This window comes from Nicotiana tabacum, chromosome 8 (genome assembly GCF_000715075.1).
Source record: "Nicotiana tabacum cultivar K326 chromosome 8, ASM71507v2, whole genome shotgun sequence".
Taxonomy (NCBI): Eukaryota; Viridiplantae; Streptophyta; class Magnoliopsida; order Solanales; family Solanaceae; genus Nicotiana; species Nicotiana tabacum.
This window is the reverse complement of record NC_134087.1, coordinates 199,121,820-199,193,908: the sequence shown is the minus strand read 5'-3', so window position 1 is coordinate 199,193,908 and position 72,089 is coordinate 199,121,820. Positions and strand designations below refer to the sequence as shown.

At 38.4% G+C, this 72,089-nt stretch overlaps 3 protein-coding genes and 1 non-coding gene across 4 annotated transcripts; 2 read left to right on the top strand and 2 right to left on the bottom strand.

The window, feature by feature from the left end:
- Positions 1–24,751: 24,751 nt before the first annotated feature.
- On the bottom strand, positions 24,752–24,833 carry TRNAS-GCU (transfer RNA serine (anticodon GCU)). Its single transcript has one exon. It is a non-coding gene; the product is annotated as a tRNA-Ser (tRNA).
- Positions 24,834–27,308: 2,475 nt separating this feature from the next.
- Positions 27,309–29,234, top strand: LOC107781000 (protein LURP-one-related 6-like). The gene is made up of 3 exons (XM_016601625.2): positions 27,309–27,707; positions 28,118–28,363; positions 28,884–29,234. The coding sequence occupies exons 1-3, from the start codon at positions 27,471–27,473 to the stop codon at positions 29,025–29,027; spliced, it is 627 nt and encodes a 208-aa protein (XP_016457111.1). The 5' UTR covers positions 27,309–27,470; the 3' UTR covers positions 29,028–29,234.
- Positions 29,235–31,095: 1,861 nt separating this feature from the next.
- Positions 31,096–36,819, bottom strand: LOC107815705 (proteasome subunit alpha type-6). The gene is given in 9 exon segments (NM_001325955.1): positions 31,096–31,398; positions 32,000–32,059; positions 32,953–33,048; positions 34,165–34,247; positions 34,399–34,457; positions 34,739–34,835; positions 35,303–35,384; positions 36,448–36,542; positions 36,680–36,819. Coding segments are annotated over 9 exon segments (741 nt in total). The 5' UTR covers positions 36,756–36,819; the 3' UTR covers positions 31,096–31,305.
- Positions 36,820–43,196: 6,377 nt separating this feature from the next.
- On the top strand, positions 43,197–44,036 carry LOC107823787 (uncharacterized). Its single transcript, XM_016650497.1, has one exon. The coding sequence runs from the start codon at positions 43,197–43,199 to the stop codon at positions 44,034–44,036; it is 840 nt and encodes a 279-aa protein (XP_016505983.1).
- Positions 44,037–72,089: the final 28,053 nt, after the last annotated feature.

Below are 72,089 nucleotides of genomic sequence, written 5' to 3'. Positions count from 1 at the left end.
TAAGAAATATCCATCTCAAACTCACGAGCCATGCTAGACCTGATGCTGGGAATAAGGCCCTCAATAAACCGGCGAACCCTCTCACAAACAGTAGAAACCAAGGCGGGTGCATGCCTAGACAAACTGGTGTAACGGACAACATACTCTGAAACAATCATAGAACCCTGGCGCGAATGCTCAAACTCTGCGCTATGCGTCCTTGAGGCTCTGAGGAACATACTCTCTCAGGAACAGATTTGAAAACTGAGTCCAAGTCAGTGAAGCAGCCTCATCCCGACTGTCTAACTAATAGGTGCGCCACCACTCATAGGCGACTCCTCGAAGCTGGAAAGTAGTGAAGGAAATCCCGCTCGATCCTGATATACCCATGGTACGGAGAATGCGGTAACTCTCATCTAGAAATCCCAGAGCATCCTCCGATGCTAGACTATTGAATATAGGAGGCTTGTACTTCTTGAACCTCTCAAGGCTCAGCTGCTCCTCCTCGGAAGCCGCTGCCCTGTCCTCGGGCTGAACTAGCACTATAGGCAGTACAGGAATAATCGTAGGGACCTGCTCAACATGCACTCACTGCTCAAGAGTGCGGGCGGCGGGAGTCTATGCTCCTCCCCCGGCCTGAGATATGGCTGCAGCAAGGGGAAGCAACCCTGCCTGAGCCAGAGTGGTGTACATGCTCATGAACTGTGCCAAAGTCTCCTGGAGAGCTGGAGTATTAGTAGCAGTAGGCGTGTCAGGTGCCTAGACTCCTACTGAAACTGCTGGTGGTACCTCGGCGGCAGCTCGCGCAGGTGTTTTGGCTGCACCACGTGCGCATCTTCGGCCTCTACCCCAGCCCCGGCCTCTGATGGATGTAGTAAGGAGTGCGACTGCCTGATCATCTCGGGTAGCACGTGTCCTCACCATCTGTGAGAGAATAGAAGACAGAAGTTTAGAATTGTGATGTCAAAAATATCTCACGACAAGGGAATCAAATAAAGTGAATTTTCCTAACAATTATATAGCCTCTCGTAGATAAGTACAGACGTCTCCGTACCGATCAATGAGACACTAATAAACTGGCTTGTGATCCCTGACTCCTATGAACCTAGAGCTCTAATACCAACTTGTCACGACCCCGATGCACCCTCCGTGAACCATCGTGATGGCACCTAGTCTCTACGACTAGGTAAGCCTAAATTGCTGAAGAAAAACCAAAATTTGCAGAAGTAAAACAATTTTAAACAGGAATAAAGTAATAATAGTGTTTAAATGTGCCGCTCGGCATACACCATGTTTAACTCTCAATACCAATACGTAAATCCAAGACCCGGAAACCCACGAATTACAAGCTAAGAAAAATACCACATAGCTCTAACTCCGGAATGTCTAATAAGAACAGAAAAATACAAAAGGGCTAAATACTAAAAGCAGGAATAGAAAGGGACTCCTTGGTCTGCGGACGCGGCAGATGTACCTCGAAGTCTCTAAAATAGTCGCCTCCCTCAAAGATGGTAGGCTTGAGTAGCGGTACCTGGATTTTCACATGAAAAACATGCGCAGAAGGGGCTTGAGTACACCACAACAGTACTCAGTAAGTGCCAAGCCTAACCTCGGTCAGGTAGTGACGAAGAAGGCCAGGGCCTTACTGAGGTTAAATAAATAATAAGATGACAGGATAAGATAAACAGTACAATTGAGAATCTACAGTAAGAATCTACACAGGATAACAAGGAGTACAATAACGGAAACAGAAATAAAGGCAAACAACAGGAAGTACCACTCATAACAAGGATGATAGCCGGGGATCTCTTGGTATCCCGAGGATCTTTTGGTATCCTCAATATATGCTAGGGATCTCTTGGTATCCCAAGGATCTCTTGATATCCTCAATATACATGCCAGGGATCTCTTGGTATCCCGCACCTTAGTTCAGATAATAAATACGTATAGGGAATCTCCCGGGATGCCGTCCCGTAGTCCCAAAGTAAAAACACACATCAGCAACACAAGAATACCCAATTAAGCTAAATTTCGTACCAGGTAAACAGTTAATTCTAGCCTAACATGCTTCACGTAATACAATTAAGGCAGTTTAAGCAAATAGGTAATTAAGTCAACTAAACATGCTTTTCTAAACTAGCAACATGTTAAATTCGCAAGTAGAATAAAAAAGGAAAAAAGAATTCAATTGAAATACTTAAGGAAAAATCGGATTTTTCAACAATTAGCTCAAGTATACGCTCGTCACCTCACGTACAAGACATTTCAATTATCAAATATATCATATCCTAAGGGGAAGGTTCCCCACACAAGGTTAGACAAGTCACTTACCTCGAACCGGCTCAAAATCAATCCGAAACCACGCTTTTGCCACGAGTACTCGACTCCAAATGGCCCAAATCTATTCAATTCAATTTCATAATGTAAATGACACTTCAAGTAATTGATTCTACAAAGAAATTCTAAGCTAATACGCGAAATTAGGTAAAATAACCAAAACGCCCCTCAGGCCCACATCTCGGAATCGGGTAAAATTTATAGTTTCAGAATCATCACACTCTCATGAGTCTAACCATACCAAAATTATCCAAATCCAATGTCAAATCCCCAATCAAAACTCAATTTCTTGGTCTAAGAACTTTTCCCCAATTTTCATACAAATTTCGAAATTAAAGGGTGAATTCATGTTTAGATTAACGGGTTACAAGCAAAAAGGAGTCTAGAATCGTTACCCAATTGATATTTCTGAAAATCCATCAAAATCTCGCTCAAATCCGAGCTCCTAAGCTTAAGTTTTGATAAAAATGGCTAAACCCTCGATTTTGAAATCTTATATCTGCCCACGTAATTCCTTCTCCGCGAATGCGGTCAAACCCTTGCGTTCGCGAAGCACAAAATGACTTTGACCATTTTTCCTCTTACGTTATCATGATCAGTACCTTGCAAATGCGATGCTTTGCGCAGACAGGCCTTCACGATCGCGTTCTACCTATCGCGAACGCGATGCATTAAATCTACTGAAACTCAGTCGCTCATTTTCTTCTATGCGAACGCGATGTACAAACACTTAGCCCTTCGCGAATGCGGTGCCTTCCTCGCAAACGCGAAGGCTTAATTTTCACCTTCCTCAACTGACTCTTCGTGAACGCGAAGAGTAAAATTCCTCTGCAACAGCTGAACAAAATCTGCAACGTTTTTACAACTTAAAATGATCCGTTGAGCATCCGAAACACACCCGAGGACCCCAGGACCTCAACCAAACCTGCCAACCAACCCTAAAACATCATTCAAACTTGTTCCAACCTTCGGAATACTCAAAACAACATCAAAACACCTATTTTTCATCGGATTCAAGCCTAAGAATTCCAAAAACTCTAAAATACGCTTTTGATCAAAAAGTCTATCAAACCTCGTCTGAATAACCTGAAATTTTGCACACACGTCACATTCAATACTAAGGAGCTACTCCAACTTCTGGATTTCCATTCCGACTCTCGGATTAAAATCTCACCATTGGACCGGAAACTTCAAAAATTCAACTTTCGGCATTTCAAGCCTAAATTAGCTACGGACCTCCGAAATACAATCCGAACACGCTCCTAACCCCAAAATCACCCAAATGAGCTAACGGAACTATCGGATTTCCATTACGAGGCCGTCTTCATACTGTTCTGACTACGTCCAACTTTCCAACACTTAAGCTCTCATTTAGGGACTAAGTGACCCAAAACTCTCTGAAACTCAAAATCGAACATCCCCACAAATCAAAATTGTAGAAATAAACTCGGGAAAAGTAGTTAGAGGGGATCGGGGCATAAATTATTGAGACGACCGGCCGGGTCGTCACAATATGTAAGTTGCAGTCAATAACGCATCTCCCTAAAAGGAGATAGGTAAATTTGCATGTGCCATTATGAACCTTATCATGTCCCATAGTGTTCTATTCCTTTTTTCTGCTACACCATTTTGTTGAGGTGTGTATAGAATAATTAACTGTCTGGTGATTCCCTTTTCATTGCACAATCCTTCAAATTCTTTTGAAAGATATTCACGCCCTCTATCGATTCTTAAGGTCTTAATCCTTTTGTCTAATTGATTCTCAACTTTATTCACATATTTCTTAAAGCATTCAAGTGCTTCAGATTTATGAGAGATCAGATAGATATAACCAAAGCGTGTGGAATCATCAATGAACGTAATGAAATATAAAGCACCAGACCTAGCCCTCGCATTCGTTGGACCACAAATATCAAAATGGATTAACTGCAATGGAAAATCAGCTCTCTTAGCATTTCCAAATAGTTTACATGTAATCTTTCCGGCAAGACAATTTTCACAAGTTGGCATTTCAATTTTAGAGAAAGGACCTAGATGTCCTTCCTTAGCCAATCTACTCATTCGATCCTGCCCTATGTGACCTAATCTTGCATGCCATGTAATAACATCAACATCATTGTTACTAGAATAACATGCCATAACACAACGATCAACATAATAGTTATACGGAAAAGGATTACAATCTAACACAATAAAACCATCATAACGATGTCCAAAACCATAAAAACATTGTCTTGAGTAATTCTAAGACCACTGCGACTAAAGTTCAAATTAAAATCTAAATCTAGAAGAACAAACACAGATACTAAGTTTCATCGAATCTCTGGAACATATAGGACGTCATGCAATATCAAAGATCGGCCACCACGCATGTCCATTCTGCAAGTGCCTATCCCTTTGACTTCAAGCTTTGCATTTTTTCCCATATATACATGCTTTGATCCAGGTGAAACTCGATGAAACTCTATAAACGCTTCTCTATCGCGGCTCACATAGTCGGTGGCCCCTGAGTCTACAATCCACACAGGATAAGATTGATTAGTAAAACAGTGCTAGAAACATATATAGCACTAAGAGATGCGCTTTGAAATGCTACCTTTTTCAGCTCAGTGCACTAACGGAAAAAATTCCCTAGGACTTGGCAATTGTAACACTTCATCTTACTCTTGTCTTTCTTCTTGTAGAACCGTTTTCCTTTCTTGAAATTTGGCTTGTTTCTTTTCTTGGAGGATCCTTCTCCGGTCTCCTTACCCTTTTTGTCATTTTTCCAGTTTCTCTTGCGCTTGAAGCTTGATCTCTTTGTACCACTTGATTCTGTCACAAAGGCATCAGGTACCACTTTAGCAGCACCAAGCCGCTCGTCTTCAAGCTCCATATGACGAGCAACATCAGCAAAAGTTTTGATGCTATCATTGTGGGTCAAGTTAACCTTCAAATGTTCCCAATTATTGGGAAGAGACCGAATCACTGCCTGAACCTGCTGCTCATCAGAGAGAATATGGCCAGCACTTTTGAGTTGAGCAATCTCATTTGACATCACCCTTAGATGTTGCTTGACACCATGATCATGACGCTTTTTGTACGTGTCAAACTTGATTGTCAGCTGTCGAAGGCGAGTCACAGTCGTACCCCCATATGCTTCTCTTAAATGTGCCCACATGGCTTGAGCAGTAGGATATTGCTCACATTCGTGGATGAGATCATCAACAACTGAATTTATAATAATTCCACGTGCAGTGGAATCTTTCTTTTTCCAAACATTGTAAGTTTCCAGATCCCTCCTGTGTTAGACAGTGTTACCCTCCTCTGGGTGACTCATAACATGGTTAATACTTTCAAGAGCATCTTGCTCTTCGAGTACATACCACATCTTACGACTCCAGATATCGTAATTTTCACCATTCAGTTTGTCACCCTTGTTCAAGTTAGCAATGATACTTTTTGATGCCATGTCTGTTATTAGAGACAATATTACAAGTTTAACTCATCAATATATACTTTAGTTAATTTATGCATGTGATTACACACTCAAGTAAATTAATTATAATATTAATTCTACATTTAGTATAGAATCGAACGGTCACTACATTTTCATTCATCATCTATATCTAAATATTTTTTAATTAATATTAAAATTACTTCTTAGTGTGTACTTTATTTCAAGTCTCAATCCATTACAAAAAGATATAATAAACAATGTAGGTAACTAGTGAGACAAATAACATAATATAAATTTTATTAAAATAAAACACATAATAACAATTTACATGTTTGCTAGGACATCCATGTACTAATCGAACACTAACTCTTGCTCATATACGCTAAAAGGTGCACTAGGCCAAGCATCATGATAAATTTTAGTTAAAATTTTAGCTTAAGGCTCTTGAAGAGAGTCCGCTAAAATAACTAATGTTTCCCAATCAGTAATTTCTATGTAATTAGCCAATTCAGCTCTTTTTTATCTTAAAGAAGTGTACATGTTCAGGAATGGAAGTATCAGGGCCCATTTTAAATTCCTTAAACTCCTTAAATTTCTTTTCTCTTTCCCTTCGTTCAACCCTTCGATCCCTTAACGCATTTTGCCTCACCCTTGGGACATTCTTGATGACTTCAGGCTTCGAGTCTGAATCATTATAGAAATAAGTCCTGCGACGACGTACCCTTCTACGTTGTCCCCTTCCTTGACTTCGAGAACTCCCACTTGGAGTAATTCGAATTTGTCCCTCTTCAGCCATATTTGAAATAGGACCAAGAAATCACTTAGAATGGTTAAAACCATTCAATGTGACAACATATGTCACTATAACTCGCAGAAGTATATCAATGTAAGGGATTAATGGTAAACTAATTTTCCAAAAAAAATGTGCAAGAGCCGAGGCTATATGTCAAATATTTTGTTCTATAGAGAAGTCCTATTCATCTGCTTATAAATGCATTTAATCATTGACAAGTTGGTAAACAATTAATTGCCCTTGGACTATTCCAACTTGATTGGCAAAGTTGATGGAAAACAGAAACTGTTTTAAAATCAAAATAGATACTATCTACGTAAAGGAGAAGAAATTGAAGAAACTTCAGCATTCTTTTAATGAAAGGTATGTGACTGATCTTTTTCAGGTCAGCATTTGTTATTTTGGTGTCAACTTCTGGACCACAAGATGATTGAATAATCCAACACAATTGTCATTAGTGACACTCCATCTGAATTAGTTGAGAACTAAGCAACAAATAAAGGAATACTATTGCAGTATTTGATGTCCAATTAAAAACTGCAAATTCCCAAGGCTAAGTGATGTTCCTACCCCTCCAACAAGGCGACACTGACCACTCTTATTTACAGCCGTTCTCGCCATACTTTTCAAAAAAAAACTTTGGAACAATAAATTGCAAAGATCAGATCACAATTCCATATATTTTAAAGTTAAAGTCTCGCTTACTTTAGCAATCAAGTAAGTATCAAAATTTCTTTTGTCCCAACACAAAATTAATATTAAAATAGACATGATGCAGATTTCTAGGAATTAATCATGACTTTAAAAGAAATCTATTAAAATAAACTATACTAATATGGAAGTCACTGCAATCACTTTGATTGTGAAGCCTTACTTTAAATTTTAGGAGACAGTAATTTATTAAAAAAACTGTTATCATAATTTAGCGTAAAACAGTATAAACAAAAAAAACTGCAAAGGGAACTTGTCGTTGGCAATAATTAGGAGCAAACAATGCAAGCTCTGATGCCATTGTTAGATTAATAATCGCAGGGCGAGAACAACATTAGCGTATTTGTCAACACAGCGGAAGAAATGTTGAACTCACTACCGAAATAATTGCCCCAAATCGAACTTTGAATCACTAGGAAACAAAGTTATCTTCCACTAATTAGATGCCCTTATTTGTGTGTGTTTTTTCGCTGGGAGAAGAAGAGAGTCACAGAAAATTCTTGAGTCAGAGAAAATTATTACGGTGCTTTGTTCTATATTGTCTCTTGTCAACGTAAATAAGGAGAGTAATAGCGCTTAAGGAAGATAACCCACCACTCACCCCTTTTTTGCACGTTCAGTTTAGTGGAGTTTGTGGTCTAGTGGTAACTTCCCTTAACCTCTCTCCCTTATCTCTCCTAACCGGATCGGGTTAGCCCACATGGAGCGAACCATGACCCATAATCCAACAATTTTGTGTAACCCTCACAAATTTCCCATAATCCATGAAATGTGAACAAGACTATCACTCTCAACTAACATGCCATGAAGATTTATTTTTTCTTCGTTTTTGCCTTTTCACTTTTTTTTTTTTTTTTAAATAATACTAATATTTTTCTTCTTTCTTGGTACATTACATGTTATCAGCTAAATTAGTTTAAAGGATGCTAATTATAGTTCTGCAGTATTTTTTTTTTTTTAGGTTTTTAATACAGTATTATGTTGGTTGAAAAATAAGTTTGTTGTACCTCAAAAAAGTAGTTGTTTAGTACATAAAAACATTGCTCTAACGAACATGTAATTGGCCATAAGTGATAAAGTTATCATTCCATTTTTGCAGCTATAACGTTCTCCCTTACTTAACCTACCTCTATTCAAATGAGTGAAATTGCAAAAAAAAATTATACCAATCACTAAAACTTGGCATTATGCTATCACGGGAGTCAAATTTATAAGTTTGACACTTCTTGAAAACCAAACACTTATCTTTTTATTTTCCTTTTTGCTTTTTTATCTCATTATTTGGTTTTCCCCCCCTCCCTTTCTATTGTCTATATATTGTAAAAACTGCAATAGAGAAGGGAATGTAAAGTTATGGATACTATAAAAAATTTGTAGTAGATGAGAATAACAAAGAGTTGTAGTATAGAAGTTAATAATTCTCTCCTCTTTTCTGCAAATTAATTGGTTGTATCTCTTTAGTTGAGTTTTCTGACTCTATTTTTTTGGTTTCTATTAGTTTTCATATTCTTTTTTCTTTTTCTAAACTTTCACTGGTAGGTTTTTCTATCCCACAAAGACCTTACGACCATTATAATTTCTTAAGAATTTACCATCAAATATAAACAAAAATATGAAAACTTTGTTTCAAGGTTGTCAAATAGGATTGGTCCCAGGAAAACAACGTAAATATGTTACTATTGTAAGAACTCCCATGAAATATTGTTCGTCCTTATTTTGGAACTAATAATGTAAAATAAATCTTTTTATCTTAAATGTTTTTGCCTGAATTTTTTTATTTGATAAACTACTATGCAAGAAAAGATTTTTTCTTCTCCTTTTTTCGATTATTCTTTACTTTGAAACTTCTCTCTCTTCCGGTGTCACGACCCGGAATTTCCACCTTCGAGACCGTGATGACGTCTATCATTTCGCTCGCTAGGCAAGCCAACGTTAGAGAAATTTCGTTTGCCAATTTTAAACACTTCGAGCAATTTAAGCAATTAACAGAAATGAAACCAAAATAAAGTACGAAGCAGCATAATAACCCAAATATCTAGTACAACCCGGATCTGGAGTCATGAGTACAAGAGCTTCTAAAGGATTTTACAAATAGAGTTTGAAATAAATACAACTATCTCGAATGAAATGAACAGTTTATAAGGATAGATGAAGGGGACTTCAAGGTCTACAGACGCCAGCAGATCTACCTCGAGTCTCCAAATAAGCTAATTTGAGCTGATGCACCTCATGGACAGCTGGACCAGTACCAAAATTTGCACAAAAAGTACAGAGTGTAATATAATTACAACCGACCCAATATACTCTGTAAGTGTCGAACCTAACCTCGACGAGGTAGTGATGAGGCTATGACAGGACAACACGTAATTTAAACATGCACAAACAGAAATATATGTACAACATAACAACAAATAAAGATTAAACATGTACTATTGGGAGGGAAATTGCGAAAGGGGGTACAAGATACTGTAACTACAACAGGAAATGACAACATGAAACAGTCAATAAACCTCCAACCAATAAAAATAGATAAACATAATGAATAACGGTTGCACGACATTACCCATCATGCTTTTGCTCTCAATCTCACCATGAAACAATAATAATGGCACGATATCACCCTTCGTACTTTTACTCTCAATTTCATCATGAAACGATAAATACGATACGACATCACCCTTTGTACTTTTACTCTCAATTTCATTATGAAACGATAAATACGATACGATATCACCCTTCGTGCTTTAACACTCTCCGTAACCATGTAACAATGAATATATAACATTTGGGAGAAAGAATAATCAAGAATAAACCTTACGTCAATAACAGTTCCACAATGTTGAACCTCAACTTCCAATAATACTTAATTATCACAAATAGTTCATAAATACGTAAAGAGCGATCAATTAAGTAATAAACTAGTCTAAGCATGGATACCATAATCAAAGAAGGAAATAAATTATAAGAAATAAGTTCCACACGTATGCTTTAACCCTAAAACAACGCATAAGTACTCGTCACCTCACATATACGTTGTGCCCAACATTTAAACATGTAGCAAATAGGCAACAAGTCATAATCCCTCAAGTTAAGGTTAACCACGACACTTACCTCGCTCCAAAATCGACTCAAAACTCAACCACGGATTTGTCTTTCGAACAAGCCTCCAAACCAACCATAGAAAATTATCAACCAAATGATTCAAAATAAACCTTAGGAACTAACCACGAATAAAAGAGGTTCAATTTAGATCATTAAAGTCAACTCCCAGGCCCGCTTGGTCCAAACCCAAAGTTCAGACCAAAACCCGATTACTCATTCACCCCCGAGCCCGGTTATGTAATTTGTTTCAAAATCCGACCTCAATTTGAGATCTAAATTCCAATTTTACAAAAATCTCTAATTCTACCAAAATCTCCAAATTCTACCGTAAAAATCCTAGATTTAAGGTTTAAATCTTATGAAATATAATGGGTAATTGACAGAAAGTACGTTAGAGTCACTTACCAATGAATTGAGGAAGAATAGTTCTTGAAAAAATCGCCTCTAAGGTTTTTAGGGAAAATTTGAAAGAATGAGAAAAATCCCGTCTAACTTAGCTTTTGACCAGGCGCATATATCGCAATTGCTACCTAGAGTTCACAATTGAACCCCACAAATGCGAAAAATCTCTCGCAAATGCGAAGTCTTCACATTTCTGCTGGTTTCGTAAATGCGAACAATATGTTCTCAAATGCGAACCTGAAGAGATCGCAAATGTGACCCCTGTTGATACCCAATTTTTTCCTATATGTTTTATATGCATAAATGCCTAAATATGCACAAATATCTTCAAAATAGCATATATATATATATATATAAGCATGCACAAGGTTTTTATAATTTTTTCCATAATTGTAAGGATTTAAACTGATTTATTTCCTTCCCTTTTATTCATAAAATCCCCAATAATTATCCTCCAAATTATTGTTGTGATAATTTAGTCATTTAATTTTTATATTTATTCCAAAATATGGTTAAAATATTTTTTATGCATTTTTATAATTATATTGGATATTTTTTAAACTAAATTGCATATAATGCAATATTAGCCCATTTAATGTATAATTACCTTTGTATGCATAAAATCGACCTTCTACATTTTTAAAATGTTAAATATATATTTTAAATTATTTTAGAATACAAAATATTTTCCAGAAATTAGCTGTTATATATTATAAATTACATAGGGGAAAATAGGCTATTTAAAATATAGCCAGATTTACATTTCATTTGTAGCCTAAATTGAACCCAACCCCAGCCCAATTTCATATTAAACTACCTGACCCAAACCCTGAACCCGCCTACCCGACCCGACACCAATTAAATCCTGGCCGTTGATCTCCCAGATCAACGACCCGTATTAATCCCTTCCTTTTTTAATTCTAACGACCCCCTAACCCTATCTCATTTCCAAATTTCGCCGCCTCTGTATTCTCTCATATCTCAACCACTCAACCTAACCCTATCTCATCTCAACCGTCGACCTTCTTCTCCGGTCTTCTCCGGTGATCTCTCTTCAACTCCTAAGCCTCCAATGGCTCATCTATTGCCATGCTCACCTTCTCTGAGGCCTTCAAGGGCCTTGGGCCACGCCGACTTGAATCTAGGTTTTGCTATTTGGCTGTTCTTGTCTACTCCGGTGTGATTCCGAGCAAATCACACTGTATTTGTTACGATCTTTAGGTTTCTAAACAGGTTCTTTCATCTCTACTTGGGTTCCTTCTGAAACCCTAATTTTTGCTTAAATCTCCTAGATCTGTATGATTTTTAAACCATTTGAGTTTGTTCCTCTGATGTTTTACATTGTTCTTGAATCTTTTTTACATGAATCATCGATTTCAAGTTGTTTTCACCTTCTTCTAAAATTAGGGTTTTCAGAACTTCTTCTAAAACCTTGTTTAAACTGATTCTTTATGTTTAAACCTCTATCTCTTGCATATTTCGATTGATTCTATGATTTTACTGCTTTTTCAACTTGCCTATATTAAAAGCCCTAATTTTTCAGATTTTCTTTGTTTGGTTCTGTGTGTTAGCATGACTACTCGATCCTTGTCTAAGTTTTTGTGGTTACCTTGCCACGAATATGCTCTTACTGAGTTCTTAGCCTAACGTATACCACCTTTATGTGATTATGTTCACCTTGATTATTCAAGACTTGCCTCTTTCTATCGATATTGTTTAACATGTATGTTTCTACGTCTGGTTGCTCTTACTTTATTTATATGTCGAGTACTGAATCATGACTTCTTCTTGATTGATTCTGGATTCCTTATTTAACGGTTTGATTGAAAGATCTTCCTTTAAACCCTAAATTTCTACCTCGTCTATTCAAATTAACTGATTTACTTACCTTGTTTGCTATGGTACTTTATTCTTACTGAACTATTTCCTTAATGGGAGTTTTCTGAACTTAGCCTTAATTGTCTACCCTATGCTTACTGAATTTGAATCTTTCTTTATTAGTCATACACTGATTTCTTTCTTTATTTATCATTTGTTCTTGCTGTTTGAGTTAATTCTCTTAACTTAAGGGGAGTACTTACCTTGATTTCATGACTGATTGATTCTGAGTCCCCACAATTACTGATGAACTTTGATTTTTACCTTATTTTCTACCTGCTTTCAAACTGTATATACACACTCTCTTATTAGCACAAAGACACGAACACTCTTAGTTCAAAAACTCTCTTTCTCTCACACACTTAAAACTTTCTGCTCTCTCTCTTTTGTGCTATTTGCTACTACTCTAGGTTAGCCGGCTACAAGCCAAGTCTAACCATTGTGTTCTCCTGCTTTTTCACTCTGCTTACTGTCTTTTTTGCTGGTATGTTCTAGTTTCAATTCAAAGTTCCAACAACAATATGATACTTTTATTGCTTTAGTTCATCATGTTTCTAGTTTGCTTCTATTTATGGTTTTGCTGTAAAACTTGTAGTTGATACGTTTACATTATTAGCATGTTATGTACTTCCCTCTTTTAGGATCAGTGTATTACCCCTCTGTGTTGTTTCTGAGCATGTCTATACCAATTATCTCTACATGTTATGCGCTTACCATCATATGCTCCATGAATCCTCAAACCCCTATCACCCTTATATGTAAGTTTGTTCTTTATGTCTGGTTCTATGACTATGTCTGGTCAGCTATTTCTGTGCATGTCTGTACCAATTTCTAGACCTTTGCTTGATTATGTGTTTACAATCAAGTGTTCTATGTATCCCAATCCCTTGGCCCCTATTTGTGACTACTGAACTTGTTTTGGTTTTGTGACCCCTGGCTATGTAAGAACCTGTCTTAAGAGTGTTGTGTTTGGACTATTGTTGACTACTCCACTCTCTTTCAAACTATTTCTGTTGTTTTACTAAATTATTTCAAAACAAACTTCCTTTTAATCGAGTTTTCCCACTAAAACCTTCCAACTTGTGTCAAGCACTTTCATTCTACTCCTAAGTTGACAGGTTCTGCCCCCTCCAATATGTGTACTGCCTTGGGATCCTCTTGAGAACCATGTGAACTCTGGCATACTGAGGCTGGTCCTTCCATGCTGCACTTATTCAATTTTGGTTACCAAGTCTAGGTTTAAGCACTGCACGGGATCCTTGAGATCCTTAGGGAACTTTGATGCACCTAGACTATGATTTTGTCTATGGAATTGAGGCATTTGAGACTATTGGAGGCTTTGGAAACTTGGGCCTAATTGAAGGCTCCCTATAGAATAGCTTCTTATTTTCTTATTTACCTATGTAATTCATTCATATGGTCTATAATAACTTGTAAACAAATATTGGGGTAATTAGTGAAATGGATGGGTAGCTACATGTTTATGGGGTAATACGGGTAGAAATCATGCTTATAAGACTTTAAATTTTAATCTGATTGCCTTACCAAGTAGAAATCATGCTTATAGGACTTTACATCTTGTCATATTATAAATCATGCCTATGGGTTTCAAATAACTCCGTAATAAAAATCATGTCTGCAAGTCTTAAAATCAGCTTCACAAATAGATATCATGCCTATAGGGTTTTATCCGAATTCTGTTATAACAAGTGTTTATGTATGTTTCCATGCCTGCAAGTCCTTAAAATCAGTATCAAACGTAGATATCATGCCTATAGAAAATCATACTTGAATTCCTGCCTGTTAATCTAAACTAGTTTGAATAATTCAACTTAGTCCACGCTTAGTCCACTTCTGAATTGGATTTAATTACGTAGTTTACTTCCTGAAACATGTTCTTTAAAACTTCCTCAATCTCATTAGATATCATGCCTATAAGTATTAAAGAAAGTCTGTTTCAAAACTTGCTTGTTTCACTATAAGACGTAGTTGTCAGTGTTCCGCGTAGGCAAGTTTGTAGGGCATTTTTTCAAAACTTGCAATTCTGAAGCTGTTTCTGTGACTTAATGTCTTTCTGATCTTAACGGGCTTTAAAAACCAATAGGCAACCGCTAGGGTCATTATCTCCGAGTTTAATAAAATAAATTGCTTATCTTCTGCATATTCACCTAGAAATCCTGCCTTAAGATACTGTTTAATAAAAGGCCCTTAATTGTGCTTGAGTCGTGCTGTTTATGTGCTTTGTTTGAGGAGGAAACTTTGAGCCTCTAATTACTCCCATTTATCTTATGTGTCAAAAGTCCAAATTGTTTTGCCTGTCGCCGTAGAAGTTTCACCTTTAAACCCTTAGGTGTCTGTCTAGAACCATCTAGAGGTAGAGGTCCTAAATCCCTCCAGGACCATTAAGAAGGGATGGGTAACAACACGCAATAGAGATCGCTGACCAATACTCGTTTTGCATGACCACTAATGGGATGGGAAGGGTAGATATGAGATATGATGACTACGCGCTAATGTCATGTGTATCCCCTCATCGAGGAGTGTTTACCAGGCATTGTGTGGGGTGATCCTGTAGGCTAACCAACCTAGGACTCCTCCTTTACCAAAATTCCTTTTTCTATTTAAAACCTTTGTTTTACAACTTGTTCAAAATCTTTATCTCATTACTTGAGTTATCCAACGTGCTTTACTTGCAACCTATTTGATTCAATTGTTTATTTATATGGACTAATTTATGAATATAAGTTCGATCGGGACCCATAGTTGTGGACCAAGAGGGGTGCCTAACACCTTCCCCTCGAGGTTATTTCGAGCCCTCACCCTAAATCTCTGGTAATACAAACCAATCCAAGAGTTAATCACTTTAGGTGCCCTAACGCCCCATAACTCATTAGGTGACAACTCTTCAAATACCCAATTCCCAAAAGGAAATGAGTTTTCACAGCCCATGGAATGTCGAAACCCAGACCTCTCTCCGCGCAAGGGAAAAAAGGGGCGCGACAACCCCAGATCTCTCAAATACGAAAACCAATCCCTCAGCCCATGCTCGCAAATGTGAAGTCTTCTTCGCAAATGTGAGGCTCGCAAACCTCTCAAATGCGAGATCTGTAGACAACACCAGAACACACACTTGCACCAGCTATGATTCTAAGTCCAAATTCACTTTGTAACCTATCTGAAACTCACCCGAACCCTCGGGGCTATACAAGTCCAAAATATTATACGAACTCGCTCGCGCGATCAAAATACCAAAATAGCACCTAGAACTACGAATCGGATACCAAATCAAATAAAAAATTTCAATGAACTTAAAAATTCTATTTAACAACCGGACGTCCGAATCACGTCAAACCAACTCCATTTTGCACCAAATTTACAAGTCATAAATATAGTTATGGACCTATACCATGCTCTAAAACCAAAATCTGGACCCGGTAGCATTAAAGTCAAACTTTGGTCAATTCTTTAAATTCTTTAAACTTCAAATTTTCGACAAAATGTGATAACTCGAGCTAGGGACATCCGAATTCGATTCCGAGCATACGCCCAAGTCCCAAATCCCGATACAGACCCGTCGGGACCATAAAAATATGGATCCGAATATGTTTGCTCAAAACATTAATCAAAGTCAACTCAAATAGAACGAACTCTCATTTTAATCAAGTTTTCACATAAAAGCTTTCCAGAAAAAGGTGTGGACTGCGCACGCAAATAGAGAAAGGCTATAAGAAGCTACTTGAGGTTTCAAAACACAGAATTAAGATTTTAGACTCTAGATGACCTATCGGTTCATCACATTCTCCACCTTTAAAATAAGCGTTCGTTCTTGAACGAACATAGAAAAGTACCTAGACTGGTAAAAAGGTGTGGATATCTACGCTGCATGTCCAACTCAGACTCCCAAGTGGTTGCCTCAACCGGCTGACCTCTCCACTACACTCGACTATCAGACTTCTCGGACTAGAATAGCCACTGGCTCCTCCTCGTAAGTCAAATCCTTGTCTAATTGGACTGAGTTGAAATCTAGCACATGAGACAGATCACCGTGATACTTCCGGAGCATAAACACATGGAACACCGAATGGATTGTTGATAAACTAGGTGGCAATGCGAGCTTGTAGGACACTTCACTCACTCTTTGAAGAATCTCAAAGGGCCTGATATACCTAGGGCTCAACTTTCCCTTCTTTCTGAACCTCATCACACCCTTCATGGATGAAACCTAGAGCAATACCCTCTCTCCGACAATGAATGCAACATCACAAACCTTACGATCGGTATAACTTTTCTGCCTAGGCTGAGCTGTGCGAAGTCGATCTTGAATAATTTTGACCTTATCCAATGCATCATGTACCAAATCTGTACCCAATAACTGAGCCTCCCCCGACTCGAACCATCCAACTGCGATCGGCATTTCCTCCCATATAATGCCTCATAGGGAGCCATCTGAATGCTCGACTAGTAGCTATTGTTGTAGGCAAACTCCGCAAGTGGCAAGAACTGATCCCAAGAACCCCCAAAATCTATAACACAAGCGCGAATCATATCCTTCAGTATCTGAATAGTGTGCTCGGACTGCCCGTCCGTCTGGGGATGAAATGCCATGCTCAACTCAACCTGCATGCCCAACTCACATTTTACCTGCTGACAATTTAGACACTGAGATACATATACAACTATGTCCTTCTTCATCCTTCTCCACCAATAATGCTGTCGCAAGTACTGATACATCTTAGCAACACCCAGATGAATAGAATACCGGAAACTGTGGACCTCCTCAAGAATTAGCTCATGAAGTCCATCTATATTGGGCATACAAATACAACCCTGCATCCTCAAAACTCCATCATCTCCAATAGTAACCTGCCTGGCACCACCATGCCGCACTGTGTCCCTAAGGACAAGCAAATAAGGGTCATCATACTGCCGCTCTCTGATGTGCTCAAACAAGGAAGACCGAGCGACTTTGCAAGCTAGAACACGATTGGGCTCTGAAACATCTATCTTCATGAACTGATTGGCCAAAGCCTGAACATCTAATGCACGCGGTCTCTCACCGAATGGAATGTACGCAAGGTTGCCCATACTCACTTCCTTTCTACTCAAGGGATCAGCCACCACATTGGCCTTCCCGGGATGATATAAAAAGGTGATATCATAGTCTTTCAACAACTCCAACCACCTGTTCTGCCTCAAATTGAGATCCTTTTATCTTAACAAATATTGCAAGATCTGATGATCTGTGAATACCTCGCACGACACGCCATAAAGATAATGCCTTTAAATCTTTTAGCGCATGAACAATGGCTGCCAATTCTAAGTCATGAACATGGTAATTCTTCTCATGAGCCTTCAACTGCCGGGATGCATATGCAATCACCCTTCCATCTTGCATCAATACTGCACCAAGCCGAATACGAGATACATCATAATACACTGTGTAAGATCCTAAACCCGTGGTCAACACCAACACTGGCGCCGTAGTCAAGGAAATCTTGAGCTTCTAAAAGCTCGACTCACACTCGTCTGACCATCTGAATGGGGCACCCTTCTGGGTCAATCTGTTCAAAGGGGCTACTATAGATGTAAACCCCTCCACGAACCGACGGTAATAACCCGCCAACTCAGGAAACTCCGGATCTCCGTAGCTACAATGGGTCTAGGCCAGTTCTGAACTGCCTAAATCTTCTTAGGATTCACCTGTATGCGACCAAGTCCAACCAAAACTTGCACTTTGAAAACTTGGCATATAACTGGTTGTCTCTTAGAGCCTGAAGTATAATCCAAAGATGCTACTTGTGCTCCTTTCGACTGCGGGAGTAGATCAAGATATCATTAATAAACATAATAACAAAAGAATCCAAATAGGGCTGGAACATCCGGTTAATCAAATCCATAAATGTTGCTGGGGCATTTGTCAGCCTAAATGACATCACTAAAAACTCATAATTCCCATACCGAGTCCGAAAAGCTGTCTTAGAGACATCCAATGCCCTAATATTTAACTGATGGTAGCCAAACCTCAAATCAATCTTCGAAGACACCTTGGCACCCTGAAGCTGATCAAATAAATCATCAATCCTTAGCAATGGAAACTTGTTCTTGATGGTGACTTTGTTCAATTGTCGATAATCTATGCATATCCTCATCCATCCATCCTTCTTCTTCACGAACAACACAGGCACACCCCAGGGCGAGACACTGGGTCTAATGAAGCCCTTATCAAGTAAATCTTGCAACTGCTCCTTCAATTCTTTCAATTCTGGCGAGGCCATACTGTATGGCGGAATAGAAATAGGGTGAGTGCCCGGAGACAAATCAATACAGAAGTCAATATCTCTGTCGGGTGGCATTCCCGGCAGATCTACAGGAAACACCTCTGGAAACTCACGAACAACTGGTACCCGATCTATGGAAGGAACCTCCACACTAGAATCGCGGATATAAGCCAAATAAGCTAGATACCCCTTCTCGACCATACGTCGAGCCTTCACATAAGAGATAACCCTGCTGGTAGAATGGCTAGGAGTCCCCCTCCACTTTAATCGAGGCAACCCCGGTAAGGCTAAGGTCATTGTCTTGGCATGAAAATCCAATATAGCATGATAAGGACATAACCAATCCATACCCAAGATGATATCAAATTCTACCATATCAAGGAGTATGAGATATGCTAGTCTCGAGACTCCCAGTAACCACACACGAACGATAGACATGATCTACAACAATAGAATCTCCCACAGGTATGGACACATACACAGGAGCACTCAAAGAATCACGAGGCATAACCAGATATGAAGCAAAATAGGATGGCACATAGGAATAAGTAGAGCCCGGATCAAATAGAACTGAAGCATATATATGGCAAACTGGAACAATACCTGTGATGACTGCGTCAAATGACTCAACCTCAAGCCTCGCTGGAAAAGCATAAAATCGAGGCGGGGCCCCACCACTTTGAACTACGTCTATGAAACGGGTCCTAGCTGGCTGGCCTCCACCTCTAACGGCCTGATCTCTACCTCTAATGGACTAATCTCCACCTCTAGTTGTCTGACCCCTACCTCTAGCTGGTTGAGCGAGCGGTGAAGCAACCGGTGTCGAGACCATGGCATGAGAACCCTGCTGCTGTAAGCTGCCCGATGCCCGAGGGTAAAATCTAGTAATATGCCTCAGATCACCACAAGTATAACAATACCTCGGCTGTTGTGACTGCTGACTCTGAAATTGGCCTTGTTGACTTGAGTAACCACCCTGTAAACTCTGGAGTGGAGGTGCACTAATAGAGGTTGGTGGTGCACTATAGGCTAGCTGGCCGGGATAAGACATATGAGAACCACGACCATCTGAGGCACTATGAGATACCTGGAGCACTGAGTGAAATAGCCTGAGAGGATGGCCTCTATCAAAAGTACTCCTGCCTCCAAATGATGCACCACTGAACCCACTAAAATGACGAGGCCTCTTATTAGGCCCATGCCCTCTCTCCTGTGCAAGAACCATCTCGATCTGCCTAGCAACTCTGAAAGGAAATATCACTCCCGGTCTCCTTGGCCATCTGTAGCCTAATAGGGTGAGTGAGTCCATCAATAAACCTCTCTCTCTCTCTCTCTCAGTAGGAAGCAAAAGAAGAGCATGACGGGCTATATCCACAAAAAGGGTCTCATACTGAGTAACAGTCATACTGCCCTGCTGGAGACGCTCAAATTGTCCCAAGTAAGAGCAGGCGACCCTGATGGTCTGGTCAACACATAATCCTTCCACCACCTCTTGGCGAAACCCATCATCTGAAACACTGCAAAATCAACCTCATTGGTCTCAACTATACCCATGTTCCATAGCATCTCATGGTAGCGATCAAGATAATCCAATGGGTCCTCAGAAGGTGCACCACTAAAGTGAACTAGGAAGAGCTTTGTAAACTTGTCCAATCTCAATAATCCCTCAGAAGACATGGCAGGTCTATCAACGGCCTGTACCACAACAACCGACTGAACTAACCCAGTTGGCGGGGTTGTTGGAGTCTGAAATGGGGGAGCAATATGCTCCGGAGCATGAGTGGAGGGAGTCTGTGCTCCTCCCCCAACCTGAGAGGCGGCTGGTGCCATAGGAAATGCACCGGCATGGGCCACACTCTCCATAAGGCCCACCAAACGGACTAGAGTGTCCTGAAGCACTGGGTGGCGATGAACCCCTCCAGGATTAAGCTGGTCCAACAGTTACAATCTGAGCTGGAACCTCCTCATCAAAATCCACTGGAGGCTCCACTGCTGGTGTTGCTGCTCGAGCTTAAGGTTGAGCTATGCCCCTGCCTCTGCCTCGGCCTCTGGCGCGACCTCGTCCTCGTCCTTGTCCTCTGCCCCTAGATTCCACTGAGGGCACCGGCTGCTGTCCAGTTGAAGACGCAATACATGTTCTCGCCATCTACCAGAGAACAAGAGTAGAAGAGTTCAATTATCAATGATAGAATAAAATCGTACGATAGAGAAGAATAGAAGTGAAATTGTTCCTAAAATCCGTAGCCGTTGGAAGATAAGTACAGACAGCTCTGTACCGATCATCTAGACTCTACTAAGCCTGCTTGTGACTCGTGAGACCTAGGCAATCTAGTGCTCTGATACCAACTTGTCACGACTGAAATTCCCACCTTCGAGACCGTGATGGCGCGTAATATTTCGCTCACTAGACAAGCTAACATTAGAGAAATTTCTTTTGCCAATTTTAAACACTTCGAACAATTTAACCAATTAACAGAAATGAAACCAAAATAAAGTACAAAGTAGCATAATAACACATATATCTAGTACAACTCGGATCTAGAGTTACAAGTACACGAGCTTCTAGAGGATTCTACAAATAGAGTCTGAAATAAATGTAATTGTCTCGAATGAAATTAACAGTATATAAGGATAGAGGAAGGGGAGTTCAAGGTCTGCGGACGCCAGCAGATCTACCTCGAGTCTCAAAATAAGCTAATCCGAGCTGATGCACCTCACGGATAGCTGGGGATAGTACCAAAATTTGCACAAGAAGTGCAGAGTGTAGTATGAGTATAACCGACCCAATGTACTCCGTAAGTGTCGAGCCTAATCTCTACGAGGTAGTGACGAGGCTATGACAGGACACCCACGTAATTTAAACTTGCACAAATGGAAATATATGTACAACATAACAACAAATAAAGATTAAACATGTACTATTGGGAGGGGACATGCGAAAGGGGGTACATGATACGATAGTTTACGGGAAATAACAACATGAAACAATCGATAAACCTTCAACCAATAAAAACGGATAAACATAATGAATAACGGTTGCACGGCATCACCCATCATGCTTTTACTCTCAAACTCACCATGAAACAATAATAATGGCACGACATCACCCTTCTTGCTTTAATATCAATCCCTCCATAAAATGATAAATATGGCACGACATCACCCTTCATGCTTTTAGTCTCAATTTCATCATGAAACGATAAATACGACACAACATCACCCTTCATCCTTTAACTCTCTTCCTCACTATGTATAAATCAATAAATGAAATAATAATCGGCACGACATCATCTTTCGTACTTTTACACTCTCCCTTACTATGTAGCAATGAATATATAATATTTGGAAGAAAAAATAAGCAAGAATAAACTTTACGTCAACAACGGTTCCACAATACCGAACCTCAACTTCCAATAATACTCAATTATCACAAATAATTCATAAATGCGGAAAGAAAGATCAATTAAGTAATAAACTAGTCTAAGCATGGATACCATAATCAAAGAAGGAAATAAATTATAAGAAACAAGTTACACCCGCATGTTTTAACTTTTAACCCACCAACAACGCATAAGTACTCGTCACCTCACATATACGTTGTACCCAATATTTAAACATGTAGCAAATAGGCAATAAGTCTCAGTCCCTCAAGTTAAGGTTAACCACGATACTTACCTCGCTCCAAAATCGACTCAAAGCTCAACCACGACTTTGCTTTTCGAACAAGCCTTCGAACCAACCAAATCTAGAAAATTATCAACCAAACGATTCAAAATAAGCCTTAGGAACTACCCATGAATGAAAGAGGTTCAATTTAGGTCATTGTTGAAAAAGTCAACTCCCGGGCCCGCTTGGTCCAAACCCGAAATTTGGACCAAAATCCGATTACTCATTCACCTCCGAGCCCGGTTATGTAATTTATTTCGAAATTCGACCTTAATTAATTGAGGTCTAAATTTTAATTTTACAAAAATTTCTAATTCTACCCAAATTCAATATTTCTACTATGAAAATCCTAGATTTAAGGTTGAAATCTTATGAAATATAATGGGTAATTGAAAGAAAGTAGGTTAGAGTCACTTACCAATGAATTGGGGAAAAAGACTTCTTGAAAAAATCGCCTCTAAGTTTTTTAGGGTTGAAAATTTAAAAGAATGAGAAAAATCCCGTCTAACTCAGGTTTTGACCAGACGCAGATGTCGTAATTGTGAACCCGACAAATATGAAAAATTCCTCGCAAATGCGAAGTCTTCACATTCCTGATGGCTTCGCAAATGCGAACAATATGCTCGCAAATGCGAACCTGAGGAGATCGCAAAATGCGTCCCCAAATCTCGGAAATGCGAAAACCAACCCCCCTAGCCCCTGTTCGCAAAGCGAAGTCTTCTTCGCAAATAAAGTCAAACTTTGGTCAAATCTTTAAATTCTTTCAACCTTTAAACTTCAAATTTTTGAAAAAATGCGATAACTCGAGCTAGAGGCCTCCGAATTCAATTCTGGGCACTCAAGTCCCAATTCCCGATACGGACCCACTAGGACCGCCAAAATACGGATCCGGATCCATTTACTTAAAACATCGACTGAAGTCAACTCAAATAGATTTTTAAGGCACAAATTCTCATTTTATTAATTTTTCACATAAAAGCTTTTCGGGAAAAGGCGCGAACTGTGCACGCAAATTGAGGAAGGCTAAAAGAAGCTACTTGAGATTTCAAAACACAGAATTAAGATTTTAAACTCTAGATGACCCATCATCACATTTGGAGAGTTATTTTTCTCTATTTAAATGATGAGTAACCAAAATGTTGACATAAAGGAAAACTTATTGCATATTACGAGGGAAATGAAGAGAAAATATAAAAATTTATAAGCATCAATAAGAGAGCAAAGTTTTTGATTTGTTTTGGAGTAACCGTAGGAGAAAGGGCTTGAGGAGATAGAGAAAGAAAAAGAAAACAAAGTAATTAATAAAGGAAGTAGCAGAAGGAGAAAAAGAATAGAAAATAAATAATAAAAAAATAAAGGATAGAGAGACAATCAATTCATTTAAAAACTTATTTATTTTTTTCTCTAATAATATTCCCCATGCACAGAATATATGAAATATTTTTTTTAATTTTTTTCTAATTTTAAAGAATATTTGACAAACAAAATATAGTTTATCAAAGCTCTAATTCTACTAAAATATTTATATTGGGATTTTATCAATATATGTACTGATTTTTTTATTCATCTTGCTGAAATTTTTTTTCTCTTTTCTATAAACTAATTATAAACAAGATTATTTGGCACATCTCTTTGGCCAAGGATCCTACTTATCTCTTTTTCTCCTTTTCCTTTTGCTTTCTTTCCCTTCATTCTTTCTTCTAATTTGTTTAATAGTTGAAAATTGATCATTTACTATCCTATTTATTACATCTTATTATATTTATTTCAGTTACAAAATAACCAACAACGTATGAAACGACTGAAGAGGTCTATCACATTTATAACACCTCTTAATTCTCACACAAGAATTACTCTACCTTTTCCTTCAAAATGTACTCACACATAACCAGCTCCTTTTTGTTTATTTTTCTGTTTCAAACCTTCATACTTGTTTATTGAAGAGGAACCATTTGTCAATTATTAAATGTACACCGACGAAAAGCAAAAGAGACTAGATTAAGGGTCGTTTGGTTGGCATACGGTTTATGCTGAGATTGTTGTTTATTCACTGTTTGGTATGTTGTATTAAGAATGATAACTTTTAAGAATAAGGTATAAGTTATACTAATGATAATTACCTCACCCCAAACGACCCCTAACTGTACACCGACAAAAACATTCAATCGTCGCCTGAGAGATTCGAACTCTCGCGGGGAAACCCCATGTACTTAGCAGGCACACGCCTTAACCACTCGGCCAAAGCGACGCTTGTTATTAGTGGATGCTTTCAAAATTAATTTATTGAACAATGTAAAATTTAGTCAAAAAATCACCCTTTATTTGTCGTTATTCTTACATGCTTCACTTTAATATACCAAAATTAACTTGAGCAGTTTGAAATAGAGCTATTCCGCACATTTTAAAATTTTTCTCTCAGACTTTGACGTAACTTGAAGGAAATCTCCAAGATATTCTTTAAATATAGATTATTTAAGAAAAAGATAAAAAATAGCTTTTAAGAAATTAATTTCTAGTCATTTCCCGAATCTTTGTGGTAGTTAAAAACGTAGTCAATCAGTTAATACCTTTTGTTTTTTAATATAATAAACTTTTGAGTCCTAACCTCCATGTAGATTGTTAATTTCCTCCCGTAATTAATACTCTCCTTTTTTTTTTTTGTATGTTATTTCTGAAAAATCTTAAAAGGAGGAAAAAGAATTTATTCAGACAAAACATATATATGCTTTCGACTATTATGGAATTAATGCGTATTATTGGTAGTTTGGAATTTTCACCATCCAAAGGTGCAGTGCAGTGGAATAGCAAAAATATTCTATCTCTCCTTAACTAGAGATTTCGAATCCATAAAAATGGAGTCTTCTTTAGAAGGAGCGCTAATTAATACTCCATAAGGAGTCCTCAATGAGTAGACAAATTAATTAGATAAGTGGATTTGGCCAATATGCTGTATATAATCAATGTAGAATCAGTATATAATATACATTATACACTTGTTATATTTACAATAACAAAAAGGGAAAAATGATTTGTATGCGGTGAAATCAGAAGGTCCACTTTCTTGCTATTAATTCATTTTAGAAGAACACCTCGAGGCCTCGAGGACGTGAAGTTGTGACCGAGTTCCCTCCCTCGAAGCTCGTCGAGGCCCGACCTAAAGGGAATATCGCTCGGGGCTAGAGTAAAAATGGGGAATTCCCAAGGCACGCGGCTAAGTCTGACAAAGCCGGCCTGCCCCGAACGTGTATCAGGGTGTCACGTCTAGCCGTCCTATCTCCATACCTTTATAATTAATGCATTTTGTACTATGTGGGGATCCCCCTCCTATATAAAGGGGATCCTTGCCATTTTGTAAAGGGCTGATATTGCTCCAACTATTCTACACAAGATAAATAACAACTCTCTCTCTTTTCTCTCTAACATATTCCTTCGATATTATTGCTCTTATTTGTTGACTTCATATTTGTTCTTCATTTATTGCTTGTCGATTGACCAATAAAGAGTCTTCCTTAATTCCTAACTGTTAGCCCTCTCCGCTTATCCCCGATAGCTCGAGCCCGAGTCCAGGCATCAACCTCGAGGCCCCTTATTAGTTAGTCCGAGGTCCGAACAGCTAAACCCTCGGTTCGATTATAATTCCATTTTAGCTCGCATTTTATCTTTACCTTCACATATCTAGCATCAACTGTTTAACAATTAGCATAAAAATAGATCACGTATTTTTAGAGTTCCATTAACAAATTTAATTGTTAAGGTAAGAGTAAGCTTCTAATTAAAGTTGCATGCTTTATTTTATTTTATTTTAAAAAAAAGAACAATAATAGCAAATAATTCTAACTCAAAGTCAATAAGATTCTCGTACCCACAAAGTCTAACCCTATTGAAGAAATCTCATGCACTCAAGTAAAGAAAACATGCAAATTAGGGTCGATTTCAACGAGATATTCCCCTATACAGTGATTAGGCAGCCAAACTTCAAAAGCTCAATTACCACTTTTTGAATTGCTTGTAAAAGACCTTTAATAATAAATTAATATGATAAGGTTAAAGTGAAAGAAAAATAAACCCCTTTTTGAATTGCTTTTAAAAGACATTCAATACTTACTAATATGAGAAAGTTAAAATGTAAAAGAAAAACATACCTTTTTCAATTGCTTGTAAAAGATATCCAAATAAATCAATCACATGTAAAGAATTTTTTTACATTATTATATCACTTCAAAGATAACCACTTATAAATAATTTTTACCTAAAAAATTGATTTTTACTTCTATACGCTGACTGTGCAAAATAATCTATATACTATTAAATAAGTCATTTCACTCAAGTAATTTCTCATAATTACCGAAACTATTTACTATACATCCGAGTTTTTTTTTAATTCCCCTTTGATCCCTTTATCAGAACTATTACTCCTTTGGTGATCACTCGAATCCATAACCCTGGAATTATAGGTAGGGGTATTGATCATCTATCAATCCTCTCTTGTCATACATCCGGTTAATACATTAATAGTATGAAAATACTCTTACATTTTCTATGTATATACGCTAAATCCTGAAAAAATTGGAAAATTACAATTACAACAGATTAACCTATATATACTAATAATGTAAACTTAAATTTACACTGGCGGTGCTTATAAGTTAATCAAAAGAACATATACAAGGGTCTCATTATATATATATTGAGGGGCGTAAGGGACAAGCTAATACAAACTTTACAACTCCATGCATGTTGCAGTCAAGAAGATTCTTGAGGTTGATACAATAAGTCAATCAAAACTCTACCAAACTTTGATTTTTGAACAGTTGCTTTGACATTATAAACTATAAATACACACTATCAATTTCATTTCTTAGACATAAAATTTGGCAAAATTACAATGGCAACCACAATAAACTCAAATATGGCTGTAGTTAGTAAGGTATTTTGTTCATCTTCTGAGGTAGTTCTTGTTGTCCGAAGGCGCCCACATGTTGTGAATGGTGGTGGTTTTATTGTCACAAATTGTGCCCAAAATGTTATTTTCAAAGTTGATGGATGTGGAATTCTTGGAAAAAAGGAAGAACTTATTCTCAAAGATAGTTATGGACATGCTTTACTTCTTATCAGGAAAAAGGTAACATTTGGCAATAGAAGCAATATATATTTTCAACTCTTATGCATGTTTGAATCGTGAAATCAGCTATTGATGCTTCGTTTAGGGCAAGCTACCTACATACACCCTTGGGGCGTGGTCCTCCTCTGAATCCTGCATAAACGCGAGATGTTTCATGCATCATGTTGCCCTGTGCATGTTTCAATCATATGGCCTTATTTGTGTTTCTAGGACCAAATTTAGCATTGTGCGTCGCTTTTTATTTCTATCACATATGTGCATAGCCGTTGAGTTATTTTTCGGGACAAAAATTAGTTTTTTGACTTTGTGCATGAAACTAAAAGTTGGATGAGCATTTGTGAAATTATTCCGGCATCTATAAAACAATTGTGAAGGAATTTATTCGTGACTTATATACCTTCAATTTTCAGGGAGGAGTAATTGAAGCATTAAGCATGCAAAAGAAATGGAGGGGTTATAGTAAAGATTTTGAAGGTTCTGAAAAGTTGGTGTTTTGCTTGAAAGAGCCCAAAAACTCTTGTTTCTCGAAGAAAATGCCAATCAAGATTTCCATTGAACAAAAGGATTACAATGATCATAAGAATTTCCAGATTTCTGGCTATTTCCCTGATAGAGCTTGCAGCATTATTGACTCCTCTGGCAATGTAATTGCAAAGGTAATTGATTTCATGGTTAAATGGTGACATGTTTTTCATATACTTTTCCTTTCTATTTGGTTAAAAGCCACAGTCCGTTGCACAAAGTAATCCGCATTCACAAATCACACCGGGTCTGGGGAAGTGGAAGTGTCGCACCCCAAGGGATGTGATGTAGACAGCCTACCCTAATGCAAGCATTAGTGGCTGCTTCCACGGTTCGAACATGTAACCTATAGATCACACTGAGACAACTTTACCGTTGCTCAAGGCTCCCCTTCTTCCTTTCTAATTACGTTGAACTTTAAAAAACATGAAAATTGCAACTTTCCAACAATGTGGCTCCTCCTTCCTTGATCATTTCAACTGTGGCATTTTAATAGCTGGGTAGATTTGGATACTTTTCTAACGGTAGGGGTACTTATGTCCGTAAAGTATAACGGAGGTTAAATATAGATAATATTTAAAAGTAGAGGAATATTTCTGACCCTTTTTCCTAAATCCTTTTATGAATAGTAAAGTAAACAATGGAATATTGCAGGTTGGAGCTAGGAAAGAGGTGCAGCAAGTGATGCCAAGCAATGATGTGTATACTGTAACTGTTAAGGCAGGAATAGATCAAGCTTTTGTTGTTGGAGTTATCGCTATTCTTGATTACATATATGATGGATCTACCAAATGCTAGTCCCTTTTCTATATCTAATTAATGGCAAAGAAGAAAATGATCACCTCTTCCTAAAGTTGCAGAATATTAATATTGTTGTTGTCATCTTCAATTAGAATTGGCAATGCTAGCTCATTTCAAGCTTTAACTTTGTGTGTTTCTAATTCTGTAGATAAGCTACATGATGTTTTCAATTACTTTGAATTATATTCAATGAGTGTTTCGATATGTTACTGGGTTTTTTTTTCTGTTATTGTATCTACTACTGTATTTCTTTTCAACAATATTGTAACTATGTTTTTACTGAGCCGAAGGTCTATCTAACAATCTCTCTACCTTTATAAGGTAGGGGTAAGGTTTGCGTACAGACTAACCTCCCCAAACTCACTTGTGAGATTATACTGGGTTTGTTATTGTTGTTAGAATGTTTATCTATATATTTGAAGAAATTGGTCATGTAAGCTCTATGAGGCTTCCGTTTTCGTTTTCGTTTTGTTTCTTCCTTCAGTTGGAATATAAGTAATCCTATAAAAACTTGAGTTTCAAAAGGGAAAGCAACTGCTTTTTATTCTCTCCGCTGCTAAACTTCATATCATAATCAACACGACACGTTTGTAAAAATAAAGAATATTTAAGGATAGAATGCATGCAAAAATCAAAATATATACTACAACAACAACAACGACGACCCAGTATAATCCCACAAGTGGGGTCTGGGGAGGGTAATATGTACGCAGACCTTACCCCTACCCCGAAGGGTAGAGAGGCTGTTTCCAGGAGACCCTCAACTCAAAAAAGTCATAGGAGCCGATATATTAGTACCATAAAAATGCATAATACAATAACAACAATATAAGAGATATGAAATACAGAATACGAAATACGAAATAAATGGTTGGTATAGTAAAACTAGCAGGCAAAGCCCTGGACGACCAATTATATTCTTAGTCTAACTCCTAACTAGCTAGTCTCACTCTATTGTGCTGTAGAAATATTCACAACTTTCTCTTAACCTACAACCTTAATGCTCGACCTCCATAATTCCCTGTCAAGGGTCATGTCCTCAGTAATCCTAAGTCGCGTCATGTCCTGTCTGATCACCTCTCCCCCAATACTTCTTAGGTCGCCCTCTACCTCTTCGCGTGCCCACTACAGTCAGTCGCTCACACCTCCTCACCGGTACATCAGTGCTCCTCCTCTGAATGTGCCCGAACCATCTGAGTCTTACTTCCCGCATCTTGTCCTCCATGGGGGCCACGCCCACCTTCTCTCGAATATCTTCATTCCTAATCTTATCCATCCTCGTATGCCCGCACATCCACCTCAACATCCTCATCTCTGCTACTTTCATCTTCTGGGTGTGTGAGTTCTTTACCGGCCAACATTCAGTTCCATATAACATGGCAGACCTAACCACTGCTCTATAAAACTTACCTTTTAGTAACGGTGGCACTTTCTTGTCACACAAGACTCCCGACGCTAACCTCCACTTCATCCACCCCACCCCTATACGGTGTGTGACATCCTCGTCAATCTCCCCGATCCCCTGAATAACCGATCCAAGGTACTTGAAATTACCCCTCTCGTTTACTCAAAATATATGGTTTAAGTAATTACAGTACCATATTTTTATTTACCACGGAAGGAATAAAAGAATCATATCCTTTGGTGGCAGAGACAGAAACATTAACCGTACTATGAAAGAATTCTAGTCTTTCAAGATTAGAAGTAGCAGATTCAGGATTAAGGTAAAGAATGAGAAACATGAAAATAAGAGCTTCCATTCATAAAATTTGTGAAAAATATCAACTAATGAGTAGGCGGGTTGGTAAACATACTATATCTTAAACCTTAACTATAACCTCATATCAAGGTTACAAATTACAACCTCAACTGTGTAGTCAATGGTAAAATTGCCACTGGAAATTGCACGCCTTTGGTTCTTTAGAAGTACAACGAAATTAGAAACTGGATGTATAAAATAGCTAGCCACAATAGCAATACCAGAGTGTTAAAGAAAGAGTTTGAAGTGCTGGAATGGGGTCATTTCCGCTGCAACGTTTTTCCCCTTATACCCAATAAACAGATATTGAAGCACGTGAAATTCAGCATGAAATATAAATATAATCCCGCGCAGTTGCATTCAACATTTTTGTGAAAATAGGATGATCCCGAGAAATGTTACATTCAATAATTTGAAACTCATTATCAGCATATGCAGAAGGACAATCATATGGGATCTTACAAGTCCAGATAGCGAACATACATTTCTAACTGAAACAGACTATCCTGTGGCTAATTAGTCACGCTCACTGATGGCCGTTAAGTGCTCGTCAATTTCCTCGGTAGTTAACACTCTGAAGATGGGATCTTCTTTCTTCACAACACCAACCTGCAAAGGACCATAAGAGATTACGATATGAAACACTACTGCCTCTTTTTCATGGCTTTTTCACTACAGTATTTCTTTTAAACAATGCTGCAACACTTTGCTTGAGCCGGGGGTTTATCAGGAACAGTCTCTCTACCTTCACAAGGTAGGGGTAAGGCTGCGTACACTACCCTCCCAAGACGCCACTTATGGGATTACACTGGGTTTGTAGTTGTTGTTGAAAGCAGTGAAAATAAGCAGTTTTAAATCCTAAGAAGCACTACAATACACTTAAGACAAAAGTCAAAACAATTGTGTGATAAAGGTCTCATGTCTTCTGTTCTGAAATGATTTGTTCTAATTGTTAGTTATATGAAGAAGATAGTGTAACTACACAACCATATCCATTCAGGAAATAATGGATATACGCAAATATTAATGTCATTATCATATCTCGTGGCCGTGCAATAGTAACGCTTCCAGGTGCAACTCGAGTAGTTGCATATAGATCAATTCCCAAAACAAGAAAAAGAAAATGACTCCCACCCTCCCCCTCAAGTGGTTATCAACACTGGCAATAATAACTGCAATAACCAAATGGCGGGTAATATAGACAAATTACCTCAATTTCACTGGCCTTAAAATCCTCTTGCAGGACAGATTGAAGAGCAGAAATTGCAGTCTACAGAACAAAAATAACGTTAGTGTATCCTTCTTCAACTTTAATGTCAGACCTCATACATAAACAATTCTAGCAATTGCATAGAACATGATATACTACAACTTTGACAAAAAAATTATCCTCAATCTCAATCAAACACAGAACTTCTACAACTTATGTCAAACAATATCTGCTCAACTGTAAGCACTAGCCAAATTAAGAGTATCTTTTTATGAATAAAAGGAAATAGCCAAATTAAGAGTTTTAAAGTTTCATGCAAAAGAATCCATTTACCTAGCCAGTATATGATGGAGCCACTTCCCAATTTTATTAGGACGTTATATCAACACCTTAAATTCACCTTAGCAATAATACAAAAATACTTTCTAGTTCTATTTTCTATTGAAGCGTCTATAGTCAATTAGACAACAAAATGAGAAATTCTGTAACTTAGCTAGTATATACAGCGAGGAATGGAACACCAGCACAATAGCGATACAGATTGGAAAAGGTTGAATCCTAATTCTAGTTGTATGACTTATTTGAACTGTGATTTATCTAGAGAGGATCCAAACTCTGAATAATGAATCACCAGAAAACATCTTTGCATTTGTTGTTACGTGGCTAAAAATAGGTGATGTTTGATTTTTATTCCAAAGATAACAAGTGAGAATGTAAAAGCTCATCAAAACAGAGGCAAGGTCTCAATGCATGACAACTCTACACCAAATAACCTTCAATTCAGAGCCCATAGAATCTTACACAAATATTCAATGCAATACCAATATAACCTAGAGACTGGAATTCCAGCAGTAGCAGAGACTTGAAGAGAAAGGAAAGCGAAAACTGCTAAAAATGGGATATAAGGAGAATGGAAGCCTTAAACCACGTCTGAACACTCCCTTTCCTTTTACCTGAACAGTTTCCTCATAGGAGAAAGCAGGGTCATTTTTCATTTTCTTCTCCAAAAAATTAATTGCCTCTTGTTCTTTAGATCCAGCACTTGTAGCCTGCACGAGATCGAAAAATGGAATATGGAATACCATCATGAAAAAGAGCCAGAAGAATTTCAATACTTCAGAAAAATCTCAAGACAGGACTGAAAAGCCCTTAATATCCTCTCATAATCTATAGACACAGCAGATTATGGGAGCATAACTAAAGTAAGCTTTTGCTAGTTATTACTGGATAGGACACACTGTTCCTATTTTTGGGTCATATAAGGGTGAGTGTAAGCTACAATTAAGCATTGAAACAAAGAGCAAGAAACCATAAAGTAGCATCTACTTTTCAACTCACTCAAAAATCATTTCATGTGCATGCTTCTAAACTACATATATATCTTCTCAAATTATAGTGGTTCAAGGTGCCTGTATGTTCATGTGCTGTGAAGGATTCACAAGACAACATTTCCATCTCAAATGAGTGTTACTCATATCATCAACATATATGTCACAGTTCTCCCAGTAGTTATTAAACATGGGTCCAGGATTCTTCCTGAGTGCTTAACAGCACCACCATCTGTTAAATCAGGAAACGAGTTGTCAAGACCTGCTCAGTGCTCACATGTCATGGGTTCAACCTCGCTCACCTATAACCTAGCCTCCAAATCGAAGCTCAACATTATCTGAAAAAAGAATGCACATCTCAAGCATATGAAGCTGAGCTGTCATGCCAGAGTACCTAACGCACAATTATCAAACATGCATTCAACTTACAAAATTTCTTGTACCATGTTAACCTACAGATATAGCATTTGTTTCATACTGAATAAGTTGGGAAATGCTGGTAAAAGGTCACCTCCCCCCCCCCCAACCCACTCCTCTCCCCCTCCCTCTCTGAATACTGAATAACTTGTAAGACCAATAAAGAATAGATTAATCATGTTCTTATGAATTTGAAATCTGATCATCACTTGTCTGCCTAGATTCAACTAGCATGATGACAAACTCGAACAGCTGAATAACCATGAAAAGGAAACGAGGTCACGAAAAGGCTACATATAAAAAGGTCTTACCGGTATTTTATTTTTTTTGCTTATAGAGAAGAAAAAAAAAAGGCTACCCATAAACAGGAACAAATTTAATCAGCTTTTATTTAGAGAAGAATATCATATTCAGTAATACCTTATGACCAAAAAAATGACCAGCAGGGTCACACTTGAAGAGCTGGGGTCCTTTCTCCTCATCAATGCCCAAAATCATAGCAACTTTGCATCGAAAAAGAAAAGCATAAAACAGGGATGAGTAAAAGTGCAAAAGCAGAAAATGTGTTTCCCTCCTCCCTCACCGCCAACACCAACAAAAAGAAAAGAGAGGGAATCGACGCTTCACAAAGATCAAAAGGGACCAGCAACAAACCTACTCCAAGGGGTCTCATATAGGCATGCTGTGTGTAAACCTGAGACTTGTCTGCAATCCTGCAAATACATGTTCCTTAGCACATGATAAATTTATGAATTCTAGCTAATGTGTTTTAAATAGTGTCAAATCGAGAGCATTCGTAAAATTTTAAGCTACTTAACTTGCTTCCTCTAATGAATCAAAATAAAGAATCCATACCTTCAGAAATTAAAAATTAATGGAGGAAAAACATATAAGATAGATGGTGTGTCAAAGCTACTTCCACCCTACCAATAACCAAAAAATGGCACTCTGGTTAAGTACCAAGAGAAGAATATAACGAAGAAAAAGGAAATACCATTTAGACAGTACATCCACTGGCATTTCATATCCATATTTAAAACGAAACTCAGCAGCTTCATTTCGAGCTTGTTGAACCAAGGTTCTCGCATCAGCTGAAATTGAAAATATGTCAAAGCACAATATGGAAACATAAGCTCAGGAAGGAGCTCTGTGATTCTATTCTCATAGTCACAAATTGAACATGATATGATCCATAGCTAGATAAACCTGGAATACAATAAGTGGACAATCTTTGAACCATAACTGTCTCTAGTTAGTTCATAAACCAATAGCCTTAGTAGCAAAGTGTTTTCTTTTGACTTTTGGGTTAAGCAACAGTGCTAAAGGAGATTGATAGGCCTTCCTACTGGAACATTAAGGGAGGGAGCAAGTTCTCACATTTTTGTGAACAAACAAACACTATCACAAAAGGAAGATATAGCAATAAGTTTCCTTTTACTTTCAGAAGAAAAAGTAGACAGGTCTATGAAGAACCTTTGTTAACTGATAGTTTATTAACCAAAGCTTTAAATCACTATATTCCATACAGTCTCCTTGAACCCAATAAAAGAGAGCAGACCTGTCATGCCAGTAGCCAATAGTCCAAGATACTTGGTAATCGGGAACAAGTGGGATACACTGGTCTGATCCAATAGCTTGTCCTGCTCAGCCAAAATACACACAACTTCAACTCCATAGTAGGTCCGTATTTCCAAAATTACATGTCTACTTTCCGGAAACATCGAGTAAATATAAATTGGTTATACGAGAACAAACTACAATACTATCTAATTAATATATTCAAAACAATGAATTCCTTTTCTCACAATTTCCGACAACCTTCGTTATATTATTTATCCAAGATCAATTGGAAAATAAATTTAATACTCCATCAATTACTCAACTATACCATTGATCAACTAAGCCTAAATTCCAAACTAGTCGGGCTCAGTTTTATGAATCCTCCACACCTGTTCCGCTTTGTACAAGCCTGGTTCATTGGAATACTTAAACGAAATCAAGTTCTATACACTGACAGTGTAAAATATTTACAGATTCAAGTCACATAAAAAGTAATTGCATGTAACTCTATTTAATAGCATTGATTGATAACCTAGAATAAATAGTAAGTAACCTGCTACAATAAGTTAATTACACTGATGGTGTAAGAGAATCATTACATTGTCAATGAATATAACTTAAATCCTACCAAAAACTGTGTCTTTAATCGAAAATTAAGAGCTCTTGAGAACTAGAGGTTCTCTAAATCTCTCAGAAGTAATTGCAAGCAACTCTATTTGATAGAGTTGATTGATAACCCAGAATAACCAGTAAGTAACCTGCTACAATAAGTTAAAATACACCAAAAAAATCATTTCTTTGAAAACTTACGCCAAAAGATATTATGTTGTCGGTATAAATAACTTAAATCCTACTAAAAAGAACTTGTTTTTGATAGCAAATTAGGAGTTCTCTAGAATTATAAGTTCTCTAAATCTCTCACTTATCCTTACACGACCATACAAGTCTCTAAACAGAATAGAAAAAATCATTACAGTGTATATAATTTATATCCTACTAAGAATTTTGTCTTCGATTGCAAATTAGCTTTCAAATACTAAAAGTTCTCTAAATTTCTCATGCATCCTTACACGAACATACAAGTCTTCTCTAAACAGAACAAAAAATACTCATAACTCAAATTAGCTAAAACTTCAAACTTACAGGGACTTTCTTCTGAGTAACAACACAAACGGAGTCCTTTCCACGGACGCCAATAGAGGTAATTCCGGCCGCCTTCACAGCCTTAAACGCATATTCTGTTCACACAAAAAAAAAAACTAAAAACTTTTCAAAAATAACAGATAATCAATAAAATGACGATTTAACTGAAGAAAAATAATCGTACTTTGGCTATGAAATTTGAATCGAATTTAAAAAAATGAAAAATGCTTACCGACTTGAAAGAGACGACCTTCGGGAGAGAAGATCGTAATGTGACGATCGTAGCCGCCTCCACTCCCTCTACTCATTTTTAGATTGCTAGATTTACTTTTTTGTTTTTCAGTTCGATCTGATTGCTTGATCCAGACTGGTTAGGGTTTTTAAGAGGAGAAGGTAGATATCGAAGTGGAGAAGAAGAGAAATCTTTGTTCCCAAGACAACGATTTTGGGTGTCTACCCGAAGTTACAAAATTACCCTTCTTTAGGTCTTATTTGTATGATTGACTTTGATCTATTTTTCAAATTGATCAAAAAAATACTGCACTATAATAAAATTTCTTATTTCACTTTGGTGTATTTTTACATTGCAATTACATGACCTTTTATAGGCATAAAAAGTAAAAATGATGGACATAAAGTAGGAAATTTAATCTTTAAGTTATTCACAACATCGGCATCCAATGTAGCATCCAATGTAGTATCCAAAGTAGTATCCAATGTACAAACTATTAATAACACTCCCCCTTGGATGTCCATGTAAGATAATGTGCCTCATTAAAAACTTACAAAAAAATATTGTGATGTACATAGTTATTTATAATATGCATTGCTTGCTGCCTTATTAAAAACCTTACCAGGAAAACCTAGTGGGACAAAACCTTGGTTAAGGAAAAGAGTGCAGTGTGTAGTTACTCCCCCTAATGAAAAATCACTTAATGTCTCGAAGACGACGCATTCCAATCTTATATATCAGCTTTTTAAATATTGAGGTTGGCAACGCCTTAGTGAACAGATCAGCCAAATTATCACTTGAACGAACTTGTTGTACATCTATTTCACCATTCTTCTGAAGATCATGAGTGAAAAAGAATTTCGGTGAAATGTGTTTTGTTCTATCTTCTTTGATATATCCTCCTTTCAATTGAGATATGCATGCATCATTGTCTTCACACAATATTGTTGGAATATTCTCTTTCGAAGAAAGATCACATGTTTGTTGAATGTGTTGAGTTATAGATCTTAACCAGACGCATTCTCGACTTGCTTCGTGAATGGTTATTATCTCTGCATGATTTGAAGAAGTAGCAACCATAGTTTGTTTTGTCGAACGCCATGATATGACGTACCTCCACTTGTAAATAAATAGACTGTCTGAGATCGACCTTTATGTGGATCAGACAAATATCCTACATCTACATAACCAATCAATGATGGCTTGGATTCATTTGAATAAAATAAACTCATATCAATGGTTCCTTGGAGGTATCTACATATATGTTTAATACCATTCCATTGTCTTTATGTTGGCGAAGTACTAAATCTTGTCAATAAGCTTACTGAGAAAGCTATATCTGGTCGGGAATTATTGGCAATATACATTAATGCCCCAATTGCACTAAGATATAGTACTTCAGCACCAAGAAGCTCTTCATCATTTTCATGAGGTCGGAATGGATCTTTCTTTATATCAAGTGATCTCACAACCATCGGGGTACTCAATAGATGTGCTTTATCCATATAGAATCGCTTTAAAATCTTTTCGGTGTATGTTGATTGATGGACAAATATTCCATCTTTCATATACTCAATTTGTAGACCAAGACAAAATTTTGTCTTTCCAAGATCTTTCATTTCAAATTCTTTCTTTAAACAGTCTACTGTTTTTGGAAGCTCCCCATGAGTTCCAATGATATTTAAATCATCAACATACACGGCGATTATAACAAATTCAGATCCAGACCTTTTTATAAAGACACAAGGACAAATTGGGTCATTCTTGTACCCTTCTTTCAACATGTATTCACTCAGGCGATTGTACCACATACGACCTGATTGTTTCAATCCGTATAAAGATTTCTGAAGCTTTATTGAACAAGTTTCTCGAAAACTTTTATATGCTTCTGGCACTTTAAATCCCTCAGGTACTTTCATAAAAATTTCGTTGTCTAATGATCCATACAAATAGGCTGTAACAACATCCATTAGATGCATATCAAATTTTTCTTGCACTGCCATATTTATGAGATACCTGAAGGTGATAGCATCCACTACAGGAGAATATGTCTCCATATAATCAATTCCAGGCCTTTGGGAAAACCCTTGTGCCACAAGTCGCGCTTTATATCTAACGACTTCATTTTTATCATTTCGTTTTCGCACAAAAACCCATTTATATCCTACTGGCTTTATGCCTTCAGGTGTCCGAACTATGGGTCCGAAGACTTCACGTTTTCCAAGTGAAGTTAACTCTGCCTCGATAGCGTCTTTCCATTTTGGCCAATCATTTCTATGTCTACATTCATTGACAGATTTTGGTTCAAGATCCTCATCTTGTTGCATTATTTCAACAGCAACATTATAAGCAAAACTGTTATCGATAACAATATTATTTCGGTTCCATCTTTTTCCGGTTGAGACATAACTTATTGATATCTCTTCATTTTCATTATTTTCAGGTACCTGGACCTCTCCTAAGGTCTTATCATTTGTTACGTCTTGGGGCTCTTCTTGAGCCACTACCTCTGTGTTATGTTCACTTTGATCACTTGCTCCTTTTCTTCTTCGAGGATTTTTATCTTTAGAACTGATTGGTCTACCACGTTTCAAGCATGACTTAGACTCATTTTCTTTAATTAATTGTCTTGCTGGGATATCAACTCGAATTGGAGCATTAGCAACTGGAATATGTGACTTAGTCACCCTTGGTAGGTCAGTGAATGCATCTGGCAATTGATTTGCAATATTTTGTAAATGAATAATTTTTTGAACCTCTTGTTCACATTGATTTGTTTGAGGATCTAAATGAGACAGTGATAATGCATTCCAATCTATCTTCTTTTTCAGCTGCTTATTTTCTCCCCCTAATGTTGGATATACTGATTCATCAAAATGGCAATCAGAAAATCTTGTCGTAAATAAATCTCCAGTCATCGGCTCTAGATATTTTATAATAGAAGGAGATTCATATCCAACATATATCCTAACCTTCTTTGAGGACCCATCTTTGTGCGTTGTGGTGGAGCAATTGGAACATATATCACACAACCAAAGATCCTAAGATGGGAAATATCTAGCTCCTGACCAAAAGCCAATTGCAATGGAGAGACTTTATGATAACTTGTGGTCCTTATCCGCACAAGTGTTGCTGCGTGCAAAATAGCATGACCCCATACTGAAATGGGAAGTTTTGTTCTCATAAGCATTGGTCTAGCAATTAATTGGAGGCGTTTGATCAATGATTCTGCTAGACCATTTTGTGTATGAATATGAGCAATCGGATGCTCAATTGTTATCCCAGTTGAAATACAATAATCATTAAAGGCTTGGGATGTAAACTCACCAGCATTATCAAGACGAATTATCTTAATTGCATAATCTGGAAATTGTGCTCTTAGCTTTATTATTTGAGCCAACAATCTCGCAAATGCCATATTGCGAGTTGATAGTAAGCACACATGTGACCATCTTGTAGATGCATCTACCAAAACCATATAATATTTGAATGGTCCACATGGAGGGTGAATGGGCCCACATATATCACCCTGTATACGTTCCAGAAATGCAGGGGATTCCATCCTAACTTTAATAGTTGATGGTCTAATAATTAATTTTCCTTGAGAACATGCAGCACAAGAGAATTCCTTAAATTGAAGAATCTTCTGATTCTTCATTACATGTCCATGTGAATTCTCAATTATTTTACGCATCATATTAGAATCAGGATGACCCAACTGGTCATGCCATTAGTAAACTTCTCATTTACTATAGCATGTGTTTCAATCCTGCTAATACTTGTGTAGTATAAACCGGAGGAAAGAGCAGGTAACATTTCAAGCACATATTTCTTATCGGACATTATTGTAGTAATATAAAGATATTCAATCTTTTCATCATTTGTAGTCTCAATATGATAACCATTTTGGCGAATATCTTTGAAACTTAATAAGTTTCTTTGAGATTTACTGCAATATAGTGTTTCATCAATAACCAAATTCGTTCCTCCTGGTAGTAATAAATTGGCTCTTCCAGAACCTTCAATTAATCTTGTACTACCGGATATTGTATTAACATTCGCTTCTTTCATTACCAAATAAGAGAAATATCTCTTATCTTTTAAAATAGTGTGCGTTGTAGCACTATCCAGAAGACATATATCATCTTTATTAATCTTGAGTCCAACTGAAGACTGGGAAATTTTCATATTCTTCATAAAAAAAACAAATAATACATCATAAGAAATATGAAAGACAAGCGGAAAAAAAACATTAAGAAATACATTAGGAATGTAGAAACTAGCAACACATGATGCATTAGAAAAATACACTCAAGAAAAATAAACTAGTTGTAAACATAAAAATAACAACTTTTATAGCTTCATTCCCCAGTAAGATGATTAGTTCTTCAGTCAATATCCTCAAAGAAGTCTCCAACTTCTAAATGAGTAATATTTGTTAGGCCTTCAAAATCATCATCTTTATATGCAAGATGTGCCTTAGAATCATATTTATTTGAGGGACCTGCTTCATCATCATTATTTTGAAAGGTCAAGTGTGCCTCCACATTATTTTCTTTTTTCTTGAGGGAGGCTTGATAAAGTTTGACAAAATGTTCTGGCGTACGACAAATGCGTGCCCAATGACCTCTCATACCACATCGGTGACACATACTAGCTTTACCTTTTGAATGATTAATTTGAGAACCCTTATTGTTCTCCAATTTATTTCCACCATAATGACGATAATTGTTTCGCCCCCTGCCACGTCCACGTTTACGACCATGTCCACGACCACGGTAATTATTTTGTTTTCTTTCAAACTTATCATATGTTGCTACAACATTCACTTCCGGAAATGGAGCTGACCCGGTGGGACGAGCTTCATGATTTTTCATTAATAGAGTATTATTCTGCTCAGCCACAAGTAGGCATGTGATTAACTCAGAATATTTCTTAAAACCTTTTTCACGGTATTATTGTTGTAGCACCACATTTGAAGCGTGAAAAGTAGAAAATGTTTTTTCCAATAAGTCTCCATCTGTGATAGTGTCTCCACATAATTTTAATAGAGAACTTACTTTAAAGATAGCAGAATTATACTCACTTACGGTTTTAAAGTCTTGCAACCTTAAATGTATCCACTCATACCGAGCTTTCGGTAATACCGTAGTTTTAGGTGGTCATATCGATCCTTCAAATTAATCCATAATTCAAGTGGATCTTTTACGGTTAAACATTCAGTTTTTAACCCTTCATGTAGATGACGACGAAGGAAAATCATGGCCTTCGCTTTATCCTGATTTGATGCTTCATTTCCTTGTATAATAGTATTTCCAAGACCTTTAGCGTCAAGGTGAATTTCAGCATCAAGAACCCATGATAAATAGTTCCTTCCGGTGATGTCAAGTGCCACAAATTCAAGTTTTGATAAATTTGACATAGTGAAAACTATCATAAAAGATGAATAAGTTAGAGAAATAATTATAATAATAAACAATTAATGAAAACAAAACGATTAAGGTAAAAGAAATGAAAATAGAGCTATATCATGTTAGCAATCTACTATTTCATTTTATTCTTGCCATAAAGTAGAAATTACATACTTATTTCATTTCACTTTATATTATTGATATATATGTGTTAATAGAATTGAACGTGACTAACATTATTTATACATTCCAATAAATATAAAGTAATTAAAAAATTATTGCTTGTCAATTCATTTCTCACAGTTATTCAAAATGCCTTAAAGATATGTTTTGATCCAGGGAGTCCATGACATTAGTGCATAGCTAGTTTTATGACTTTGAGGTCCTATAAGAGTTGAGCACGGAAGGAAATAGTTATTTAATCACTGCAATGTACTTAAACTATTTAAGATGTCAAGCGCACAAGTAATCTGCAAACAGTGAGCATATGATATGTACTGCCATAAATAAGATGATTATAATGATACATACCTTAATAAAATATGGCTCAACTTAGCGGGAGTTAAGAATAAAATTAGAGTTTCGTGCTGATAACGTGTAATAAAATAAAAGTAATGCAGTAAAATGTAAATAAGAACAGATAGAAAGAATGGAGAAGTGTTTTCTTCTTTCACTTTGGTGTATTTTTCCATTGCAATTACATGCTCTTTTATAGGCATAAAAAGTAAAGATAATGGACATAAAATAGGAAATTTAATTTTTAAGTTATTCACAACATGGACATCCAATGTAGCATCCAATGTAGTATCCAAAGTAGTATCCAATGTACAAACTATTCATAACATGCACGAAATTTAAGAAACATTTTTATATTTTTAAATTTTTTTTGTCTAAAGCAATTTTAAAAATATTCTATGATTATATATTATCTCATTGAGGAAGAGAAAAACAAGAGGAAGAAAGGGGTCGCTGAAGTATAATGTGAGTAATTTCATATAAAAACTGAGAATTTTTGCCGGAGTCTCATGAACTCCCAATACTCAAATAAAGAAAAACTCATCCCCCCCCCACCACCAAAACCACCAGACATCACCCATGATAATGTCATGGTTAATGGCGTGGAAGACAAAGCGTCCTTTAAGGATATGCTGCTAGCCTCAAACCCAATGAACTTTACAAATTCCCTAACTTTATCCGAGGACCCAATGGAAGAAATCCTACCAGAAAAGGAAGAGCAGGAGCATTTAATCGAGCTCAATATACGGGGCATTAAAGAAATAACACTAACCGAAGAAGAGAAGCAAAGAATTTATGAACCTTGGAGGTTCTCACTAATAGTGAAGCTATTTGGCAAAAGAATTCTACATCATTACCTGAAAAAGAAGATCCAAGAACTGTGGCGACCAACAAAAAATTTCCCTCTAATTGATCTAGGGGACGACTACTACATCATAAAGTTTACAAAGAGAGAGAATATGGAGAAGGCTTTCACTCATGGTCCATGGTTTATAAATGACCACTACTTGTCAATTACTAAATGGAGACCAAACTTTGTCGCAAATAAAGAAAAGTTGACAGTTTTGGCAGTTTGGATCCGTCTTCCACAATTGCCAACTGAGTTTTATGATGGAAAGCTCCTCGAGAAAATTGGGAATGCTATAGGTAGATTATTAAAAATTGATGTTTGCACCTCCACCGCTGTCAGAGGCCGCTATGCTAGGCTTTGTGTTGAGCTCCCACTGGAAACCCTCGTCCAACCCTATATCTATATTGGACAACACAAGCAATATATACATTATGATGGGGAGAAGTTTTTATGCAAGAACTGTGGGCGTCTGGGCCACATCCAATCCCAGTGTAACTTCATCCTCAAGGAAAAAATAGACAACAAAATGCAAGTCACGGATCAAGCCCAATCAGACAAGAAACAGCCAGTCAAGCAATGAGAGGAAGAAAAAGAGGGGTGAACGACAGTCTCTTTTAACAAAAAAAAAAAAGAGATCGGAACCAAAAAACAACAAAGACCAGCTTCCTAAGTCAGTGGAAAATGACAACAACCCATGTATCCTGGTAAAACTTTTCAATGCAACAATCGGTAAGTACTTTGACACAAAAGTCTTACATTACAAGTCCATAAATATGGTTAAAACTCAAGAGTCTTTCCTTGATAAAAGCTCTAAAACTCCAGTAATGGAGAATACCACCATCAAAACTCAAAACAACTTTACTCTTTTGGAAGAAGAGCAAATGGTTTTGGGTGAAACCACTGTTTTTGACAAAAATAAATATTAAAAATACTAATCTCATTAATAAAGTTTTTTTAAACACTAATAATCTGTTGGAAGCTTCTTTGGACAACATGGATATATCAAATTCACACGTGGCAATGGTGAACACTAAAGTTCCTAACGCCATGCAGGAAAACTACACAAAAAATATAATTAGTACTACTAATACCAACGAGGGACACTATAACCTTTAATTCTACCCAATCAAAGGACCAATATACCACTAATGACTCTATAACCCCAGTATCTACTAATATAATGACTGTAATAGCTTGTGATAATGAAGAGTTCGAGCATGCCATCCAAATGTCAACCCCTTCCACCCATTATGGACAAATGGCATCAGAACCCAAGAACCCAATCCATGCAAAATCTGAAAAGGATACTGCACAATATAATACGCCACTCCACACACTAGACATGCAAATTGATCTGCCAATCATCATCTCCCAACACTCCTACTGAAAATCAAAAAACCACGCCCAAAAATACTTCTATAAGAAACCTCGATCCCTCTCTAGAAAATGCCACGAATACCATCTACCTTGAGAAGAAGGCACAACCTAATCTAAATCCTGAGGCATCACAGAGCCCAGAATATAGAAAATCAACAACCTGCCCCACCCCAAGCGGTAGACCCACAAATAATCCTAATTCAACCACCTCAAAACCAGGATTACCAACCACTCTCGTGGATGAAAGTGGGTCTGTTGGGCCATGCAGTGTCATTCAATGTCCAAATAAATGGACAGGAAGCCATTGTCATTCTCCACAACATTCATTATCTTGCTCAAATAATATCCGAAGGAATGAGACTCGCGATAAACAACTACTTGAACCAGGTATGGTTAAACAACATACTAAACCCGTTGTCACCAATAATGAACCCTCAACTGCTACATGCAATGATGCATAAATGGAATATGCCCCCACACTTCAACCCCATGCAACCACAGAACCCTCACCTAGACATGTCCTTCTTCCCCCCAGAAACCCCCACACACTTGAATCCAATCTTTATGCCTTGGGAGAACCCTCCCCAGCCACAAGTCCACCAAGAACCACCAGTAGGACAACAACCTCCTGTACTCCAACCACAAAATGTGCATGAGGCAGAAGGAGAAGAGGATCCAGATGAGGAAATGGGAGACCCTTGGTTCCCAATAATGGAACAAATCTTGGAATTCTCAAGCATAAACGAGGTAAAAGTTTTTCTCTTCATGGAGATGCAAGAGAAGAGGCATGTACTCAGCTGTCCACTAGCACTGTACAAGTTCTCAATGGACATCAGGCCTCCCCAAGACCCAACGGTGGGCAATCGAGCCATGATTCTGGTCCCAGCACTGAGGAGGAACCCTGTGTTGCAACAAGGAGCAAGAGAGAATGGGGAACCAGCAAACCTACAACTGAACATAGCCATGAATCATCCAACTAACTTCATAATATAGAACATTAGGGGTGGGAATAACGATGAGTTTAGAAGAAACTTCAGAGAGATGGTTGATACCCATAGGCGTTGCATGGTAACTCTACTGGAAACTAGGATGGCTAACCATGCACAAATGCTAGGTGAATTTGGTTTCACAGAAATGATTGAGGTTCCATCAGAAGGTCAAGCAGGAGGAATGGTTGTAATGTATAACCACAACATCGTCACTGTCCAGAATTTTGTGCGAAGGAATCAGGAAATTCATGCTACTATAGAGGTACTTCCTAATCGTCACTCCTGGCTTTTCTCCTCTATATATACTAGCACTGATAAGAATAAAAGAAATAATATGTGGGAAAATCTATAAAGCATTTCTAATTCCTACAAAGGACCTTGGATGGTAGGGGGACACCTAAATGATATAATGGGAGCGAATGAAAAATTTGGAGGTAGACCGGTTAACAACAATAGGAGTAATTTCTTTTGGTCAAAAATTAGTAAATGTAACCTTATTGATATTGGCTATAAGGGTTGTAAATATACTTGGTCAAATCATAGGAAGCTAAATAAAGGTTTAATAATGGAAAGACTTGATAAAGTTTTAGCAAACGAGCAATGGCTTGATTTGTTCCCTAACTGCTCGATTATTCACCTTCCTAAAACATACTCTGACCATAATCCCTTGTTGGTAGAATTAATCCCTAGGAAAAATATCCTAGATTATAAACAACCCTTTAGATTGGAAACTTTTTGGTGTAGGCACCCAGATTTCCAAAATATAGTAAAAAGACATTGAGAATGCAATGATTATTGCAAGGCTAGTGAAAGCTTTGTGACTAACATTAAAGCCCGGAAGAAAAATACGTTTGGGGACCTTAAAACCAAAAAAAAAAAAAGAAAATCCTTGCTAGACTTCAAGGAATTCAAAATTCAGTAAACTACACTAATAGTTTGTTTTTACAACAATTAGAGATCAACCTGAAAAAGGACTATAATGATATCCTTAGGATGGAGGATGATTACTAGAAACTGAGGGCTAGAGTATTATGGTTAAATTAAGGGGACGCTAATACAAAAAAAATTCATATAATAGTCTCCAATAGAAAAAGAATTAACAAAATAACCTTCTTTAAGGACGAAGCAGGAAGCTGGCTTAATGACCATAGCAGAATTATAGCCCATGTTAGCAATTATTTTATGAATGCTTTTACTTCCTCACATACTAGCACCAATTGGGTTGATATTAAAAAATTACCCCTAGTCATTATGATTATAACCTAGGTGCTCTTGATAACCCGTTAATGGATATTGAAATAAAGAGGGCTATTTTCTCATTTAAACCTTTCAAGACCCCTGGACCTGACGACTTACACCCGTTCTTTTTTCAAAAATATTGGCATAACATTGGCCAATCAGTGATAAATTTTTGTCACAAAATTTTTGATACCCAATGTATCCCATCTAACATCAACAAAACCTATCGCTGCCTCATACCTAAGTTTCAAAATGCTAATAATATCAAAACTTTTAGGCCTATTAGCCTATGCAATACTATTTACAAAATGATTACGAAAATTCTTGCAAATCGCTTAAAGCCCTTCTTAGAACATATTATTAGTCCTTTTCAAACAGGCTTCATGAAGAATAGAAGAGCGTCTGACAATGCGATCATTATTCAAGAATTATTTTAAAAAATAAAAGGAAAGCAGGGTCAGATGATTTTAAAAATTGATCTTGAAAAAGCATTCGATCGCCTAGAATGGTCCTTTATATACCGAACCCTTAGTTATTTCAAATTCCTACCAAAATTTACTAAACTGTTAATGAGTTGCATTACCACCAGCTCAATAGGGGTTCTAGTAAATGGGTCAATCACAAATTTCTTTGAACCCAGTAGGAGCATTAGACAAGGCGATCCCATATCTCCCTACATTTTTATACTTTACATGGAAATGTTCTCTAGGTATATTAACCATCAAGTGGATGTCAAAAATTGGAATCCAATTCAAATAGGCAGGAAAAGTCCTCTATTCTCCCACCTTTTTTTTGTAGATGACTTAACTCTGATGGCTAAAGCAAACAATTCATCCTGCCAGACAATTAAAATAGGTCTAGGATTATTCTACAACCTTTCAGGACAAAATATAAATACCACTAAGTCAAAAATTATCTTCTCCAACAATTGCCATCCAAACACCACTAAGGACATTGTCTCTACCTTTGGCTTAAAAAAAACAATAATTTTTGTACCTATCTGGGTTTTTCAATCCTAACCAAAAACCCACGGCCTAGGGACTACATTTTTATCCTTGATAAAATGATAGCCAGGTTGGCTAATTGGAAAACTAGGTTTGTAAACATAGCTGACAGAACGACCCTAGCAAATGTCTGTCTCAATACAATCCCAAAACACTATATGCAATACACACTCCTCCCCACAAAAATCCTAAAAAATATTGACAAAATTCAAAGGGACTTTATTTGGGGTACTACTTCTGAAAAGAAAAGACTTCACTTAATAAAGTGGTCTACTATTTGTCAACCTAAATCAAGTGGAGGACTAGGTATAAAAGATGCAAAAACAAAAAAATATCAGCTTGTTATTAAGTATAGCATGGAGACTTCTCTCAAATACTACGACTCCTTGGGTTAACCTAATTACCACAACGTATGGTTACAGAAAAGCCATCAAAAATCACTCTTTTATTTGGCAAAGCATTTTAAAGGGATGGAGTGTGTGTAATAAAGGAATTATCTGGTCACCTCATTTAAGAACCAATATGGATGTTTGGAACACTAACTGGATTCCTGAGGCTAAAAACTTACGATGCCTAATTGAGGGACCTCTTGCAATTAATGACTTAAACATAAGACTCAGAGATATTCATAATGGTACAAATTGGAACTTTAATACTCTCTCAATAGACCTCCCGAACACTGTAAAGCACCAGATTTCTAAGGTTAGGATTCGAAAATCTGGGCCAAAATGGGATATCCCCATCTGGTCAATAACTAATAAAGGCATCTTCACCACTAAATCTTGCTATAGTTTAATAGAGCCGTCAAAACCTAGCCCCATAGACTTTGACTCAATTTGGAAACAAAATTGTCCAAACAAAATAATTTTTTTTTATGTGGCAATGCCTTCACAATAGACTTCCTTGTAGAGCCTATCTAGCTCACATCACCATAAACATTGATCCTATGTGCCCCATTTGTAAAACGGAAGAGGAATCACTATTCCATATTTTTTTCAAATGTAAGGCAAGTAGTTTTTTCTGGGACAAAGTGGGATGACATCTTAGTTACAAAATAAATGATGTTTACTGGCTACTCCAAGTGAGACATTTAAACATTAACATTTATAATGCTTTACTAGACTGGAACACCCTCTTCCTCTTTATCCTTTGGAATACCTGGATTAATAGAAACAACAATAACCAAAATAATGCCTCCAACATCATTAATATAAATCTTATATTACAAAGAACCCTTTGAATACAAGCTCCTAACTGACAATACAAACAACCCTTTAAAAAAGAGGCCTATACATGTAAGATGACATAAACTCCCTAAGGGTTGGTACAAACTTAACATTGGTGCCAGCTATAACAAAAACCAACCAAGTGGCTTGGGAGGAGTATTCAGAAACGCAAATGGTAGTTGGATAGTAGGCTTCACAAAAGCCATTCATGCAAATGGAGCACTGGAATCAGAACTACTTACTCTACTTGAAGGACTCACAACTGCTCAAGAATGGAATCTATTTCCCCTTGAAGTAGAAACAGACTGTATACAGATAATCCAATGCATTAATGAAGGAAACTACATATTTAACGATATTGTAACTGCATGCAGATCGTTAATGCACCAGAAGAAGGACATGATCCTCAGGCACAACTTCAAGCAGGGGAATGAAGTAGCACACTAGATGGCAAAACAAAATGAGGCTCAACCAACTAAAAGAAAGCTTTTTGTTCAACCGCCTCTTTTTGTGGAATCAACCTTGAAGAGGAACCAAGTGGAAGAAGTAGTTTTTGTTAAAAACTTAAGTAATGATGCTTGTAATAGTCTAGTAAGCTACGGTAACAAATGTGTCCTATGTGACACTAACTATGGTTGTAACATTTTGAACCCTATCTAGCTATAATATAAGTTTTCTGTTTTCGCTCAAAAAAAAAAGTATAATGTGAGTCCAGGGGTGACAATTTGAGCCCAAACTCATCCAACTCGTGTAATTCGTTCAGAGATTAATGGGTTAGGCTTAAATATTTTAGTTCATGAGTCTATTTGGGAGAGCCCAAGTTAACTCATCATTTTATAGCTCATTCTTACCCATGAAGTAGCCCAAATACAACCTATGAGTCTCGCCCAAAATAAAGGGATCTCAATTCAACTTATCTAGAAATTTACTTAGTTGCCCATCATTAATTTTTGTATCTAAGTTTAAAAATGAGAATCAAGGTATTTAAGTTTTAATGTAAATATGAATAATTTTGTAATTAAGTTTTGGTGAAATTTACTTGTTTAGAAATATCATAAAAGATATTTTTTAACTTATAAATTTTAAATACTAATTTGTTATTTAAGAAAATATATTTTGATTCTCAAAATGAGTAGTATTTATTTACCTTTTATACATATGTGTATAAAAGATAAAAGACTTTGTTTATGCAAGATGAGTATGGTTTTAAAACATGGGTCAAGTTGGCTAGGTTAGACTATGACCCATTATTTAGCCCATCTTAACCAATCCATCTTAAGTCAAGTTGGATTGGACGATGACTCATTTATTGACCTAATCCATCTTGACCCACTCAAATTCAGCTCAACCCGCCCATTTGTCACCCCTAAATGTGACTAAAATTTTATTAAGCTTGACTCATTTATCTTTTTAAGCTTATTTACTTCAATATTGAAGTTTTAACTTGATTACAAGTTAATATATAATTTACTATTTATATACAAAATAATACATTAGACTCCACTTTTACCCATTTTCTTCACTTTTTTCGTTTCCCATTATACAAAACTAGTAATTGTACCAGCGAGATGCGCGGTCAATATTAAAAAATATTAATTTAATTAAATTATGATCGGGCTTGTTTGAATAAATCAGATCGTATTGGTTTAACAAATTTCAATTGTCATCTTATTTGTCAATGTGATATACCAATAATAAAATTGATATTAAATTAAAAGGGACTTATATAGTTATTGAATAATTTTTTTATATATTTTTCTTTATTCTATTATCCAATATTTACTAAAAATTTTATTTTTTGAAATTTTACTTTTATATTTTAAGCTAATTTAAAAGCTACAACTTGAAACCACTTTCCAATTTGAATGGACAGTTATTTTTTTAATTTTCATTTTTTATTATAAAATATTTTAATTTAATATTTTATAGATATTTAAAAGTCAAAAACAATAACCAATAACTAATTATTAACTATTTATGCCATGTTGTTTTTTTTAGGTTGCCACTTGACTTAAGGAGAGTGTCTTAGGGATTTTTACATACCTATACACTATTGGAAACTTTATTACCCTCCCTACTCAAGTTTTAATTTAATTACCTCCTATATACAAATTTACCAATTATATACACTTTAGGAATTAAACGAGTATCCTTTTATAATAGGAATAAATTATTTTCCGTCCTTATTCACTATCCCTCATGCGCTTTCTCTCTCTCTCTCTCTCTCTCTCTCTCTCTCTCTCTCTCTCTCTCTCTCTCTCTCTCTCTCTCTCTCTCCATCCCTAATTCCAGTAATGTAGAGAAAAGGAGAAGAGAGCCGTAATTCCACCACTGACAACCATTAAAAAGTTTTGAAGTTTTGAGTTCGAACTTGGGTTTTCAAAAAATATTATTTTTTTGAATTGGGTGTTGTTGCAAATAATTGGAAATTCTCTCTACGTCTCTCTCTATCTCTCAATCCCTAATTCCAGTAATGTAAAGCAAAGGAAAAGAGAGTAGCAGTTCCACCATTGACAGCCATTAAAAAGCTTTGAAGTTTTGATATCGAATTTGGGTTTTCAAAAACTATTATTTATTTGGATTAGGTGTAGTTGCAAACAATTGGGAATATTATTTGGAGTTTATATCTCAATTTTGATAGTGTTTTGGTGAAGATTAGACTTGATTTTAGCTGAATTTCAGATTGAAACTCGTCGAAGAAGAAGACATGACATACATTATATTGTAGTAAAGTTGTAGAAAAAATGTATTATGTTGTTTATATTTTTTTAAATTTAAATATTGTATGAAAGTTGAACAATATTGTATAAAAATTGTATTTAAGTTATATGATATTGTAATTGTATATAACTAGGTAGAAATATTATACGAAAGTTGTAGATAAGTTGTATAATATATAATTAGTTGTATGAAATTTGTTTTACTATGTATAAATCAAATATAAAATATACAAAAGACATATTGTATAAAATTTGTATTTAACTTGTATGATATTGTAGTTGTATTTAACTGTGTAGAGGTAATATTTAAAATTTGTAAATAAATTGTAAATACTTGTATACTATATATTTAGTTGTATGAATTTTATTTTTAGTATGTAATTCCACGAGTGGGAGCTACTGTTTCCTACTTTTTCCTTTCTTTGCCTTTTCCTTTTCCTGCAATTTCTTATTCTTAGCTTCTGCTGATATCCACGTGTAATCTTGAGGGACTGCAAAGGGATCTTGAATGTTTTCGATCCTATTACTTGGACTGCCCGTGGAAGACGTAGGCCGATGATATGGAACTTTTATCCACTGAAACCATGATGAACTTAATGGCTGCACCACTGCTGGACTCTCCCTACCTGAAGCAGTCGGACTGGAAGAAGGAGTCTCGAACTCGTCTAGCGGCTATAATTCTTCAAACTTAGTGAAAGTCACCAATACTCTAATTGTTGGAACAACTGGAATAGCTACCTGATACATAGAAAGGGATTCTCGGTAGAGTGAAACTTAACCCATATGCAATTAATATCAAACAATGCACGTTCTTTGTGCATGTATATATGAGTGTGTCACGACCCAAATTTCCTATCCTCGGAAGTCGTGATGGCACATACTCGTAGAAGTTAGGAAAGCCGCGAAATAAAGAATCACTAACTCTTTCATTTTAGCCTTTTTTAACAATTTGGACTAGCAGGTAATCAACATTAAATGTTAACGATAAATAGAACAAGCGGAAGACTTAAACTGATAAAATAACCAAAGCCAGTATTACAATGCCAACATACGCCTCTACCCGAAATTCGGTGTCACAATATCACAGACTGTGTATGAGTACTACATACAAGTGTTGTCACACCTCCTTTTTCCGTCCCCGCGAGAGGCGTAGGAGTTTTTCCCAATTAAAGGACAATCGAAACGGGATTTGTTTGTTTATTTCAGAGTCGCCACTTGGGAGATTTAGGGTGTCCCAAGTCACCAATCTAATCCCGAATCGAGGAAAAGAATGACTCTTTATTACAGTCTGCGTACCAGAAATTCGGATAAGGAATTCTGTTAACCCGGGAGAAGGTGTTAGGCATTCCCGAGTTCCGTGGTTCTAGCACGGTCGCTCAACTTGTCATATTCGGCTTGTTTATCTGATTTTATACGATTATAAACCTATGTGCCAATTTTAACTTTTTACCACTTTATTATTATTATTTTAAAAGAATGTGAACATTGTTTAAAACACGTCTTTGGATTACGTCACATGAAATGCACCCGCAATCCGGAACACATTTTTATTCAATGTTTTGGGATTTGGATTTGGGTCGCATGAAATGCAAACCCAAGTTTAAGAGAGTAAATTATGAAACACGCGCCAAAAGAGACTATCGTGTTATTATTCTGGGAAGGCCGTGAAATTCGCTAAACGGCCCGTCCCAAAAACTAAGTACTTTTTAATATATACATTTAACGAGGGCCCCGCAATTTATGTGTTTTGTTTAGCGAGGCTCATCTCATTCGTTATTCTTTTAAAGAATTTGCAACGTCGTGGAAATGCATCTCGAACCACGTCACAATCAATGCACCCGTGATTAAAGACATATTTCAATGTCGTTGAGATTTGGATTTGAGTCACATAAATGCGCACTCGAGTTTAGGGAGGTACATTATTAAATATGCACCTAAAGCGACTAGCGTATTGTTACTTTTGGGGAAGGCCGTAAAATTCGCTAGACGGCCTGTCCCGAATTCTAATTCAAACATACATTTTCTGTGAGGGCCCCGCAAACTGTGCGTTTTATTTGGCGAGGCTACCTCATTTTTATTTTAGAAGGATATCCTAAAGCAGCTATATATATTTTTTTTATATTTTTTTTCGTCCGTCTCTAAATGGAAGAAGAAAAGGTCCTACTTTATTTACATGCTTGAAAAGACCATCATCTATTTCACGGATTCAAGCAAACGCAGCTAGAAAATTGCAATCAAACTTTGCGCGAAAGGAAGTTGTTTCATGCCTCATTCTATAAGCCGATACTACTGAAGCTGAAATTATAACCAAATACGGAATTGACAGGCAATACGCATTCAAAAGGGACAAAGTATCTTATAACTAATTTAAACCCACATTGTTAGACGAAATGAACCGTTGGGACTAATTGTTTTCAACTACTTGAAGCTAAGCCAACCTTAATTACTAATGGTTGCGAAAGTTACTTAACTTGCTTGTTAACTTGAATAACCTATTGGGTTAAGGTTCTTGTCCTTTCTACATTTCTTGAATTGCGCCACAAGTATGTCAAGCCTATAGATTCTATTAATTTAAGGGCGTGAATTCATGTTATGTTCCTATCTGATTATATGACACTCGAAGCAAACCGTTAATGACTTTGTCAACTAACTATTGCAATACTAAAGCTATGGAGACATACTTTCAACTTGAAACTGAAATCAACATGAGATCTACATTATTTCGGATTTTTGCCTTTTAGACAAAATGCTGAGTCAAACAAACTCTAATTATATTGAAAGCTATGGCCAGACAATTACCCATTGAAACAAAATCCAAACAAACCCAGACATGATTCTAATGGAATACATGAACTATTATACACAGCTTAACATTCAATATACAACTAAAGCAAATTCGAAAGAGGCACTTCAACTCTTCATTTCTATACTCAGGTTTCAATTTTTCAGCCTACATTGACAGTGTATCAATTGTGTACCTGAGATTGGAAACAAGAATAAGAAGAGGAAGAAGATCAGCAACAGCAGCTGGGTAGCAGTAAGGCAGTAATAACAACAGCAACAAGCAAACGGACAACAGTAACACAGCAGTAACAAAACAGCCACAGCAGTTCCACAATACAGTAGCTCAACGAACAACCAATAACAACTTTAATAGCAATAAAACCCAGAAGCAGTCCAGCAGCATACAGAAACCCAGAATACAATAGTAACCCAGTAGAGAAACCAGAATACACCACTGAAATAGTAGCAACCCAACTAGATAACAGACTTGACAGAAAATAGCTTGACAATCAAACAATCAGACTTAGCAAAACAGCTTGAAAAACCCAACTATATCAAACCAAACAACTGACCAGCCCCCCTTTTTGCCTTTTAAGACTATCAGCTTTTCTCTCTTAATTGCCAGCCTATGCTCTCAAAACTAAACTGACCTCTCAAAGTTGGAAGACCAGCCCCTTTCTTGTTCTAAATGAGCCTATTTATAGGCAGAAATGGAAGGCCCCCAGGCTGCCTTGATTCCTTCAGCCTTTTCCTGCCCATACCCCTTAGTTTCCCATGCCTAAGTGTCTTTTATTGATCCCTACTATGTTGTCCCCCATGCCTGTCCTATTTGTTTTACTCAAGAGTCATGGGAGGGGTTATAGTATTCAAATAAACCCATGGCCTTATGTCTTGTTCCCTATTGTCATTAGATTAATAGTATTTTAAATACCACTTGACATGTTCTTAAGTTAATCCCTGATTAAACTCTGTCAAATGCCAAAATTAACCTTAACCCTTGCATATTACTGTATTACCCTAACTCTTGACAGTTAGTATATAAACCCCCCTCTGAATTTAGCTAATAATTACTGACTATTAGCTAATCAGCTTAACACTGATTACTAACTAATCAACTTAAACTTGATACTGGTTTTAGGTGGGTCAGCTAGATTTCTACAACTATACCCAACTCTCTACCTAAGTTCAACCAATGATTCAACAAAATCAAAAAAGGGTGCTAATCAAAATGGCAAGAGTTGGTCATATTGGGAGCCAATCCTGACCAACTCACAGCCAAACAATGCAAAAGACTGAGAACAGGAGGTCTAATGAACAGGCTATACAAGCTAAGCTCGAAGCAGTGATGACTAATGAACATGCTTCTATGAAGATCAGAAGGTCACTGAATGAATGAGTAGCCTAGTTCAACAGACAAAACTGAACATATTCAACAGGTTCATTACAAGTTGGCATACAGATTTTGCTGAGCTACTGTCCTGTTTTCCTCTAATTTCAAACAAATTAATTGACGACACTTATTTACACGACTATACAAGCTATAATGGACCGCAGGTAATCATTAAAACACAAAAACAAACTAAACATCACCTCAGGAATCACAGAGTTTGACAGAAAATCAGAATCAAACCAAACTAAACATGAAAAACAAAAGAATTCACAAGAGAATAAAAGAAAAGGGAAGAAATTACCCCGGGGATTTGAAATCAAAACTGACCCAGGCTCGAACTTGGAATCGACCATTTTTTGGGTCGAATGGACTTTAATCGAAGTGTTCTCAACTGAGAACACCTCGATAAAAGTCTATTAGACCCCGAGCCTTTTGTTGATTTGGACAGAACCCCATAGATCTGAGTTCTAGGGTTCTTGGGGATCGAATAAGGAGTTCGAGCCTTTCTGGTTAGATTCGAACGAAACCAAAGTCATTCAGGAGGTGAGGAAGGTCAGGAGGTGTTGTGGTATGAGTTTGGGGTCGGTGGGTGTAGATCTGGTTTTTGCTCGAATCTTCGATTGAAGATTCGAGAAGCTGTAGGGTGATTCGAGGTGAATGGTTAACGGATTCGTGTTCAGGGAGGTTGGGTGCATCAGGGGTGTTGTTTTGGCAGCCATCGGAGTCTGGGTGGCCGGGTTTAGGGCGGGGGAATCCTAAGGCGGCTAGGGTTTGAGGGGGGGGGCTCTGGGGACGAGGATGAATAGTAGGCGAGGGGGGGGGGGTTTGGTTTGGATAGGGGAGGGGTAACATGGTTAGGCTTATATATGACTTAAGGGGGTTAGATCTTGGCCGTTGGATCAGGTGAGATCGATGGCCAGGATCTATTCACTGAAGGGGGACGACGTCGTTTGGGAGTAGTGGTGGGTGAGACCGGGTATGGGAATGGATCGGGTCAGGTCAACGGGTCTAGGGGAGAGCCTGGAACCGTTGGATCAATGGAGATGGACGGCTCAGATCAACATGCCTGAAACATCGTCGTTTGGGTAAGTGAATGGCCTGATCTGGGCCGTTCATTTGAATCGATCAAGGGCTCAGATTGGAGACGCCAATACGATGTCGTTTGGAGGCGTCTCTGTAAGACTGGATTGGGCTGGGTCAGTGCAATGGGTTTGGGCCTGGTTTGTTTAATTCTTGCCTGGCCCAAACCGAATTTCCTGGTATTTCATCCCTTTTTCCCTTTTCTTTGATTACCAAAATTAAAAAAAATCCTGAATAAATTGTAAAAATCATAAATAAAATTACACACTCATTTTTGACACCCATAACAATTAATCCACAAATTAAAAATAAAATCATACGATGAAAGACGCCTATGCCTATTTTTTGTGATTTTCTTTCTTTTAAAATAAAACATGGTTTAATTGACTCCAAAATGCACAATTAAATCTTGAATGCGCATGCAACATGTATTTATACATATATATATATATCAATCACAACAACGGCATACATATATATATTTATATCAATCACAACAACGGCAAGCATTTACGGACCAAATAATTACCAAAATGTCACGTAAATTCTAAAAATCGTACACAGATGGATTTTGTTTTATTTTTTGATTTCTTTTGGAGTAATTTCCGTGAAGCAAAAATCACGTGCTCACAGCTGCCCCTCTTTGTCCGAGAGCACAAAGAGCTTTCGCGCAAAGATAAAGTGAGCGGATACGAGTGATTTTTGCCCTGTTGGAGTACTCCGTGTGAAGCATTTTTTGAAAAAAGATTTAACCGAACCTTTGCTTCAAAGGTCTCCTACATATCCCTGGCTAAAAGGGAATCAGGTTAATGTAGTTCGGGAAGTTTTGGTAGCTGGGACTACCATGTGACTATAATGTTTGTTGTTACTGCTGTTGTATGCTGTTACTACTGCTCTACCAGTCTCCTTATTACACCGTGCTAAAAAGAAAATAAGATGCTAGACTAGACTACGGATCACAAGATCTTATCTATCTTCAAACTTGTTCTTGCTGTCTTGCTTTCTTGTCGGCTGGTATTTCTTCCGGTGCTTCTCTTTTCTGACAATTGCTGGTGATGACACTGGCCTTTTGCTTTTCTGAATGCTAGTATTCATCATTTTGTTCTGTCCGCTGAGGATGCGACTTTCTTCATTCTGCTGGGGATTTTTGTTGTAACCTTCTGCCTTTCGGTGGGTTACTGCTTGATATTGAAAGATATTCCTCTGTTCTACAGGCGGGCTCCTGACTTCTTCATTCTTCAACACATAACAACCTCCGTTCTACAGGCGGGCTCCTGACTTCATCATCTTGAACATATAACAACCGCCGTTCTACAGGTGGGCTCCTGACTTCTTCATTTTTCAACATACAACAACCTCCGTTCTACAGGCGGGCTCCTGACTTCATCATTTTTCAACATATAGCAACCTCCGTTCTACAGGCGGGCTCCTGACTTCATCATCTTGAACATATAACAACCTCCGTTCTACAGGCGGGCTCCTGACTTCATCAATCTTCAACATATAACAACCTCCGTTCTACAGGCGGGCTCCCGACTTCAACAACTTCTTAAAATTTAATTCAGCCTCCGTTCTCCAGGCGGGCTCCTGACTTCAACAACTTTCTCAAAATAATTCAGCCTCCATTCTTCAGGCGGGCTCCTGACTTCAACAACTTTCCTAAAAATAATTTAGCCTCCGTTCTCCAGGCGGGCTCCTAACTTTGACAACTTCTTAAAATTTTATCACCTCCATTCTCCAGGCGGGCTCCTGACTTCTTCAACTTCTTAAATTCTATCACCTCCATTCTCCAGGCGGGCTCCTGACTTCTACAACTTTTTAAAATAAATCAGCCTCCATTCTCCAGGTGGGCTCCTGACTTCTACAACTTTCCTAAAAATAATTTAGCCTCCGTTCTCCAGGCGGGCTCCTGACTTCTTCAACTTCTTAAAATTTTATCACCTCCATTCTCCAGGCGGGCTCCTGACTTCTTCAACTTCTTAAATTTTATCACTTCCATTCTCCAGGCGGGCTCCTGACTTCTACAACTTTCCTAAAAATAATTTAGCCTCCGTTCTCCAGGCGGGCTCCTGACTTTGACAACTTCTTAAAATTTTATCACCTCCATTCTCCAGGCGGGCTCCTGACTTCTTCAACTTCTTAAATTCTATCACCTCCATTCTCCAGGCGGGCTCCTGATTTCTTCAACTTCTTAAATTTTATCACCTCCATTCTCCAGGCGGGCTCCTGACTTTGACAACTTCTTAAAATTTTATCACCTCCATTCTTCAGGCGGGCTCCTGACTTCTTCAACTTCTTAAATTATATCACCTCCATTCTCCAGGCGGGCTTCTGACTTCGACAACTTCTTAAAATAAATCAGCCTCCATTCTCCAGGCGGGCTCCTGACTTCTACAACTTTCCTAAAAATAATTTAGCCTCCGTTCTCCAGGCGGGCTCCTGACTTTGACAACTTCTTAAAATTTTATCACCTCTATTCTCCAGGCGGGCTCCTGACTTCTACAACTTTCCTAAAAATAAATCAGCCTCCATTCTTCAGGCGGGCTCCTGACTTCAACAACTTTTTATTGAGAGAAAATTTTCGTAATAAGAGAAAATTTTCTGCCCCAGTTTGATAATCTGCTTTGTGACTCTGTCTTCCTGCGGTCAATAATATTTCTTTTCCCTGTTTCAAATCAAAGAAAAATTTGTTAGTTTAACATGGGGTGAGTGGTCATGCCACTTTTGCTGAGGATGGTTTTTCCCTTTTTCTTTTCCCTGCTTTGCTACAAAACTTGCTGGGGATGACATTCCTGCTGGGGATGGTTTTTCTTTTCTCTTCCTTCCCCGCTCTGTGTTGTCCGACTATTGTGGAACCTGGTCGAGAATTTGTCGGAGTTGTTCCGGCATCTTGCAAATCTGCTGGGGATCCTCTTGGAATTTGATCCATAACTTCTCTTGGAAATTTGGGCCTCTTAGGATCTAGACTCATTCATCATTTGGTCTTGCGACAAACGTCTTTTCGCTTTGTCGCCTTATCTTTGGCTTGTCTTATTATCATTTTGCCTTGCACCATTTTGGCAACTGGTAGTAAGCTCTGAAAATCCTTTTCAAAAATAAACTGTTGGGGAGGTAAAATCTTTTAAACCAAGAAATGAAAGAGTGATAATTTTAAAGATAGAAAAAGAAGTTTTTCTGAACAAACGCTGGGGAAAAAGAAAAGAAAAGAACTTATCTGAGTGATATAACCAATCCCAACGATCATGTAGTGCATTCCGGATTGATCAACCCAGTCTATTCGTATCAATCAATCTTTCGAATGGCCTCATCTCGCTGGGGATAAATAAATACTCAACTTTTGCCAAATGTGGACCTTTTCCGCCAATATCGCCTTGTCGCCTCATAGTGCCCTTCGAGGGGTTTTCACTAATAAGACTCTCTCATTTCTTTCAACTCCCGTCGCCTCATGGTTCCTATGAAGGTTTTCACCGATAAGACTCTCTCATTTTATTTTATTTTTCAGCTGGGGATTGGAGCGTGTCGATATGATGCTCTTTGTTGGGGATTCTCTCGGCTATCAATTCATTTCCAGTTTATGATCCTCTTCTCTGCTGGGGATTAGAGTGTTGTTCCTGACTTCCACGTGCATGAACTTGGCACTTCTCGAATGCTGATCGGGAGGTCTTTTTTGGACATCAATATGGGTTTTTTGTGTATGGCTAAAAAAAAGGGAAAAGGGGTATCAAAAGGCTCAAAATAATTTTGACGGGTAAAACATTACAACTCTTGGAATCAAACTTTCTTTCCCAAAATTATAAACACAACTTCTGCCCCAGTTTTCTTGCTTGGGGATTCTTATTTTTGTTACACTATGACCGATCCGTGAGGCGCCTACGTATCCTTCTTTGAGGAATCAGGTCAAACGTAGTTCCCACGTTCTTTGTTTTTTTTTCTTGTGATTTTTCTTTTGTCTTTATCATTGTTTTTCTCTCTTTTTATCTTTTATTTTAATTACTGATTCCAAAAGAGGGATATGAAAGAATAAATGAGGCTTAAAAGGGTAAGCAAAGGTTAAAGTGTTTTGATAGAAGAAAGAATTGCCTCCGTCATTTCATTCTCCGATAAATGCCAATCCACAAACAAATGTCAATTACAATCAAAAGGGATCACACATAATATCTCTTAACTGCGTCGGAATTGATAGCCATGTCGACGCATTTTCCTTCGATATCCGTTAAACATAGAGCGCCATTGGACAATACTCTGGTTACAATGAATGGTCCTTGCCAATTCGGGGCGAACTTGCCCTTTGCTTCCGTTTGGTGTGGCAGGATTCGTTTCAACACTTGTTGCCCCACTTCAAATTTTCTGGGGCGCACCCTCTTGTTGTAGGCTCTTGCCATTCTTCGTTGATATAACTGGCCATGACATACAGCTGCCAATCTCTTTTTATCAATCAAGCTCAACTGTTCCAAACGGGTTTTGACCCACTCATCATCATCAATCTCAGCCTCGGCGATAATCCGAAGGGATGGAATTTCCACTTTCGCCGGTATTACTGCTTCAGTTCCATACACCAACAAATAAGGGGTTGCACCTACTGAACTCCGGACGGTAGTGCGATAACCCAACAATGCGAATGGTAATTTTTCATGCCATTGCCTAGATCCTTCTACCATCTTCCTCAGTATCTTCTTGATGTTCTTGTTGGCTGCTTCAACAACTCCATTTGCCTTGGGACGATATGGTGTGGAATTACGGTGTGTAATCTTAAACTGTTCGCATACTTCTCTCATCAAATTGCTGTTAAGATTAGCACCATTGTCCGTGATTATCACTTTCGGGATCCCAAATCTACAGATGATATGGGAATGGACAAAATCCACCACTGCCTTCTTGGTTACTGACTTGAAAGTTTTGGCTTCAACCCACTTAGTAAAATAATCGATGGCCACCAGAATGAACCTGTGACCGTTCGAAGCTACCGGCTCAATAGGCCCAATGACGTCCATCCCCCATGCCACAAATGGCCATGGTGCTGACATTGTGTGCAATTCCGTTGGTGGAGAATGAATCAGATCGCCGTGTATTTGACACTGATGACATTTCCGCACGAATTTGATACAATCATGCTCCATGGTGAGCCAATAATACCCTGCTCGAAGAATCTTCTTCGCCAATACATATCTGCTCATATGGGGCCCACAAACTCCAGCATGTACCTCTGTCATAACCGTCGTGGCTTGACTGGCGTCTATACATCTCAGCAATCCCAAATCAAGGGTTCTCTTGTATAACACTCCTCCATTGAGGAAGAAACCACTAGACAATCGCCGAATGGCTCTTTTTTGGTCTCTGGTGGCCTGCTCCGGGTATATCCCCATCCTGAGATACTCTTTGACGTCATAAAACCATGGCTCGCCATCCACTTCTTCCTCTATCATGTTGCAATAGGCATGCTGATCGTGAACCTGGATGTGCAATGAGTCAACATGAATTTTGTCTGGGTGGTGCAATATTGATGCTAAAGTGGCCAATGCATCGGCAACCTCATTGTGAACTCTCGGGATGTGTCTGAACTCTACTGATCAAAATCGCTTGCTCAGATCGTGCAAACATTGTCGATATAGTATGAGCTTAAAATCCCGTGTTTCCCATTCACCCTGAATTTGATGCACCAGGAGGTCCGAGTCTCCCAAGACCAAGACGTCTTGGACATCCATGTCTGCCGCTAATCGCAAACCCAAAATGCATGCCTCATACTCAGCCATGTTGTTGGTACAATAGAAACGCAGTTGAGCTGTAACAGGGTAATGATGTCATGTTTCAGAAATAAGCACTGCTCCTATTCCAACTCCCTTCGCATTTGCGGCTCCATCAAAGAAGAGCTTCCAACCGGGTTCCTCAGGTAACTCCAACTCATCTATTTGCATTACTCCCTCATCGGGAAAATACGTCCTCAACGGCTTGTATTCCTCGTCAATAGGATTCTCAGCCAAGTGATCTTCCAACGCTTGGGCCTTCATGGCTGTCCTCGTCACATAGACGATATCGAACTCCGTGAGTAATATTTGCCATTTTGCTAACCTTCCTGTGGGCATAGGTTTTTGGAAAATATACTTTAACGGATCCAAACGGGAAATGAGATAAGTAGTATATGAGGATAAATAATGTTTCAACTTCTGGGCCACCCAGGTTAGGGCGCAACATGTCTTCTCGAGTTGAGTGTACTTAACCTCATATACTGTAAACTTCTTGCTGAGATAATAGATGGCTTGCTCTTTTCTTCTCGTAATGTCGTGTTGCCCCAACACGCAACCAAAAGAATTCTCCAAGACCGTTAGATAAAGAATTAACGGTCTTCCCGGCTCAGGGGGAACCAATACAGGTGGATTTGATAAATATTCTTTGATCTGGTTGAATGCCACCTGACATTCCGTCGTCCATCCTATTGCAGCATCCTTCTTCAACAGCTGAAAAATGGGTTCGCAGGTTGCTGTGAGTTGAGCAATAAATCTGCTGATGTAATTCAACCTTCCCAACAAACTCATTACTTCTGTCTTGTTCTTCGGCGGTGGCAACTCTTGGATAGATTTGATTTTTGATGGATCCAGTTCAATACCTCGCCGACTGACAATGAATCCCAAAAGCTTCCCAGATGGAACACCAAATGCGCATTTGGCCGGGTTGAGCTTAATATCATACCTTCGAAGTCTTTGAAAGAACTTCCTTAGGTCTGCTACGTGGTCTTCCTGATGCTTGGACTTTATGATTACATCGTCTACGTACACTTCAATTTCTTTGTGTATCATGTCATGAAACACAGTGGTCATTGCTCTCATGTACGTTGCCCCAGCATTTTTCAAACCAAATGGCATTACCCGGTAGCAATAAGTTCCCCACGGCGTAATGAAGGCTGTCTTTTCCGCATCTTCCTCATCCATCAGAATCTGATGATACCCAGCATAGCAATCCACAAAAGATCCGATCTCACGCCTGGCACAATTGTCGATCAAGATATGAATGTTGGGTAAAGGAAAGTTGTCTTTAGGGCTTGTCCTGTTCAGATTGCGGTAGTCGACGCACACCCTGATCTTTCCATCTTTCTTTGGTACTGACACCACATTAGCCAACCAATCAGGATATCGAGTGACACGAATAACCTTTGCTTGCAGCTGCTTGGTTACTTCTTCTTTAATCTTCACACTCATATCTGTTTTGAATTTCCTCAATTTTTGCTTGACGGGAGGGCATGCCGGGTTAGTGGGCAATTTATGAACCACTAAATCTGTGCTTAACCCTAGCATGTCATCATACGACCATGCAAAAACATCTTTGAACTCAATAAGTGTTTTGATCAATTCCTCCCTGATATTTGGTGCAATGTGGATGCTTATTTTAGTTTCTCTGATATCGCCGGCATCCCCTAAATTGATGGCTTCTGTGTCATTTAAGTTGGGTTTTTATTTTTCTTCAAACTGGCTCAACTCCCTGTTTATCTCCTCGAATGCTTCATCCTCATTGTATTCCGATTCATTATCATAATCGACCTCTTGTATGTTTAGCTCGGAATCAGATTGATCTTTTAGACTAGGTTGAAGATCCGTTGTGCATGCCATGTCATTAGAACCAGTATGAAAAGAACTGTTCAGAGAAAGAAACGAAAGAAGCAAAATTAAAATAAAAAAAAAAGATAAGAAATAAAGAAGAAACTCTTCGTTTTATTGAATTACGGGATAACAAGGTTTCACACTGTATTCGACATAATAAAAAGAAATCTGGATTACAACCCTGGAATAATACAGAAAACAGAAAAGGAAAATCAGAGTCAACTACCAAGACTCCCTCCAAGTAGGAAGAGGAGTAGCTATCCAATTGTTGACCTTGACCTTAGGACCCAAAAATTGTATGTCTGCCTTACTGGAACCCTCTCCAGCTTCTATCATGTTGACGTCGGCAAACACTCTTCCAAAGCTTTCATTCAAATCGCCGTTTGGCCCCATCAGAGGTCCGAGAACTTCCGGGACTGGCAACTTTCTGCACCCTGCTTTGACAAATGATCTGGACAGGCGTGGGACTGGTTTAGGAAGGACCCAAACTCTTTTCTTCAATTTGCGGGCTCGCTTCACATCCGCTACAGTGGGATTGAATCCCAACCCAAAAGTTCCCAGGTTCTTGGGCAAAGAAACTGGCTGGATCATTCCCTGCAGATCAACCCCCAGACCTTTCCCTAGTACAAACCCGTTATTCAACATTTCTGACGCTATCATGACGGTTGCGGCTGTGATTCTGGGAAGTGGAAGGCCCTCGCCCTCAGGAATTTTGTCCACCAAGACTGCATCAAAAACCTGATAAACCCATGGGCCCTTATCATCGTCGGTTTCTATGAAGGGCACAATAGTATCACTGGCGACGTGTGTGCTGTCATCCCCGTGTACCACAATCTCTTGTCTATCCCATTCAAATTTGACCACTTGATGTAGTGTAGAAGGCACTGCCTTAGCTGCATGGATCCATGGTCGCCCCAACAAAAGATTGTACGACACTGCCACATCTATTACTTGAAATTCCATGGTGAACTCGACTAGGCCAATGGTTAGTTCCAGTACGATATCACCTACTGTGTTAATGTCGCCCCCATCAAAACCTCGGACGCAGACACTGTTCTGGTGGATCCTGTCATCAGCAACCTTTAGCTTGTTGAGAGTGGCCAAAGGATAGATATTGGCACTTGACCTGTTATCAATTAATGCTCGAGTGACCACCGATTCTTCGCACTTTACCGTCAAATAGAGTGCTCTGTTATGTTCAGTACCCTCTACTGGTAACTCATCGTCAGAGAATGTCACTCGGTTTGCTTTAAAGATCTTGTGCGCTACTTTCTCCAAATGGTTCACTGAGAGCGTGTCCGAGACATAGGCCTCATTCAGAATCTTCATTAAGGCATGACAGTGATCGTTTGAATGGATTAACAAGGATAGCAGCGAAATCTGGGCTGGGGTCTTTCTCAATTGCTCTATAATTGAGTAATCCTGTGCCTTCATCTTCTTCAGAAATTCCTTTGCTTCTTCCTCTGTTACAGGTTTCTTTATTGTTTCAGGATTGACCCTTCTCAACTCTGCGGGAGCAAAACACCTTCCCGATCGAGTTAACCCTTGTGCTTCGCATACGTCTTCCACAACCTCCTTCCCCTTATACGTCACCATCACTTGACTGTAGTTCCATGGCACATCCTTCTCACTTGTCATCGGCAACTGTATGACTAACTTGATAACAACTGGTCCCACATGGACCCCTTTTACTACCAACCTTGGTTTGTGTGCTACTCCCTGCAACACTGCTCTGACTGACTCTGGCCTCTTCGCAGTAATAGATGACCATTTCCCTGCTATCACAAAGGGCTTGTCATATACCTCTCCCGACTGTACCACTGCCTTTCCACTGGTCGACTCTTCATTAGTACTGGCGCAAATCATCATTACCGTTTGTGAGGGTGTTTTTGGTTTCCCTCCCTCGTGCACTAATTCGATCATGTGAGCTTCATGGTGCACCGGTAACGTATTTTCATTGATGTTGGGTGCCCCTGGTGCCTGAACCTCGATCCTATTTGTATCAATAAGATCTTGTATGACAGTCTTCAACTTCCAACATTTCTCAGTATCATGCCCGAGAGCACCCGAACAATATTCGCAGCTCACTGAATGGTTCAGATTTCCGGGGAGGGGATTTGGCAATTTGGTTTCAACAGGACTTAGTAGGCCTATCTGCTTCAACTTGTGAAACAGAGTAGTATAGGTTTCTCCCAACGGAGTGAATGTTCTTGGCTTCTGCATCCTTTCATTCCTGAAAGCCTGATTTCCGCGGAAGCTCGGTCCTGAAAGATTCTTGTAGGTCCTCGGTGGCGGATATGTGTTTTGTGAAGGTGAATGTGTGTTTTGTGGAGGTTGATATGTATGTTGGGGAGCCGGTACACGCCATTGCGGACGAGTCGGAGGTTGGGTGTAAGTTTGGGCATGATGGACAGAAAAATGTTGCTCTTGTGGTGGGTAGTAGGGTTATGGAGGGTTGTATGGATTGTGTGGGTAGTTTAGATGATGGGGTCTGGGTTGGTGATGAGGGGAAGGACCTTTAGATCTGGACCAATTGCCTGCCTCTATTGTCGTGACCTCCTCTCTCATTTTCTTTCCGAGCGCACCTCTCGTGCCGCTCTGAATGGCCTGAGTCGTCGCCTTAATCGCCGAGTAACTCAGGATCTTATTGGACTTAAGTCCCTCTTCTATCATACCTCCCATTTTCACCACTTCATTGAAGGATTTTCCAACTGACGTCACCAAGTGACCGAAGTAATTCGGCTTTAGAGTTTTTAAAAAGTAATCTACCATTTCTCCCTCTCTCATTGGAGGATCAACTCGGGCTGCCTGTTCTCTCCATCGGAACCCAAATTCCCTGAAGCTCTCTCCGGGTTTCTTCTCAAGCTTTAGCAATGTGAGACAGTCTGGGACTATCTCGAGGTTGTACTGGAAGTGTCCTGCGAAAGCCTGTGCCAAGTCATCCCAGGTGTACCACCTGGTCGGATCTTGTCTTGTATACCACTCCAGTGCCGACCCGCTCAAACTCTGGCCAAAGTAAGCTATCAGTAGCTCATCTTTTCCCCCTGCTCCCCTCATTATGATACAAAAGCCCTGTAGATATGCTATAGGATCGCCATGCCCTTCGTACAAATCGAACTTGGGCATCTTGAACCCTGGTGGTAATTGAACGTCAGGGAAAGGGCATAGATCCTTGTAGGCCACGCTGACCTGGTTGCCTAACCCGTGTATGTTCCTGAAGGACTGCTCCAGGCTTTTAAATTTCCGCATCACCTCGTCCTGCTTTGGGCTCTTAGCCGGCTTTTCAATCTCTGTTGGGACCTCAAGATGGCGATTATAGGTATGTGGCTTGGGTGCTTTGAATGTGAGTTCAGGGGGGTAATATTGTATGTCGTGAGCCTGAAACAGCGGCTCACTGGATGATCTGTGCAAGGGGGCTGGGGGAGGCGCCCCAAAGGCGGGAACATTTGGTGGAGGAGGGTTTTGACTGGGTGATGGAGCTTGAGAATCATAGGCCTCTCTTCCCTGATAGTAGTGATGGCTCGGGAAACTCGTTGAAGGACCGGGAAAGGGATATTCTGACGTGTGTCCTGGTTGGAGAGTAGGAGTGACAGGTAGTTCCTGCCCCTTTTGGGCTCTAGCTAAGGCTATCTGCATTTCATTCATTTCCAGCCTCATCTTTTCCATTTTTTCCATGGCTTCCTTCAGCATCTGATTTGCTGTCTTTTCCGACTCAACACTGTTGTCTGAACCAGTCATGCTTTCTGGTATGGGCCCTTTTAATCGTGTTTGATAATGGTATGGTGTCAGTACGCTTTAACAAACTAACTGTCTGAGATTTGTGGAAAACAACAAACTTGTTAGCGTTAGAGTTTAACAGATTTGATAATAGCACATTATGGATGCAATGCTCCTAGGCAGTAAACCATTTCTGACATGCTTTGCTTCAAACACATGCGTCATCCCGGCTTGCTTATTTGCCCCTTTAAAGTACTTTGGGAACCCCTGTATTTTATTTTTTATTTTATATTTTTTTTCTTTTTCTCCCTTTTTTTCTTCTTTTCCTTTCTTTTTAATGGCAGTCGAATCTTATTTGGATTGCCTACGTATCATGTCCCCGCATGAATTAGACCGGGCGTAGTTCTGCCACAAAGTAAAGACACACAAAAATACTTTTGGAATAGTTTAATTCATCATCAAAATTTGCTATTACAAATTACTTATCCCAAACCAAGAACAACAATAGTACAGATTCCAAAGTTCTTAACCTGACTTGATAAAAAGAAAAAAGAAAACAACATATGGGAAGACAACAAAGCCAATTAAACAAGACTCGAATCAAGGGATTAAAATTCCAACTTAGGGGCCCGCGAGGCATCATTCGGCCTTTCCGTAGACTTTGGTGTCAGGCCTCTTTGCAAGCTTTTTAGTTCCTCCATGATCCGGTGGACATAACCCATGATTGAGGCAAAAATGATATCACGGGGCACCTCTTCACATGTTAGGCACTTCGTGGTGATGTAGCGCCCTATCTCATTGATCCTACCCCTGATTCTATCCCTCTCTATGCATAGCTGTTCTATCCGTTGATTCTTTAGTCCCAATATTTGAGTATTGTCAATGAGTTGATCTTGGAAACTCTCCATTTGTTCTTCCATTCGGGCTATCGACTCATAGCAGCGTTCTCTATCTGTTCTAGCATCCCGGGCTTGTCTAAGGACCCGATTATTGAGAATGGAGTTTATTTCTCTCAATGTTGTAACACTCATTTCGTAGTCCCTTTTTACTTGCCATAGGTGCTCTCTCCGCGCTGCTATAACCTTCGCCCACCTGACCCACATTCTTGCTACACAAGCCTCGGATCTCTCCAAATCCTCTAGGCTTTTGCTGACCTGACTCCTCAACTCTGCTATCAACCTTTCATTAGACCGATTTTTCTGTTGGTCACCGGCATTCTTTCTGTCTTGGCGGATTCGGGCTCTCAGGGCCTTGTTCTCTTGAATCAACTTGCTTTTCTCTCCTGTATCAGCATCAATTTGCAAGCTGCTTTGGTATTTTAGCCCCTCAATTTGCTGTTTTAACTTGCCAATCTCGACCCGATATTCCTTCTCTTTTGCTAGCCAACCCCATTGTGCTTGCGATGATTCTACAAAGTCTTGGACGTGAGCTCTCTTAGCTGGTCTCTGGTGCTCAAGCTCTCTTCTGTACCATGTGAGGTATTTTGGCGACACTTCGCCTTTGGCCCGATCTTGTACACGAGTATCTACTTTCAGGGTTTGACATTCATTCCAGATTCTCCGAACGACTGCTTCGGGGAACTGCCCACCAGGCCCGATTTCGACTACCTGACCGCTGAGATCCTCTTCCTTTGGGACTATTTGGTATCGCCCTAACTGTCTCAACACTCTGTATGGTGCGTAGGGCTGGATACTTTGGAGACCCATCAACAACAAATGAGATTCGGTGGCTGACATGTGTATGATTTCATCTATGGGTAGCCACCCAAATTCCCATTCTATCTGGTTTGCTGAAACAGAGCACAGCAGCGTGACCCATTCGGCGACCCCTTCTGGCAAGCTGAACCCGTCGACCCTGGTGGGAAACTCTTCTATACAAGTCTTTTGTGATGACCCATATTTCAGAAACTGAGGGCGATGACATAGATGCTCTATCATCCACATTTGCAGTAGTATATTACATCCCTCAAAGAAACCTCCTCCGGTTTTGCAAACAGTGAGTGCGCGGAAAATGTCTGCTATTATCATTGGTGCCAGAGTGTTGTTGTCTTGCTTGAGCAAAGTGCTGACGACCCCAGCGATTTGTATGTTAATTTTCCCATCCTTTCTAGGGAACACCAGAAAACCCAGAAAGGCTATCATAAAAGCAATACACCTATGCCTCTCCCATTTCAGTCAGCTTTCCCCACTGCAGATCTTACTCTCGGGATTGTTGAACCCTCCAAGATGACCGTACCTGTCGTACAGAAATGCCAAACTACAAAACCCTTTTGACAACTCTGGGTTGTGCACCGTTCTGCGGATCTTTACGGTGTCTAGGAACCTGTGTATGGTCACGGTCCTTGGTGCAATGAGATACTGTTCTCTCAGAGGGATTTTAGGACATCCGATGTACCCTGCCAGCTCCTCCAGCGTCGGGGTGAGCTCAAAGTCCGAGAAATGAAATACATTGTGTGCCGAGTCCCAAAATGAAATTAAAGCCCTTATAATGTCCCCTCGCGGATCGATGTCCAGCAATCCAACCAAATTTCCTAAGTATATTTTGACTGTATCTCGCCCTGATTCTTCTAAGTCGTTCCACCACATGCGTAAGCCCAAAGGAACTCTGTTTATAATGGCCTCGGATGAACTCTTACTCGTGCTCATTCTGCACATTTATTAAGGTGATTTTAGACGAAAGCAAAAAATCTTTATTTTGAATCCAAAAACATTTTTCCGTTTTTCCTTAATTTTGAGAAAAGCAAAACTGACTTTCCCGATACGACCTTTCAGCTCTTCAGGGGTGAAGATTTTAAGGCTGCGGGACTTTAACCGGCCAAAAGGTAAGAAAAATGGCCAAAGGCGGCCGTTTGTGCAAAGACAACCTTCCGGCGTCCCTTTCGGGAACATTCGGCTATTCCCGCAAAATGGCCTCACCCGATATATGTATATATTTACATGTACATATATACATATATATATTTTTTATTATATATCATTATTGGCAAAAACGGGAAGTTGGACCCGATAAGGGTTGCCTACGTATCCCACATCCGGGAGAATCAAACCAACGTAGTTCGGGAAAAATTATCTAAATCACGGATCCCATTCTCTTTCTCAAAAATCAAAATTATTTGGACATTGGTTTTTCTTAAATGAGAAACTCTTAATAATAATTTTTTTTTTCAAAATTCCCGTTGTCACCCACCGGTCAACATGCAAATTCGAAGCAAATTAAATGCGCTAACAGACAAGATGCCACAAGATGGTCTTTTTGTTCCAGGTTGCTATTCCTAGACGGGCCCAACCCCTGTGTTGAGCCCCCTAAGTCAGATGCAACGTGATGCAAATAAGCGTTTTCCTACTAGGGATCCGGCATGAAGTTATGTTTTACTAAGTTTCAAACTGGGCTTTGTTCTAGACCTGGCTTACCCGAGCGGACAACTCGAGTCGAGGAGGGGGCTAAGTACCGGGGACCCGCGGGGTCGTCCGTCTTTGTAACTTATCCGAGCCTCTTTCAACTGGGGTATGACACTAACA

Bases quoted from the DNA above. Each gene is read 5' to 3' on its own strand.
- LOC107781000 (XM_016601625.2), top strand. From the start codon at position 27,471: ATGGCAACCACAATAAACTCAAATATGGCTGTAGTTAGTAAGGTATTT. The intron at 27,708-28,117 runs GTAACATTTGGC...TTCAATTTTCAG, and splicing joins TACTTCTTATCAGGAAAAAG to GGAGGAGTAATTGAAGCATT. The intron at 28,364-28,883 runs GTAATTGATTTC...GGAATATTGCAG, and splicing joins CTGGCAATGTAATTGCAAAG to GTTGGAGCTAGGAAAGAGGT.
- LOC107823787 (XM_016650497.1), top strand. From the start codon at position 43,197: ATGGTTAATGGCGTGGAAGACAAAGCGTCCTTTAAGGATATGCTGCTA.